The 71,180-nt window shown below is 42.0% G+C and overlaps 3 protein-coding genes and 1 long non-coding RNA gene across 6 annotated transcripts in view; 3 read left to right on the top strand and 1 right to left on the bottom strand.

The window, feature by feature from the left end:
- The window catches only part of KYAT3 (kynurenine aminotransferase 3), a 21,910-nt gene extending 20,711 nt beyond the window's left edge, over nucleotides 1-1,199 (bottom strand). Inside the window, exon 1 of one of the 3 annotated variants that reach the window (XM_036388166.2) lies at nucleotides 966-1,199. In XM_036388166.2, the coding sequence (XP_036244059.1) occupies nucleotides 966-1,176 (211 nt within the window). In that variant the 5' untranslated portion in view covers nucleotides 1,177-1,199. The remainder of the gene's footprint in view (nucleotides 1-965) is intronic. The other 2 variants (XM_036388167.2, XM_036388168.2) reach the window with 2 other exon arrangements.
- A 21,116-nt stretch (nucleotides 1,200-22,315) lies between these two features.
- LRRC8B (leucine rich repeat containing 8 VRAC subunit B) lies at nucleotides 22,316-30,164 on the top strand. Its single transcript, XM_036387667.2, has 4 exons — nucleotides 22,316-22,370; nucleotides 23,193-23,292; nucleotides 23,956-26,114; nucleotides 27,103-30,164. The coding sequence occupies exons 3-4, from the start codon at nucleotides 23,982-23,984 to the stop codon at nucleotides 27,373-27,375; spliced, it is 2,406 nt and encodes an 801-aa protein (XP_036243560.1). The 5' UTR covers nucleotides 22,316-22,370; nucleotides 23,193-23,292; nucleotides 23,956-23,981; the 3' UTR covers nucleotides 27,376-30,164.
- Nucleotides 30,165-34,957: 4,793 nt separating this feature from the next.
- LOC129046763 (uncharacterized) lies at nucleotides 34,958-36,147 on the top strand. Its single transcript, XR_008508518.1, has 2 exons — nucleotides 34,958-35,274; nucleotides 35,888-36,147. It is a non-coding gene; the product is annotated as an uncharacterized LOC129046763 (long non-coding RNA).
- A 10,745-nt stretch (nucleotides 36,148-46,892) lies between these two features.
- LRRC8C (leucine rich repeat containing 8 VRAC subunit C) lies at nucleotides 46,893-70,765 on the top strand. Its single transcript, XM_036387960.2, has 3 exons — nucleotides 46,893-46,986; nucleotides 62,085-62,226; nucleotides 64,673-70,765. Exons 2-3 carry the CDS (start codon nucleotides 62,089-62,091, stop codon nucleotides 66,941-66,943), a joined length of 2,409 nt encoding a protein of 802 aa, XP_036243853.1. The 5' UTR covers nucleotides 46,893-46,986; nucleotides 62,085-62,088; the 3' UTR covers nucleotides 66,944-70,765.
- Nucleotides 70,766-71,180: the final 415 nt, after the last annotated feature.

Below are 71,180 nucleotides of genomic sequence, written 5' to 3'. Positions count from 1 at the left end.
AAGGCCAAATGCTGCTGTTCCTTCATTTATGAGCTTCAGTTATTCCATCTCTAAAAAAAAGCATGTCACAGAGCTTGAACAACACTTGGTCAGACCCCTTAAGGTGCTGCATTTTTTCAGGTAACAAATAGTTTCATTTTACTGTGCAGCCTCAGTGACAAACATTACTATAAACACTGAAAGCCTGTCTGCCACCACGGTAATGTCATAATGTAAATATAATTCCTGTTATATTTGTCCTGGGCTTAATATTTTTTGGATACACAAATCTGGAAAATGTTATACCTCAGCTAAATGCTGTCAAGACTTTGAAGGACTGTTTCTTCTTATTGTCTAGAGGATGAAAGCCTTGGAGAAAGAAAAGGTGCCATCTTACCAGTGGAGGGCTCTCCAGGACTTTTTTTCCTACCATCTATATGCAATAAATGGCTTATTGAGCCAAAGGAACTGTTGCCAGATCACTGTGCTCAGGGAAGTTGGGCTAAGACACTTAACTTAAAACCTTCTCTATGAGAAAGATTTATCATAGCAGTCAAATTTTGTCATTTCTTCTTCCATAGTCTACAAGGAATGGAGCAAATTGTGCACAGGGAAACAAATTTTACAATACGGATTAAGGAGCGGGATGAGATTGTGGGGTTTTTTCTTACTTTTTTTTTTTTCCGCTCGTAGAGCAGCTCTACTATGCAGCCACTCCGTGCTGCGCTTACGCTCCCACCCACACGTGTTCGCACCCTGCAGCACGGGGCTGGCGAGGCCGGAGCCTGCCGGGCACCGACGCCGCCCGCCCTCACCCACAGGCCCCTTGGTCAGAGCCGGGCTTCCCCGGGCCCGGCCCGGCCGCTCTGCGGGACAACAAACGCGGCCACCCCGAGCTCGGGCTGGAGCCGCCTCCCCCGCAGGCGCTCGGCAGAGAGAGGCCCCGAGAGCAGCGCCTCCGCCCCGGCCGGCGCCGCCACACTCACCACCCCGACACCGCCTCCGCCGCCCGCCGCGATCGCTGCCGATGGGGCGGGGCCGCCCGTCCCGCCGCCCTGAGGGGCGGAGAGCGCCCATCCCTCCCGTTCCTCCAGTCCGAGGGCCGGAGAGCGCCCATCCCTCCCGTTCCTCCAGTCCGAGGGCCGGAGAGCGCCCATCCCTCCCGTTCCTCCAGTCCGAGGGCCGGAGAGCGCCCATGCCTCCCGTTCCTCCAGTCCGGGGCCGGGTCGGCCCGTCCCGCCCGTCCCGCCGCGCGTGTGGGGAGCTGCCGAGGGCGAGAGGACTGCGCGCAGGGCGGAGCAGCACCATGGCTTAGAAAAGTCTCTCCCCGGTACGTTATGGAGCTGCACACACACAAGTCCGTGGCATCTCCCAAACATCATAAAACTTGGCGCTTTCTTGGGAAAACTGGGCTAACTGGTTACCTTTCTCGGGCTTTGGCCTTTCTGGAAGGAATAAAGTGTCAAAATCGTAAGAAATTATCTCATGCCTAAGTTAACCACTTATAAGGAGAATGAGATTTTCCAGATATCTTAAGGTATTCAATAAACTCACAGAATCTGCATTTTTAAGGTTTCCCTTCACAATCAGGACAGAGACTTACCCAACTTGTAAATTAAAAAGTTCCCTTTAATCAACCTCTCATTGTCACCAAATTTGATTACTAAGTTAGAAATATATATATTTGCAATGTCTTTACAGCCTACTTTTCCTGCTCTTATAAATGTTTATAAAACTGGTTATAAAACCCTTAATATCAACACCATTGTACTGATCATTTACATCATTGCACATCACTGTTTAAGAGAAAGGCCGTATAACTTCAAGCAATTTTTTATGCTAAGTCCCATTGTGATTCTGCAGAGCTGAAAGAACCCATGAATCAGATTTTACAAGGGCCTGGCATGACATAGTGTCACATACATTTCTTGTTCAAAAATGTTCAATAATACAGATAAATATTTTTGAAAGAACTGGACAAGCCAGTGATAAAATGCTTTTTATACCAAGTCTTTATTGTTTCCTTTTAACGTGGATACTAGAAAGTTCTCTGATGTGTCAGTAAGTATCACAAAGATAACAATTACAGGCAGAATGCAGATATAAAATGGGATATATACACTATTTCCATATCATTACCGTATGTATTGTGTTATGAATATAATCATTGTGTATATTCATAGAAAGTGAAAGAGTAAGAGCTGATTGAAGAGAACCAATTTCACAGAACAAACTAGAACACTCTACTTGGATGTAGAAATACTCTGACAAGGCCAGAACAATACAGCAAAATTAAGAAACAAGTCCTAGCAATTATTTTAGGTCCTAAATAAGACACACAAAAAATTTAACACTTTTTTTTTTTGTTTGTAATGCTTCTTGAGAATTCTCGTGGTCTCTAAAGAGGACATCTGCAAGCATGCACTGGAGGGCAGCAGATCCCAACCTCTGCTATGTCATGAGGAGCTTCAAAAAGGGAAAAAAGAAACTTTAGCCTACCATTGGCCTTTAGTTCCATTGATGCATGTATTTTTCAGAGATTTGTGTACAAAGCAGATGTCAAGGGGTAATCCATGAACTGTGATTCTCTCCAGGCCTGTGCATCATCCTGTCTGCTCTAGGCCCATGACACAGACAGCTGAAGGGATGTTGGTAAAAGTCTCCTGATTCATGCTCAGATGATGAAACAAGCACTGTTTGAGTTCTTACCCCCCGTGCTGCCCAGTGTTTACCAGATCAGCAGAGATAGTCTGCTGGAGTACAGGAGCCTTTGAGTCTTGTCTGCTCCAACTGGCACCGACATTTCCTCTCTTGCAAGACTGTGACTCTTGTAGGTGTAACAGAATCTTTTCAGCATGTGAGTTAATGAGTTAATGGCATCCACTGCAGTTTAACTAACGTGGCAAAGACAGCAGTGTCTGTTCATTTAGTTACAATTCTGTAGCCTCTGGTGCAACAGTTTTGGTTTAAATTTCAATGGAAGTAATATGAAAACCATATAAGAGGTCCAACTTCTGCAACAATCAAAATCTGCTGTAGCTGTGGACAACTATGAAAATTGTTGTTGCTACCCATGTGCAGCAGCAATTTTTCAAAGGATGCCTGTCTCATCAGTGTTAGAGAAACTGAGTAAGCAGTGCAGCCTTCCTACACTTTGAGCAGTGTGAGGGTCCAAAATTTCATCTTCAAAGATCACTAACTTAAGAGAATTTTACCAGTTCTGGCACAGTAGGGTAAACAGGAGCACTGACCCTAATGATTAAATACATCGTCTGATGAGTACAGCATTTAACAGTTTTCATAAAATTAAATCAGTCCTGAAACCCAGGGCTCAGCTAAAGTAATAAATTTAGGTGTGGTGAGGCATTTGCTTTTTTAGATTTATCTTTCATACATAAAAACAGTATCTATTTCTATATTTTAAAAGTAACTTTGCCATCACCCAAATTTAACTTTCCTGACCTTTTTTAAGGACCCCAAGTATCTTGTACTGAGGTTCAGTTTGGAAGCATCTCACTCATTTTGTAACTGCTTAATAATGCCTCCTCAATTTTTGAAAGAAGTCTACCATGGCAGCTTAAGATATTCTCATTGGAAGTAAGAATTAGTGCATTTTTAGTCTAATTTCTTTTTATATAATCAAGCTCCATTTTTTTTTTTTAAGAGGAAAGGAGGTCAGGAGTTTCTACACTTCAAAACTGATTAGTGAGGCAGTTCAATTGAAGAGGACAAAATTACTTGGCAGAATTTGGGTGCCCAAGCACACTATTAAAAAATCAGCTGACTTCAGATGTGTTTTGTCAGAGTTTTCTGCCCTAGCTGCAGTAGATAGGACTCTAATAAATCTGTATCTTGTCAAATCAAAATAGAAATGAAACACATAAAATTTAAATCAGCTTTCCCTTGGCATATAGCCAACACTTTCCAAAGTGGTTTTACACAAGTCATAAAAATAAAACCTTATATGTGGTAGTTCCAAAAAGCAGGTATATGTGGTAATTTCTTTTTCATATGAATTTAAGGCCCTAAAGATTTTTTTCATCAACAAGAAAAAGCATTTAATTACTGATGGTACATACAAGGCTTTGTCACACACTTGTTTACTAACAAGAAATGGACAAAAGCCTATTTTTCTCATTACGAAATCAACTGGACAGCAGATGAGAGAATCTCTTTGCTCACAATTCCTCTTCTTAGTGTCTTCCTCTATTGCTTTGCTCCCTCAGAATTGCACAGCTATGCTTTTCAAGCAAAAGCACAGAAAGACAGGCTGGTGTCTGCAGCAGCTCAGTGTCCTGTACCCATGCCTGTGCAGTGGGTGAGGCAGGACACCCACACTCCTCTCAGCCGTGGATAATTTGGAGTCTCTTGGGTGGGAGGGACCATCCTTACCCCCAGCCCATGGTCCTGCTGCCACTTCACATTCTGCCATGTTGTGGCTGCAAACCCTGCTCCAGAAAGAACGTGAATCTTGTCTTTTGCAAATCCTTATTTGAGGAGATGAGGAATTAGTGTGCCATCTTGGAAAGAATGCAGGATAATACAGATGAAGAAGTACAGCCCACATATCTCTCAAGCCCAGCTTTATTCCTAAAGGCTGAGTCCTGCCAGCATCTGGATTGGAGAAGAGGATGTGACTCTGCTCCCACACTGTGTGACTAACACTGGATTGCATAAGGGAATTCTAGGAAGCTGGAAATACTTCAGTGAGAATTTCCCATATTACTCAGAGTATGGAATATTAAACAAATGCATAGGTTTTTTCAGTCATTTGGGGTGAGCTGTATGACACATATCTGACTACATTGTTTTGTGATTAAACATTCCAAATATATGCCAAGGAACTCCCCATAACAGGTTGTGCTGTAAGCATTTATTTTGATTCTCATTAAAATATGAGTTTTTCTTTTCTTTCCTGGTAGGCTGCACTGTTACAATTTGCTTATCAGATAGTAGTTACTATATAAGCTTGGCATTGTTTTAAAAAAGGCATAATGGCAATTAATGTGATCCTGGAATTCAGATTATACTTGCTTTATTGCCTCTAAAGATCTAATCTTAGAAGGTGCTGAGAGGAGTCCAATTTTAAATGACCTCATACATTTTTAATGAAAGTATGAGAAAGAAAATGGAATGCAACTGCAGAGTGAAGCAGGTGTTGGAAAGATCTAGCATTTCTTAGCAGTATCCACAAACAATTAATTTATTATTTGGATATTTTTCATACCGCCAATACTGATCATATATTGTGCCTATGTACATTTGACTTCAATATAAAATTAAATACTTTTATATTTTAAGGGTTTGTGGACAAAATTAGCTTTTCCCCCCTGTAGAATAATGACATTAATAAAAATGAAAGAAGGTATGGACAATGGAAGTACTTTCTGACAAATTCCAGAGGTACCTTCCTTGTATTTGAATTGAGGTGAAAATACTTTGGTATAACAGACCTTCTTGTCTTATTTTTCCCATGCTCTCTAGAAAACTTAAAGCAAGTTTCTGTTGAGATGTAGCAGAGACATTTTTTTCTTATGGGTTCCTCAAGTTAGACTTTTTTTCTGGCATGGGCTTCAAATAGTAGAGAACTGATGTGTACACTCTCTGGAGGGATATTTGGGATAATTTTTCCAGATAAATCACTGAACAACCTCAAAATACACATTCAGAAAGAAGACTGAAGGGAACGAGGAGATGATCCAGATTAAATGTGTGCTGAAAGACAAATAATTTGTCTTTGGTCTTCTGATATGACAGCTTCCCTGAGGATCCGAGACTGCAAGGTGAGGAGGAGATTCTGGGTTTTTGTAAGGGCAAGTTAAATGGGAAAGAGCCTATGCTGGTTGATCCCAAACTCAGTGTTTCAAAATGATGCAAAGTGAAACCTTGTACATAAAAGTGTTTAACTGATCCACTTAGTTTGGATAACCCCAAAGTGGGGAGCGACATCACACTGAAATCAGGCTGCAGATCTGAGGCAGCAGCAACTTCTGATGAAAAATTAGCTGGGGACTATAATCAGCAACAATAGAAAACTTGAAGGGAGTGACCTTCTTGGGCTGTCCCAGTTGAAATCAGGGCTGCATGTCTGAGGCCTAACAAGTACAGGAACAGTGATGACATTAAATAACATAGTCTGCCTTTTCAAAGCATATTTCACTAACAGGGAATTTTGTTTTAGAATTACAAATGTATTTTCTACTCCTTCTACCTTCAGCTTACTCATCTTCTTCCTATGTTTTGAAGTCCACTAAAAGCCTTCATTCAGCAGAGTATGTGAACAGAATCTTTGTTCAGTAAAATGCTTAATTATGTTTTTCAGTGGTGTTCTTATAAATGACTTAAGAGCATGTGTAGTACTGCACTGGGACCAGTTCCTGTCCTTGTGAAGGGCAAGAATTAAGCACAATCTTACTCACGTATCTCTGCAGTTTTTCTCCCCTTCCTTCTAACACATCCTCAGCTGAGGACAATATTCCAACCCATTAATGACTTGAAGGCAAGACAGCTGTATCTGAATATAGTAGCTTCCATCAACCCCCCTGTAAAATGTCATACTCTGGTTATTGCAAGCAGTTTGGAATAGATGGCCAGGTAGGAAGTGTGGCATTTAATTAAAATTCACTGTAGCACCATCTTAGTATTCATAGAGTCACAAGAGATGCAGGCATTTCTTAACTGTCCTTTTAAAGTTTTTTTCTTTGCATGGCCCTATAAAGAAATAAATACCTGATTATTTGGGTAAAAGGTATTTTTAAATATTGTTCTAATTTCATCTGGCATAAAGCTGTCAGGGTTTTGGAGGGAATATGAAATGTCAGACCCTGAGACTCCCAGTTTTCACGTTATCTATGGCTTTGAGATACTCCTGTCTTGAGAAGAAAGTATATTGATATTTCCGTCCAGTTGATAGTCGATGAAATGTTTATGATTATCCTATTCATCTGATGAATTATTTTGAGCTTTGCTAGTTCCGCACTGTCCCGCGCAGTCCGGGAGGAGCAGGGGTCTTGTCGGAGCGAGAGGCAGAGGAAGGCGCGCAGGTCCCTCCGGGCAGGCAGAGCTGTGACTGCCCACAGGTCCGGCAGAGGGAAGTGTTGTTCTGAAACACCCGCCCTGCAGGAGAGCCTTTGTTGGTCACTGCGAGCCACGTTAGTGCACCAGGAATCAATGATCTGCAGCGCATGGAACATGTGATTTATAAATTGTCAGTAGAGGACAAAGAAGCTTTAGCAAATGCCAGAAGGAGCAAGTGAGATGATAATCAGGATGTGCCAGGAAATTAAATGAAATTATATCTATAACTATGAAGCTTACATGTTTTTTATTCTCTTAAGGAGAATAAATGGTAGTATGGAGTTTTAGGAGTTAAAGAGTTGTGGTCCGATAATTCATGCTTTAGCTAAACATGCAGCTGTAGCCTTTCATATGGAAAGACAAGATCCTGAGAATCAGATAGGCAGAAACTCACTTGGTGATCACAAGGCAAGTTGTCATAGGGTGCCTTATTTACAGAGCAGGCTCAGCTTCAGATACTGCTGCCAGCATGATCACTGATGAAGATGCTGCTGGTCCTGCAACCCCAAGCACTGCTGGAGGGTTAAAAGACAAGAGAAATATCATCTCTGTAATATTAAAAAGAATTTTCAATAGAAGATATTTAAAAGTGAAATTTTTACTGTATTGCCTTTTAAAATATACAGCACTTTCCTATATAGCTTTCCCTTTCTTATTATATGGAATTTCCCAAAATTGTACAAGTGAAGGGGTTGAGGCAGATGCTCTGGATACCCAATACTCACACTGAGCACATTTTAAAATGTTATTTTTTTTAATATATATATCCAAAGTTGTGTTTGTGACATTTAAATAGCAGTTAAAAAGATCAGGGGATGGCAGGATGTGTGAAAGGAAGCTCAACTTTCACAGTATTATCAAGCTGTTGTTTTTCAGTATCTTATATATGGCTGTCAAAAACAAATAGAATGGGTGTTGGAACTTGAAGAACATTTTCCAGATAATGTTGCTTGAAAAAGACTGGAAGAAATTCATCCTGAAATAAGTGTCTCTAAGCTAACTTCAAAGATGAGCTTGATTGGCTGGGTGTACAGTGAGTAGCTGCATGGATAAAACAGGGCTGGTTTTGAGTAAGATGTTAACAAAATATTTCCTTTGCTCAGAGATTGGTGTGGTGTGACTGACGGGCTGAGTCCTCCCCTTGTGCTTCCCTATGAACTACTCAGTATCAGAGTAAAGAACTAAATCTAGATAATTGTGCTGCAATCTTCTGCTCAAGCAATGATGAACCTTATGAACATTAACTTCCTTGTTCTGACTTATTTCAATACTTTGATTCTTAGTGCAAATAGTCCTTGGTTTTATAATTTAATTAAACATGAATTTGTCTTCCTAGTATATTGCTGACAAAAAGAAAATATGGCAGATCCTTGAGAAAGACTTTTCCTTTTTGTGTTAGTAGAAAGCAAGATTATAAAACAAGATGTACTTTTATTTATTTTGCTCACGCATGGGGGAAATAGTCCCTGTAAAATGGATTAAATAATTCCTCAGGGAAACCCTAATAGAGCAGAAAATTTGTCTCGCTGATACAGCCAGCTAAGGAGGCGGCAGATCATAAGACAAAAGGGAATTGGTCTCCTGGGAAGAGACTGGCCTGCTCTCTGCTGTTTACCAAACCTCACCAAGGACTCTTGGAGCGGTAATTGCAGACAATGCCACGATGTTGACATCTTTGTGGTGACAGGAGCTGTTTCTCTGAGGTTAGATTACTATCAGCATACACAGCCTAAGCAGAAACTGTCAGCCTAAGACAAATACATTCCCTGCTAGGCTACCACTGGGACTGCAAACTAGAAAAATAAACGGTCTTTTTTTTCAACACACCTCTTCATTGGTATTTCTACAAGTTTGGATTAAAAAGCGAGGCTCCCTTTTGTTTTAATTAGTTTCACTTTTGGCTCCAGTGCAATGCTTGTGCTTCCTCAAAAGTATGATGTCTCTTTTAAATTGAAACTAACACTACTAGCTAAATGTGTACTGAATACATATTTGAAAACTGTGAATACAATTTGGAAATTGTTGGCTTTTGTAAAATTTAGTGTCTTTGCTATTTAAGATGAAGGTGGTTTTGTACAGCTGCAGGGAAAAGAATTTTTGTGTTTCACGGAGGAAAAGCAATATTTTGAAAATAGTCCCTTTTCCCACGAAATTGATGACTGGACAGAGAATAAACATTACCATAACAGAGCCAGTGTAAGGAGTGTAATTATACTGTAAATAGAGTTTAGACTAAGTCCTTGCAAAGGCGTTACTAATAATGAAAATATGTCAGGACAATTACTTGAATAGAGTGAGCTGTTTGCATGAGTAAGAGGAGGGAGACAGAGCCCATTTGTCCCAGTTTTTGTAGAAATCTAGGTAGGAATAAAAATTTTCCTTCAGACTTTCATGCCTTTGCCCAGCAGAACTGGCCTCTTCAGACATCTGGAGAAGGGAGCTTCACTGCCTATTGGAGGAGGTACAGGAAAGTCAAATGAATTATGACTTTTAGAAAACGTTGTGTTTATTTGTGAACTTTATAATATCGGTATCAGGGTTTTAGTGGAACTAAGAGCCATAGAAGAGTCTGGCCGCACAGATTTTTGACTGTTCCTGTCAGAAAGGGCTGCCGGCGCTGGGTGTCCCTGGCCCCGGAAGGAGACCCCCGGTGCAAGCAGGACACTCGCAGCGGCGGTGCCGCGGCTGGGCCAGGAGCTCATCCCGAACGCACCCGCGCGGTGCCGCTCCCCAGCATCCCCGGCACCGCTCCCCAGCATCCCCGGCACCGCTCCCCAGCATCCCCGGCACCGCTCCCCAGCATCCCCGGCACCGCTCCTTCCGCCCGCCCCCAGCAGGGGTCGGGGCCGCTCCGGAATCCGCACCCCAGCCCAGCCGAAACCTGTGGTGGGATTAAATTACATTTCGCGAGTGTCACCGCGTCTATTTTTATTTGCTAACGGCCGGCGACAATGGCTTTCTCACTTCCTCCACCTCTTCCAACGGCTCGGGTTATTTAAACGCCGGCACGCAGAGGGGGGGCTGCTGCCTGCGGGCCGGCACGGCCGCAGTACCGCACCGAGGGGCTCCAAGGCGGCCGGGAGCTCCCCGCTCCGCCGGCAGGGGCGGTCAGGCGGCTCCGCAGGTGAGCGGCGGGGCCGGGCCAGGGCCGAGCGCGGCGCTTTTGTCCGCCGCAGCTCCCCCGCCCCGGCCCGTCAGCGGCGCCGCCGGCTGCGCCCCATTGGCTGCGCGGGCGGTAACGTGACAGCGGCGGGGCCCGCCCCAGACGCGCCGGTTGGAGCCGGTGCCTCGCGCTGCGCCGCCGGCTGCCGCGCGGACGGAGCGCGCGGACCCAGCGCCGCTGCGCGGGCGGGCCGGGGGCGGCGGCGGCGGCGGCAGGTAAGGGAGGGGCGGCTGCCGCTGACAGGTGCGCCGCGGGCCCGGCCTGCGAGGAGGCACGGGCGGAAGGAGGGGGAGCGGCGCGGAGCGGGGCTTTCTGAGGGCAGCTCTCGCAGTCCCCGCTTTTCCCGGGGTTGCCCCTCCGCCAGCTGACCTGGAGGGCGCTGCCATCCCGCGGGGTGCCCGGCGCGGCTCGTCGGATCACCCGTGAGTCTGCGCGGCGGCCGCCCCGTCCCTCGGCGGCGCCCGGTGCGGGGCCGCTCACCTGCCGTGGCCCCGCGGGCCGGCCGAGGCAGAGAGGGACCGGGCTCGGGGAGCCGAGCGGGTCTGTGGCCGCCCCGGGGCCCACGGGCGGAGCCGGGCGAAAACCGCTCTGTGGTTTGCGTAACCGATATCTGCGTGTCCTCGAGTGACCCGGGCGCTACAGGTCGCCTGGGGCCGCTCTCCTCCGCCCCGGGCTCGCCCGGCCGGGCGGCAGCTGCCACCCTTCGGCCCCTGCGGCACCTGCCCTCTGGCAAGGGGCAGGCGGGAGCCAAGTCCCAGCCTCCCCGCAAGGGAGAAAAGTGTTAACTCAGTGTTGAGGCCTGACAGTTCTGCGTGTCGAACAAGAACCGTCCTATTTGTCGTTGCCTTCCTTTCTCCTGCCTGGCCAGTTTTCTCCTGCCAGCGTTTCTCGTCCCAGCTAGTCAGGGAGCTTGTAGCAGCCCCTTGCGTGGCAGCCTCGCTTTGCGCCCTGGCTGAGCTGTGCAAGTGGCGCCAGGCTGACTTTTGTGCCCGTTTTCTCAGGGAAACTGGGGCAGCTTCCTGGCTTTGGGTCAGAATTTGGCCATAGTGAATGCTGCAGTTGACCAGTTATGTAGGAGTGATTAAAGCAGACTTCCCTAAAACTTAATTTTATATTAAGTATGTAATTAATTATGCTGATAAGGTAAGCTGTGTTTGAATTGGCCCCTTGTGTGGTCATTTAAAACTATACCTGTGAGGTAGTCATTGAACAAGCTAGGTTTATTATGGTTTCAAGTATTCATGCTGTATCTTCTGCTGACTCTCAGCTTTCTTTGTTTGATGAAAGGGTAAGGTGAGACATCAATTGTTTCAGGTGTCTTGGAATTTTTTCTTAAGTACCTTCCTAGCAGGGAGGGCAGCAGATTATGCCCTACTGATCTGTCTTGTTTAACTTAAAGAGAGTGATGAAGGAAAGCCCATGAGGTTTCAGTAGTGAAATCTTACAGTACTTACAGAATTTATTAAGTATTGTCCATCTGTATTGTACATGTTTTCTTCAGAATCCATGTAGCTCAGATGACAGCGTGAGGGATAGAAGAGGTAACTTTCCCTCAGTATCTGTGGCTCTGAGCAGTGCAAAGGACATGAAATGAAAAGAGAGTGGAAATGAGAATGATTATGGCAGAGAACCAGTAGTTAATATATGATATAGGGGGATTTTTAAGACTTTTCTTGAGTGTTTGAAGCATTCTGTTGTAGCCAGATAACAAATGTTTATTGGAGAGTTTTACACTAACATATATTTTTGCATTCACATAATGCAATTGACTTCTAATTTCAGTAGGATTCATGTAACTTTTAGAAATTGTGCAATATTAACTTGCTAGTTTCCTTACACTTTTGAGAGAAGGGAGTTACTGGTCTGGCTTGTATTTGTTTCCTCTTTCGGGAAAACATGGTTTTTATAGGGAGAAAATTGCCTTTTGTTTATTGCAAGTTACCAATACAGCTGTTGTTTGAAGTTAATGAAATAATGTAGAATAATTTTTAGAAAGAGACCAATAGTGCTAAAGAAACATCCATCTGTATTCCAGCATTGCAAAATGAACCTTGTAGAGCAATATGAGCAGTATGTTACTGTCAAAGAAATATTTTTCTAAGGGGGATTGAGGGGGAAATCTTGTCTGTCTTTAGCTGCTGCTGTGCCTGCTCTGCCTGATGTGCTACAGGTAGCAAAAGAGACTGTGGCACTGGTAACACTACTTCAGCTAACTGCCTACTGCTAAAGCCAAAAAGCTTTACTCAGCTAGGATTAGAAATGGATGTTTCATGTGACTAAGGGGATAAGGTGTGGTTTTTATGGGTCTCTGTGCTGCCTATCTAAATGTTTCACACTGCTCTCTGTATTCTTAGCACTAACCTGTGGGCTGTATTTAACCTTAGGCATCCTTATAACAGCTGTTCAGCTATTGTCTTGTAAATAGTGTTATTCTGCCAGTTGCTTTTGCAGTTATTCTTTTTAAAGATAAGTTAGCAGTCTGTGCTGTGGTCGTGAAGCTATTTGGTTCAGATATCATGGGTCGCCATGTAGAAGGTTGAGAGATGTAAAGTGGAATTAATATTCTAAAGTTTACATATGATGTCTTTAAGTGGTATAGGTTATATAATTCCAGTTAGAGTTTTACCAGACTTGGTGAGTGGGCTTCAGTTTATTGTACTTCTGCTTGGGTTTGGGGATTATTTGCCCCAAGAGTTGTTAGTCTGCTACAAATGAGTTCTGGATTTAATTTTTAGCTTGTTGAAATCAAATTGTAATTCACTATTGAACTCAAGGGTCATAATACTTAATAGTTTCCCCAGCTATTTGATTTAAATTTACCCATATTAAAAGGCTGTGCTTTGTAGTGGTGCAGTACCTTGGAAGGAAGGCAGATGATGCAGCTCTCAGTAAAGCTGTTACAAATGCAGAGTTCAAGGGACAGTGCTGACACAGTCTTCTGATGCACACCCACAAGGATTCTAGGGTCTTTCAACAATCAGAAGGGAACTGTGGAGAACTTGTAATTGACTTGTTCAATTTAATTCTCACTGGTGTTGCTCTGTTTCAAAATAACATATTTGCACACACTGAAATAAATGATATGACTGCATTTCCATTGTAAGGGCTCAGCCTCCAAGTACGTTTGGATACTGTAAGCTGGAATGCAACTTCTTATTCTTAAATTGAGAATTTATTTGACTCTGAGAAACTAAAAGGATTGAAATGCTGGTAAGGGGTCCAGTGATCCCAATGAGAATATGGTAGTAACATAATCTGGTTGCTACTAATTGTGAGTAGAATTTAGATATTGTTACAAACACTTTGTTTCTTTGTGAGATAGTAGTTTGAATTGTGATTTTGATTAGCAAAGTTTCAGTTTTGTGACGCAACAGCTACAAAACCACGGTCATGTAGTTTGCTCAGGCTTAATTAAAGTGACATTGATTTTTAGAGCTCTTATTTCAGTTGCTGAAAATTTAACCCCTTATTTCCCAGACATTATTGCCTTGGTTTTCTGGGGAAAATACCAGTATTCTGTGACTAGTTCAGGTTGTGAAATGTTTATTTAGCCACTTTCTGGTAGCTAAAAAAATCATCTGCATCCAAATATGAGGATCTGCTGCGCTGAAATTTAATGGTAGCACATTGTGATTTTAATGCTGAATTATTAGTCCTTTGAACTAATTTCTCTTCCTGAATGAAAGCAAAATCTTAGTGTGCATTTGTTGTGTAACCCAAAATATTTGAGGAAGAGAGGGAATTTGAAAATTTTTAACTAAAAACTGTTTGTTTCTAGCCTGTGTTTAAATTATTCACAAGATAAACTTTAATTTCCAACCTATGCCAATGCAAGTGTGAAACAGATTGTTGCTTTTCCAGTGCCTTTGCCAAGTAAACACATTTTTTTAAACATTAACATTGTTTAAATACTAACTTCACAGTGACACTGACTACAAAGTTGGGAAAATTATTGCTTAATTGAAGTGAGATGGGATATGTCAATACTCAAGTTCTTTACCAAAGAGGAGTTAAAAGCAGTGCCTGCTTTGCTTCAAATTATTATTTTGTTTAATACAAATATGGAGCTAGAGGTTTTTTACTTTAAAGTTCTTAATTGATTCAGGTAATGATAAAACCTTGACTCTTGTTTTTGTAGTTCTTAAACTTGGCTTCCTACCAAAATGTGTTTCTGATTAATACTGCTATCTGAAAAACCTTACCAGCTGTTGGGTCTCTTCAGACAGCCTGCTCAAAAAAGGAAATTTTGCACAGTTGGAGACTTGCACAGCATACTTGGGTTTGATGGAAGTACAACGCGTGAACACAAGTCCTGAACTAGCTTTGTGTTTGTTCAGGAAACAAAGCAGGATTACTGTGGATTTACTGTAGAATTCAAGTCTGATCACTTGTTTGTGGTTCTGAAACTTAGCATTGTTCTAGGAGATGTTTCTGATAGGTACAATGGGCTTTCAGCTCTCCTGATCCCATGCATATGTGCAGCTCTGAACTGTACAGTTATGTTTAGGCATGCAATTTGTACAGACACTACCATATAGGGTGTGCAGTGGGAAATCTGTCTTTCAGTCCACTCATTTTATTCAAAGAAGAGAGATGTAGCTTTGTCCAATTAGTATATACAAAATGCAGAGTAATATGAATAGGAAGATGCTTAAGAGGCTGAGGGGGCTGTGCAGCCACATTGCACACTGCTGGAGGATTGGGAAAGCCTGTTCAATTTCCATTTCAAGCAGGCTTGTATTTGACTGCAGTCCCAAGTTTTTCTTTTTCTTACTTTGGGGCGGGGATATTCTTTAAAAATATAATAAGAGGGGTTTCAGGAGAGCTGGCATACGGAAAGAATGTCTGAGTTTCCATCAGATATCAATTGGAAATTTATCTGTTCTCATTATTCTATTTTAGCTGTTTAGACCAAACATCTAGAATAGAGTGTTTCAGTGTGTCAGGCTCGCATTCATGAGTAACTGTCTTTCCAGTTAAACAAGATGAAAACCTGCTGCTTCTAAAAGGAGATATGAGCCACTACTGAAAATCCAAATCAGCTTTCTGATGTCAGAACTAATAGAGTGAAATGTGTTTCTGTATTGCTGCCCTGATAATTATATTTTCCTAGATGCAATTAAGTTCTTGTCTGTGGAAGTAATAATATTCCCTTCTAGAAAGTTCTCTTAATCTTATACAGCGTCAGGAAAAATTAAAACTAAAAGACTAATTTTTTACCATTCTTAAATCTTGTGGCTATATTTGTACATGGTAATAATTATCTTGCAGAGACAGAATACATTTGGTATCTATTTTTTGTGACCTCAGTTGCTGTTTCCATTCTCAACATCTGCTATCCTGAGAGAATGCTGCTTGGTCTTAGCAGTCTATAAGTGTTGAAAAAACTTTGGTATCCTTTTTTCAGCCAAATGTTGAAATTCTAAGTTATTATACTAGATAACTGTTCATATTTTAGAAACATCAGAATTATTCTAGGTAGAATGAGGACTACAAATACAAATTAATATTTCTGAGATCAGACAAAGGTGATAACTGTTTGACCACTATTAGGAAAGGGAATAGCATGTATTTCCAGCTTTCAGAACCAAACAGAAGCTTAGTACAATCCAAAGCAGCTAAATAGCTAGTAAGAAATTATTAGTGTATAATATTCCTCATTTAAATAATTTTTTGAGAATAGCAGAAATGTTACCATAATTTTGCAGTTGAGACGTTTGAGTTGGAAAGAAATGAAATTACTTGCATGAAGCGATTCAGCTGTCAGAAGTAAATTATTAACTAGGTTAGGTATGGGTATTGTATTGGAAAGCAATGTTTGAGCTAGGAAATTCATATAGAATGGAGGTTCTGAATAACAATAACCACTGGATTTCAGTATTCTGCTCTCTGCAGAAGTGATGTGAAAAATGTTGGCACCTTCCATCATTGCCTAAATGCAGAGTGGTTGAATTCCTTATTCCTTTATTTAGAAGAAGCAAATGAGAATATGAACCTGCTTTAGTGAATACCTGAGTACATCTGGTATTACATTGCCATGTAACAAATGATGTTGATAGCCTAGTTATAGCAAGATGTTATCTTGTGGATGACAAAATTGACCCAAATGCTTACCTGACTTGTTAAGCAGGATTTGTAGTCAGTGTACTTTATTCTGCTGTGACAGCAGCACTCTTGATGGTGCTTGAGAAATTAATTCAGAGCTGATTCAGGTTTGTGGATATATTCCTAAGTTCTTCCTTCTGAGAATATTCTCTTATTTCAGACTGGTTTCCAGTAAGGTTAATGAAGTTGTCTTGGCTGTTTCAAATGTCTTTGGCCATTAATGATTTTATTGAGAAGGACGCTGAAAATGGAAAGAGGGTGTATGTGCAATTCCTTGCCTTTTCCCAAGGAAAGAGGGTCTCTTGTTATGTAATTCTAACTGTATTATGCTGCTGGGTCCTTTGTACTGTTACTGGTCTTGAAGACTGAAGATAATAAGCTATACTATAAATAAAGAATCTGCTTGTAGAAAAATCTACTAGTATTTAAGTTGTGAATATTCTCTAGTGTTCTCTCTGCTTTGCTTTCTGATGTCCTGAGCATGGCAGCACAATGAATTGACATCATATCTCTGACTTACAGAAACTGATGGGATAAAAATTAATTTTCTATTGTAATACTTATCTTGGTATGCAAAATTTGTATGATACCATTGATGCCCATTCAGAATGCTGGAGGGATGCTGCTGATACCATTGTCTTATGGTTATGTAGTCATATTTGCCAGCATGAGAAAGACCCAAAAACATGGTTACAAGAATAAAAAGGTACAAATAATCAAGCTTGAAAAGTCTTATTTCATGCAGTTGGAAGGTGTCTGATTCTGTGTTAGCTGTGTTAGTACTGGGATGAAGGGCTTGATGTACTGTTGTGTAAGATGGTTTCTGGGAGAGCTACCAAAGGTGCAGTTAAAAGACCTAGGCTGGGACTAATGAGGTTGCTTTTAGTGTCATCATGTTTGTTTAGGAAAGAACAGGTGAAGCACCAAGGAGACTTTTAATATTTAATGTTCCAAACTTGCTCCAGGATTTCTTTGGAACTTGGAAGTAAAGACTGTAGTATCTTTACAACTGAGTTACTGACTTTAAAACCTAACTGGGAGATGGGGGAAGGACAAAGGAGGCCTGTTCTTCTAGATATCACTTGAGAGTGTGATCTGTGCCAATTTCCTCGTATCTTCCTTGACACATTTGGGCTGGAATGCTTGACAGCATGGCATGCCTGGAGAGAGCTGTCTCCTGTGGTTTAAATTAGCATTAGCTGAGCACTTATGGACTATGTGCTTCTGGCCTAAGAAGGCAGATACATTTCCAATACAATTCTCTCCCCTTCTTTCCATCCCCACTATATTCTCATTCTTCTTTCCCTTATGCTAGAAAGCCCCTTCCTTTAGTCTGATTTCTTAAGTCACCATTCCTTTGAGCATTCCTAGTCTTGCAGTTCTGCTTCTGGTTTTGTTGCCTTTTTCTGAGATGATAAAGCTCTTTAGACATCCAGATTAGATTTGTATGGGGATGGTGCCCCTTGTTGCTGCAAATATTTTCTTGGGTATTAGTGAAGGACAGCCTTTGCTGCTCTGAGAGCTACATCATTGCTACCACATTTACCCAATAATTTCCTTTTCAAGGTGGAGTATGTGCAATATACAGCTGCTTGGAGAAATGTAAATTAATGAAGCAAAAAACAGTGCTAGAGTTTCCAATGAACACAAATTATATAAGTTATTAATTAAATATTGGGATGTAACTAGGTAAGTATCTATTGTATGATCAATATAAAGCACTCTTCTGAACAGATGCTTGCATTGATATTTATTGTAGTAAGTATTTTAGAGTCTGATATGTCTCAAGTTTTAAGTTATAACCTTAATTTGTATATTTTAAAAATGCATTTCTGAGTTTAAAAATAGTACTTAGACAGTAAAGCTGTAAAAAACATTGCTTACTAGAAATGCTCAGATTTGGAGTCCAGATTCTGCTTGGTTCATTAGGGATCTCAGAAAGCACCATGGCTACAAATGGAGTTATAGGCTCTGGACAAGCAGACAGCTTGTTCTCAAAGAGACTGGTAATGTTGATGCAATTACATGAAAGCAAAGCTGGTCCACCTTTCATTTTACTGTGTTTTTTTACCATTAGAAGTCTTATCTATCTAACTGTAGCATACTTTTTCTGAATCTTAGGTTTTTACCTACTTACCAATTTTTCTACGTTTTATTTTGTAGGGTTTTTGTGTAAACTGATTGTCTCACCTATCTCTGGTTCTAAACTTGAGTTTAAACTGAATATTTTTCTCACTTTCTAGGAGCATATGTTGTGACCTATTTCAGATAGAACACAATCTTTAATTTGAGGAGAGGGCTGGAGAAACTGCTTTTACTAGTAAAAATATTTATATCTGAATGTGAATTTGTGTTTGAAATTGCTCTATGGGCTAGACTTGAATGAAATAAAAAGCACACTTAACATAACTTTTAAATGCAAATCTTATAATGCAGCTTCATTATGGAGTTTAATCTTCAAAATAGTGGACTTGTTTTTACCCTCCCATCTTCTTGTGAGAATTAAGCTCCAGTACCTTCATGCACTTGGGCAGAGCTAACTGATGTGGTCCATGATTTGTGAAGGCCCACAGGTTTGTCATTTTAGGCAACTGGAATGTTTGAATGTGGTCCTTCTCCCTAGTGAGTGTTTGAACAGTGACAGATTTTACAACCAAAGTTTGTAAAATCTTAATAAGGAAGCTGAGATATACTTGCCATGTTCTATTCTTGGTATTTTTCAGCTTCGTGAAGATATGACAGTAGTACAGTGAGGTAGTAGTTGCTTGATCTTAAGATTTTTGTATAAACTTATGGGCTGTGCAATGAACTTTGAAGCTGTAGCAGAGAAGGGTAGATTTGTAAAGTAAAAATGTTAGTGTAGCCTAACTCACTAAATTTTAAACCATGTTTACAGTTCTTTTCCTGAGAAATTACTTGGCTATAAAGTTTCATGTAAGCCTTCCCCAGAGAGCAAAGACTGATTTTTAAGCAGTGTAAAATTTTGCTGTTACTGTTTTGAACCTTATGTTCAGCTGTCTTGAGAGCAGGAGTGTTTAAGAAAGGCAAGGGCCTCTAGCCAGTCCAGGTACACATGGTTGAGACTGTCTGTAGCTTAATTTCTGCGTATTTGGAAGGACTTTAGGTCTTTGATTATTTAAGAGGTTGATATGGCAAACTTGGAATAATGTTAACGTAGTGCTGAAGATCCAGTGCTTGAGGAACATACTGTTTATTGTAGAGTGTGGGAATGTCTTTGGATTTGTTTTAAATACAAAAGGATAATCACTTATGCATGTTTAATTGTCACCTGTGATCCTCTTCAGAGGGAGCTGAAAGAAGCTTTCTCTAATCTTGTTTGTGTTGTTCAGCATTCAGTGGAATACAGATTCAAAACCACAATCCCTATCAAAAAGGTCCTGCAACTGAATCTGTGTATGCACAGAGGCAACCAAAGTACAGATTCTGAAAGAATGACAGCTTAAAAAAGGGAGAGGCAGTCATGTAAATGCTTCTGCTAAGAGTAAATATGGCAGCATCATTCTTTATGGAGTCACTTGCACCAGAACTCTTGCAGTACCTCGCCATTTGCTGTTTACAGAATACTCGAGAAAGGGAGCGGTAACATGCCAATAAAAGGAGAAGGTTTTGCCAGGAAAGATCTGGTGTGGGTGATGAGTGTGTGTATGGGTAAAGTTTGTTTATTTTTGTTCTTTTGGGAATTTTCATGAGGGTTTATTTGCAAGGCTCAGGCTGTGCATATGAAACCATAAACAGGTGCTGGGAATCTCATAGGGGAATCTCAAAACTGCCTATGAAGCAAAACCGATGGTATGTTTAGTTCATTGTCAAACTTAATTTTCCATCCAAAACTTGAGAAGAAAAAGTGATCTATTTAAACTAGCTAGAAGCTAAGTTGGTTGTGTAGTTCAAGAATGATTTTTGATAGAAAATTGATTAAACAGATACATTACTTAGTATGTCAGCATCTCCCTATCTAGGCTGAGAAGCAGATGCAAGAGTCTAAAGAGACTGCCTGAAAACTTGGTGGCTGTGTTTCTTTGAGAGGGAGGGGAAAAAAAGGCAAGACAGAGGGGCCATGGGAGTACCTGTCAAGTAGTTGTATAAAGCTTTAGTTGTATAAATCTATTTTGATTAAATTAGTATGTCAGAAACACCAGTTGAATACCCTTTAGGGAGGACAGGCAAGGTAATTGCCTTGCTGCAAAGACATCACTGACTAAATGTGCCTAAAATTCTGTGAGCAGTGACCAAATGACAGAGTAATGCAATACTAAGTACCCTTTTGGCAGCTGGGGGTGGTGGTGGGTGTCTGATGCTTACAGATAATATTTTTCAAAACGAGAGCCTTTTATTCACATTCTGGATATGTTTCTGTTGTTCTGATTTAATAAGTCTTGAAGTAACTAAAAATTACCTCAATATTAGTGATCTTTATTACTTTATTTTTCTGGCCTGTGTCTCTGTATTGGTCTGGAGTAACTCTCCTGAAGTCATCATTTTGCCTGGGGCTAAGCTTCATTCTCTCTTCTTGTAAGAAAGATTGCCAATTGAGTTAGGCCATCTTTGAAAAGCTTTTATGGCTTTGATATGGGTTGAAAGCTGCTGGAGATGAGGTTTATCAAATCCATTACAGTTCAGCATTATTCCATTTGATTAGCCACTCTTGGCATACAGATAGGATTTGAAAGAAAAATGTCTTCAGCAAAATTATCATCAATAATTCACATGTTTATGTTACAATTGTATATACTGTGTAATCTCTGCAAGGCAGAGAGGTGACAAAGCACTTTATAAAAACAAACCTTACAAAGTCACCTGGCTCAGCCTTAGATTGAGTTCTCAGTCTGTTCAAAAACAAAGCACTTTTTTTTTTTTAGCATTATGTCATTGGTTGAAAAAGGTGTATTGAGCGATGCATACTCTTAAGTGTAGCAATATGATTTTCACAGAATTGTTCTCTGTTTTGTAAGTTTTAGGGAAAATGCTTTATCAAAGAGTGTTAACTGTTTCACTGTACTCTGAATTTTGTCCTTTGTATTGAGCAGGTATGCCTTATTCCCCAAGAATACTCCAGTAAACATTTAGTTATATGAATCATCTTAAAACATTAGTATCTCTGCAAGTCCCTGATGAGGTTTACATGTTTGTCAGGAAAAGAATTGTTCCCATCCTCATGCTCATTAGACCTTTCACACTATGTTAAACTCTCAGCCAATTTAGTGAAAATTTTGACACTTCAAGTGATTTTCTTTTTTAAAAGTTTGCTACTTTTACCTTTTTATCTTACTTTGTTGCATCATTCAATATATTAATCTCTTAGTGTGTTCTTTACAACTTTAACGGAGGTCCCGAGTCTTCCATTTTTATAACAAATTTCAAGAAAGAAGAATTGACTGGTTTAAGTTTTAGGCTGGAAGGGAAAAAATGTTTTTGATTTTCTTCTGTTTACATTCAAATCAAGCATGTTTGGCTTGAGTCAAGATGTGATCCAGGTATTCTTTGCAGAATGAAAGCCTTAGTTTGAATGGGTTTAGTATGTCTTTATGCTTTTATACCGACAAATTTATATTCAACCCACAAGAATTATGTCAAAAGAAATAATTTTAAAGGCATTTGAGATGTGCTTTTGGAAGTTGAAGCGGAGTGATTAAAGAAATTGCTATTTTTCAGCTGTGTAGCATCTCAGCTGCAGAACTTGTAACTTTACGTAAATGGAAAAATTGTTGAGCTTAAATGGCTTTTAGTGCTTAGAAAGGGGACAATGAGAGAAGCCATCACTTTATTTCTACTTTAGGAAAAGCAACTTTCAGATAGTGAACACGTAGATAATTTGAAGGGAGTGGCATCTTGTAGATCCTTAGATCTTTTACTCATAGATGTTGGCTCTTTGAGATGCTGTTGTGGAAGCAGTAATGAGCTGCTGTTCTAATACTCACAGTTTTTGGAGTCCAAACATTTCAGTCTTATGACAGTTTATTTTCCTTACAGGAGTGTACTGTAACCATCCAGTCCTTCTTCAGCTGCTTTCCCTTGGGTGGGCCTGGTAAGTTTTTGTATTCTATTATAAATAGCTTTGTCATTGCAAGAAGGGTTAATTTATTTTCAGTCATTTTTTCCATTTGAATGTGGAGTAAGAATCGGGTTCAGCTATTGTTTGACACTTTATAACAGTTTGTCAGCTCTGTTTAAAATTGAAATGTACAGTACCAATATATTATAAACAAGAGCCAGTGTGTGCTAGGTGGCCAAGAAGGCCAATGGCATCCTGGTCTGTATCAAAAACAGTGTAGCCAGGGGGACCAGGGCCCTTCCCTGTGCTCAGCACTAGAGAGGTCCCACCTCGAGTGCTGTGTCCAGTTCTGGGGCCCTGACTACAAGAAAGGGATTCAGGGGCTGGAGTGAGCCCAGAGAAGGTGAGTGGAGCTGGTGAAGGGTCTGGAGCACAGGTTCTCTGAGGAGCAGCTGGGGGAGCTCATCCAGGAGAAAAGGGGAAATTTATCAGTTGGGGGAACTTCCCAGTCTCTACAGCTGCCTGAAAGGAGAGTGTAGCCAGGTGGGGGTCAGTTTCCTAAGTAACACGTTCATAGTTATTTTGGGGAAAAAAATAAATTCCTTGTTGAAATAGGGCTTAGCTGTAGGCAGTTTTCCTGGGTGTTTGGAGAGTTTTCTGGCGATGTGACTGCAAAACTTTGACTTTGCATGCTGCGTGATCACATACGTACATCCTGTTCCGTTTCATGTAGCTGTAGCAATGCAGAGCTTAATGGAAGCATAATGAGACAGCAGTTGTAATGAAAGCTGAAATGTTTGCTCTTTATTTACATTAAGCCATTAAATAAGTATATTCAATGTTTTCTTCATCCAGAATGAAGACAAATGTAAAGATGGCATGTCCAAGGAATTTTAAAAGGTGTAGACCTCCTGACTGAGCAGTGCTGTGTTTTTTATTCTCTTTAATTGGTAAAGTAAGTATGAATCAAACCTATGCTTCTGGGAGTTAAATGTGTCATTTTTATATATATATAACAATATTGAACAATAATACATTGTGACACCTTAATTTTAATTCTGCCAATACGCTTAATTCTCTTGATGGGAAGAGATGAGGAATTATGTATAAGAATATAACAAGGGCTTTTTGGGAATTTGTGTATTTTTAATTGGGTAGAATTATTTAATCTGGTAGAAAATTCTAAATTACAAGAACCATCATGTTAATGTACCACTCTGATTTTGGAATTCTTCATAAATAAAAAATCACTTATGTAAGTTTATAATGGTAGTGAAGGACTGCTAATAGTACAACAGCCACTTCTTTGACTTATACCTGTTTGTGGCTTCTACTGCAGCAGTACCCGAATGCTTGGTTTTAATATACCTTCTCTCAGGCTAGTTTCACTCTTTAAGTTTTTGCACTCCCACGTACCTTTCCTTAAAATAAATCCATGAGATGATGGATGGGGTCGGGTCCCAGAAGTTCTTGGATCCTTTTGCTATGCTCTGGAGTCCAAGTCACACGTTACACATATTTAGAACTATGATAACAATAATAGATTTCAAGTATTTAATGGTGAGATTTTTTTTTAAAACAATTCTCTAAGAATGTCTTTTCTTTTTTCTTCTACCAGCTGCTGTTCTCTCACAGGTGAAAGTCATGATCACGCTAACAGAACTCAAATGCTTAGCAGATGCCCAGTCATCCTACCACATACTAAAGCCATGGTGGGATGTCTTCTGGTATTACCTCACCATGATAATGCTGCTAGTTGCTGTGCTTGCTGGGGCTCTCCAGCTTACTCAAACCAGAGTATTGTGTTGTCTTCCTTGCAAGCTAGAATTTGACAATCATTGTGCTGTGCCTTGGGATTTAGTTAAAGCCAACCTTAACATGTCAGCTAGCCCGACAGCACCGATAATCATCCCGCTTAAAATCCAGAATTATCTCCATCGGCAGCAGTATTCCTACATTGATGCAGTATGTTATGAGCGACAGCTTCACTGGTTTGCCAAATTTTTTCCATACCTAGTGCTTTTGCATACCTTCATTTTTGCAGCTTGCAGTAATTTCTGGCTTTACTATCCCAGTACAAGTTCCAGGCTTGAGCACTTTGTAGCCGTTCTTCAGAAGTGTTTCGACTCTCCCTGGACAACGCGTGCCCTCTCAGAAACAGTTGCTGAGCAGTCTGCCAGGAAGTTGCCAACAGCCAAATCAAAAACAGCGATTTCATCACCTCAGTGTTCAGGAGACATAGGGGCCAGCAGACAGTCCCTGCCATATTCACAACATGGCTTGGAAACAACTGGAAGAGAAAATTCCAGTGTTCTTGACAAAAAAGAAGGGGAACAAGCTAAAGCTATATTTGAAAAAGTGAAGAAATTCAGAGTACACGCTGAAGAAAAGGATGTTGTATACACAGTGTATATGAAACAGATTATAGTGAAAGTCTTTGTAGTTGTCATAATAGTAACTTATGTCCCCTACTATTTATCATTTATTACACTTGAAATTGATTGTGTAGTTAATGTTCAAGCCTTTACAGGCTACAAAAGGTACCAGTGTGTTTATTCGCTGGCAGAAATTTTTAAAGTTTTGGCTTCATTTTATGTTGTTTTGGTGATCTTCTATGGATTAACTTGTACTTACAGTTTGTGGTGGATGTTAAGAAGTTCACTTAAGCAATACTCTTTTGAGAAGTTGAGAGAGAAAAGTAATTACACTGATATACCTGATGTGAAGAATGACTTTGCATTTATTCTTCACTTGGCAGATCAGTATGATCCTCTTTATTCCCAACGATTCTCAATATTCCTGTCTGATTTGAGTGAAAATGAGCTCAAACAGATAAATCTTAACAATGAATGGTCAGTGGAAAAACTGAAAAATAAACTAGTAAGAAACTCCCAAGACAAGACTGAACTTCACCTTTTCATGTTAAATGGTCTTCCAGACAGCGTCTTTGAACTGACAGAAATAGAAGTTCTAAGCCTGGAACTGATTCCTGAAGCCAAACTTCCTTCAGCTGTGACCCAGCTTGTCAATCTCAAAGAACTCAATGTTTATCATTCATCACTAACAATGGATTATCCAGCAGTCAACTTCTTAGAAGAAAATCTGAAAACCTTGCGTTTGAAGTCTAGTGAGGTGGGAAGAATTCCATTTTGGGTCTTTCATCTAAAAAACCTACAAGAATTGTGTTTAACAGGATATTTCATGCTAGATCATCACAACTCCATATACAATGATGGCTTTCAGGGGCTAAAAAATCTGAGATCAATTCACTTAAAAAACAACCTTTCCCGTATACCTCAAGTGATCACAGATCTTCTGCCTTCTTTACAACACTTGTCTATCAACAACGAGGGAAATAAACTGATAGTGCTAAATAACCTGAAGAAGCTGGTAAACCTGAGAACCTTGGAACTAATCTGCTGTGATTTAGAGCGCATTCCCCATTCCATTTTTACCCTAAACAATTTGCATGAAATTGACTTAAAAGAAAATAATCTCAGAACAGTGGAAGAAATAATTAGTTTCCAACATCTTAAGAATCTTTCTTGCTTAAAATTGTGGCACAACAGTATTTCCTATGTCCCAGTGCAGATTGGTGCATTGTCAAACCTGGAACAGTTGTATCTAAATTATAATAATATTAAGAATGTTCCATTGCAGCTATTTCTTTGCAGAAAGTTACACTATTTGGATCTTAGCTATAATAAGCTAACCTCCATCCCTGAAGAAATCGGTTATCTGACCAACCTGCAGTACTTGGCTTTGACAAAAAACCATGTAAGTAGAACTTTGAATTACTATTCAAAAACAAAAATAGACTTAAGCTGCTATTTCTTCTAGAACAACCTCTAGCTTTTGTGGTGTTCATGATTAAAGTAAATCCAGAAAAAAGGGGTGGTGCTTGTTTAATTACTAAAGCTTTGGTATCAGCAAAGCTCACATAATACTGAATAAGTACTATCCTGGTTTGTAGCTGCTTAAGGGCTTTGATCCAGAGATGGTATACATGGTTATAGTTGGTTAACATGGCTGCAGAAACAGATCTTCCCTTGCCCTGCAGTTGTCTATCCTATGTAGTATTTTAGTGGAAGTGAACAGTGTTTAATGTTTACCTTAAAACATCAAGCTGAATGCTAAAGTGAATGAACAGCTGGTTGATGAGCATCTCAGGTGTATGACTGGGAAGAGGGAAATAATTGTGGTTGGTAACCTCACAATGAGTGCTAAATTGTCTGACTTGTTAGTGTGGAGCTCAGGCTTGTGACTTCCTCTGAGGTTTGTAATTGTTTTAATTGGTGAGGCTGGTTTTGGATTTTACGTGTCAGTAGAGTGGGCCAGGAGGACTGCACTGCACAGATAACTACTTGCACAGGTTTCACAACACAGAGGCTGCTAATGTCTCTCCACAGTCTGTGCTTGCTCTTCATTAAGTGATTCTTGGGAATAGTAGGTTCTTCCTCTGCCCTGCCACCTCACACGTCTGCGTGCAGTTCTGCGTGCATACATGGATGTGCTCCCCCTTCCAGGCTTGCTTGTGCCAGGAGCTAAGCAGCTTTGTAAGAAAACAGGGATAATAAAACCATTATAGTGCTCTCAAGCACTTGATCACATAATGATAGAGGAATTACAGTCTTCCTTTTCCTTTCATAAACTAAGAGGGTTTTTTACCCTAAAATAAAAAGGGGAAATGTCAAAACACACAGCTGCACATAGGCTAACACCTTCTAATGTACTTTATTTTTGTTCTTTTCTTTCCTTTTTCTAGATTGAAATGCTGCCTGATGGATTATTTCAGTGCAAAAAGCTGCAGTTTCTTCTTCTGGGAAATAATAGTCTGATGAATTTGTCCCCTTTTGTGGGTCAGCTACTGAATCTTGTTCAGTTAGAGCTCACTGGAAACTATCTTGAATCACTTCCTGCTGAACTGGAAGAATGTCAGCTCTTAAAGCGAAATAATCTAATTGTAGAAGAAAGGTTGTTAAAAACACTTCCACCTCGTGTAAGAGAGCGTTTGCAGGCATGCTCAGATAAGTCCTAAGTTTAAAATGAAACTCTGCATTGTTGCATTCTACAAGTCTTGCTTAATATCTCTCTAAAGATCTGTATACGTAGAGAGGAGTGAAGGAGAGAGAGCAATTTACAAATCAGTCTTAAACTTTGATGCATTGAACTAAGTTGATTGTATTGGAAAAGAAAAATTTATTCAGATTTAAACAAAAGATGCAGCCTTTTACAGGTAAACATGTTTGAATTTTGGAACATGAATTGTTGGTTAGGTTCTACTGATTGAAATAATTCAGCTAGATGTTTATGGTAGTATTGAAAAAGAAAAGATGATTGCCTGGCTATAGTGAGAGTGTATATACTTTTTTCCTATGAGAATTTTTTCTGTTGATAGCAATGATTTAAAATAGTTTTATTCCTGCCATATGAGGTCTAAGAACTGTCTTGAATTAGTTTCTAAATATGAACTCTTCTCTAACTTAGGATGTATTAAATTAAGAGTTTAAACTATTTGAGCAGTTTAATTGCATGGGGTATACGGAAAGTAATTTTTCAACATAACTTAATTTTTAAAAGCTTTTGACAATTACTAAGCATTAATTCTATAATTGTGGAAGATGCCATTTGAATCTTGCTATTAAATACCTAGAACTGGTTTCAGCATTTTGTCTTAAAAATAGTAAATACAAAATTAAATGTTGCCTAGAAATTGGGAGGAATCGGAAGAATCTGAAGTAACTGTTGTGCGCATGTCCTAGAGAACCCATCTTACGTTACTGATCTGCAGAAACAATGATGGCAGACAGAATAGTTGCAAAGTTGTTTTCTGTATGTTGTGAGCATCCCAGGTGTTAGTGTAGTGTATGTTGCTGAGTAATATTTTTATAACTTCTCATTACTGACTGCCTCAGTGCAGCTTCTCCACACCCAGTTATTGGGGAGAGGATGAAGGAGGTTTGAGGTTTGTATTAGATAGGGACAGAAAGACAAAGATAAAACAAACTAAATAATCACACAACTTAGAAGCATTTGGGAGGAAAAGACAGGAAGCATTATAAGCTTTGCCTCTTCTAGGGATGTAATAATTTCATAAATCAGAGTGATGGGAAAAACTCTTATGCCATCCGTAATACTTGCAAAAATGGATGGAAATAAAATGTTTCCTGACTTCATTCTTCTGCTGTGCGCTGTTTTATTATATTTGAAGTCTGAATTCACATTATGTTTATCATGTTCACCAGAAACATAAGCTATGGCCCTGGGGAAAGAAGAGGTTAGCATTCTTTCCAAAAACACATTTTAAAACTTTAACATAATACAGTTTTCAAAAACTAATCTCAATTATGGGTTAAGCAGATGAAGTAAACTGCCCGTAAGGACTTTGTGTTCAAGAAGTGTGCTAACAAGCTGCATTCCAATTTGTAATAACAAATCATCACAGATAAAACTAGTTTTAGTACTAGACTACTTTTAGTCATCTCTTGCTCCCATTCCACTGCCAGTTTTTTGGAGTGTAATGCTCTTTTGAATGAAAATGCCCAAACAACTCTGACCAACATGAAAGCAGATGTCTTTGCAGGAGCAGTGCAAGAGTTGCATGTTTATCCACTGTGCTGATGGCATTCCAAAGACCTTTGTAGTTGGAGCACTTTTCTTCTCAGGGAACCAAAGTGTGGTAAAACGAATTGCTTTCTATGTAGTTCTAGAAATGTTTAGTTTAAACTGGTTAGCTGTGTTTATGTGCAGACCAGTGCTGCTTGAACAGTGTTTCATAATGTCCATATGTAACTCCTCCAAACTCTGTTAACTCATTTTGAGTTGTATAACAGTCCCATAGGAATTGACATGGTTCATCAACAGAGCTAGTTGTGGTACATGTGATTAAGCCACAATGCATTGACTTACACCCCTGTGGCAAGACTTGTGTTAATAATTGCAATAGGCCTGTCTGGACTTCATAACTTAACATTAAAGAACACACTATGCCAGAATTTGACACTTAAGACTTGCAGTCTAATAATTTTTATCAGATTAAATGTGAATTTTCTTTAAAGCTTTTTTTTCTAAATTAGAAAGCTGTGTTGAAAAAGTTAAATCAGCAAGTAATTGACTTGCCAATAGCTTCAACTTTTTAGGAATGCATCAGTCCTTTTCCATAATCAACCAAACTGATGAAGGTGAAAAATTATCTTAAATGTGCATTCTACACTAATTTTGTCAGCTGTGAATTAACAGAAATAACTTGGAGAAAGGTACTTAATTTCTAAAAAGGTAGAGGATTTGAGACCCACATGTATAATTAATAACAATATTGTTTTATAGGCTAAATGGGTTACATTTTTTGCAGACTTTAATTTGTTCACTCTGCACCCCCTCAGGAGGGTTGGATTATTTTAGCTGCATGTTTGGGTGTTTAAAAAACACCCAGACAAAAGCTGGAACATGTAAAGGCTATGATATCTAGCCTTGTTTTCAAACCACAGTGCCTTTACTATCCCTTTTGTACCATGAAACCTAATCCAAGTGCTTAGAATTGAGGATGGAAACAAATGTAACTCTGAATTCCTTGAATTCACTTCAGCCATTACCTTAATATTCACTTTTTCTTCAAAACAAGGGAATTTTCAGGGAATCAATTTATGAATCCACTGTCAAACTTTGTACAATAATATTGTTGGCATGTAGTCTTTGTATAAATAATCATTTCCAATCAAAAAAGGCTTTTCAACTTGTTTGTGCTATATTGTGTTAAAGAACTTTGTATTGTGACCTTCCGTATCATGAACGTTTTCTTTAAAGATTAAATTTTTGTTTGCATTACAATTCTATGAACTCTTCTTTCTTTTTCGTCAGATGTTGCATTTAATGCAAAGCTCAGAAGTTTGCTTCCAGCTGTCTGTATCTATGTGGCACCAGGCCTATCTTCTACAGGATAGTGTGAAGGTAATGAACAGCAGTGTGAAATGTTCTTAAAATATGGGAAAAAGCTCAGACTTGCAAGTAGTGTAACATATTCAAGTGAAAGTAAAGTATTTTTATTTTTCAAAATGAGAACCCTCCTAGTAAATTTTATGGAACTGTGGCCCTTTTTTCTTGGGCATGAAATGAAATAACTAATAAAAAATGATGCAACTTACCTGTTTCAAGGAGGTAGTGTTAGTAAAATAAAGCAGATTGTGCTTTTAAAAACAGATTGTGCTTTTATGAAAAGTTTTTTCATACTCCTACAGATTTGTGTATTGTGGTCATTTATGCGAACAGGATACAGCAATGTTTCAGGAATTCCTGTGTCTGAAGAAGTCTCCATCCTGGCATTACATGAAGAGTTTCTCCCAGTGCTCCATTGCTAGGACATGTAGGTGATGCAGGGGGCAGTAGAAACCCACTCTGGGGTTGGACTGGCGTCTGAAGGGTTCAGGCATTATCTCAGTCCAGTGTGTTTATTAAAGGACCATTTAAAGGACCAAAGGACATCTTTGTCTTTTGCTTCTTTATGTTGCTCCATTTATATGAATATCCATTCCCTCTTAGTTCAGCTTCTAATAACCTATAATCCTGTTGTTGTTATTTTGTACAAATGTGCACTCTGCTTCATAGGAGCCAGCTAAAAGACTTTCAAGTGGTATGGATGTGCAAGTCATATGCATTTAACACTTGGAGAACACGTGGAGAAGAGAGGATGGAAATGAGTCCACCTTCAGAGAGAGGGGAGAGGAATAATTCCTCCAAGTAACAGGAGAGATTGGAGAGATGGTTATTGCTGCTTAGCCCAGGAGGCTCTGGGGAAGTGTTTCCTGGGAAGCAGAACTTGCTGGTAGGCAGTTCTGGCAGCATGGTGCTTAACACAGGGAGGTATCAGTCTGTAGAGCTCATGGGCCTGCTGTTAAACAGGTACATTTATTACTTGCTATTGCTTTCTTCCTCTTATAAAAATGCTATTTCTAATATTTACTGCTACTGTTGATAAGTGTTACTTATAACACCCTGAATAAAAGTTATTTCTTGTCTTTTCCCCTACCTCATACTTGCATATCTGTCTATTGCAGAACGAATACTCTTGTCAAAAGATGTTGTAAAGCAAGTATTTGAAAAGTGTGGAGGGGAAAAAAGCCAGTCAGTGCAATCTCCCTGGCATTGCAACCTGAAAACCTCTCAAGTCAGGGTTCAGGCTTCTAGTATATGGATGGCAAGGGGAAGAAGGAGTGTAGCTCATTATGTTCATTGAAAACATAGCTAATCTGCAAGTTAATAGTGAATTGATTGATCATTTGAAATTGGCCTTGCTCAGTAGCAAAAATGCATAAAATTGTGATGAGACAGTTGGGTGGGATTTTTTAGTGAAGCTGTTCATTATAGCTAAAGGTGTTCATCACTCTGACCTCTGTGCTTTGGCTCTCTAGTCTAACCATTGTTTTTGCCTTTGCTGGACCTTATGCTGAGCTGATTCTATGCAAAAGCCTGGCAAAACACTTTAGTGTACTTGTTTTCTGCTGGTTTAACCAGCTAAATTAGTCTGGTACAGTCTGGCAAGTACCAAAAGCAGCAGAACAGGACAAAGATCAGTACCTCCCCTTATGATAACTGCTTAGGGTGCAACTTTGTATTTGCTTGCAGAGTAATTATCGTTGGCTGCCTCTTTGGTTTTGTTTGATTTTTTTAATTATAGTACAACTTTACAACTGAATGGGTATGACTTCTTCTCATGGATTGTATTACATATATAGCTACATATATCCACATACATAGATATTGAATGACAATTAAACAGGCCTAGGACACACAAATATACTAAATATGTTTATCTAAAGTAAAATATCAAGAAGTAGAAAGCATGAGGATAGATTTAAAAAAAGTCTTCAAGAGTTTCTAAAGAGCATGTCTTGAACTGTTATCAGATAACAGATATGCTTAGTTGCTGTGGATGCACTGGCTGCCTGAAAATTTAGGAACAGAAGGGAAAATAATCACACTACCATGCTGTGCAACCCATGATTACTGCTGAATATGTGCGCTCATTAATCCCTAACACTCTGGTTTCCTCAGGGTGCTTGTGTTTTATCTTGCTTAGTGCTCTGTTATGGAGCAGTGATAGCAGTTTCTGTGCTCTGTAGAAAATTTTCTGCTACTTAGGGATGATTCTGGTTCTCCAGCAGCAGTAGCTGAATTGTATTTCAGCGTGTGTTAAGGCAATCTGAAGTTGGCATTGCTTTTTATGAGGTGGACAAAGTGGCTGTGTCAAAGCAACAGAGTGTAGTATAGTGGGGGTAGAAAACTGAAGAGGGGAGACAAGCTAGAGCAGGAGCTAGTCCAGGTGTTGTAGAGCAAGTCCCTTTCACTGCTGAATCTGATTGATGAGGGCTGTGCAGGGGCTTGATTCTGTAAGGTGCTGAGTTTTTGAGTAACTGCTTAGTGAGTGTACTTGACTCCCACCCAAAGCTAGCAGAAGTTCAGACTATTCATACCATTCCAAATAACTCAAGTTATTCAACTCGCTCTTCAAGATGTCTTGGTAAAAGAATCTTGTAAAACAAAGATTTGTTTTCTTTCTGTTCTGTGGTTATAAATTATAACATATGCATGAAAAGGAAAGAGGTACGTTTTCTGGTATGAAATGAGCAACAATGTCAAAGGCAAGTACATATAAATCTTATTTTATTTTAATCTGGTTTTATGCCAAGTGGCTGTGGTTTTGCTGGCTTGAGAAATAAATCCACTAAACAGTCTGAACTGATAACGTGTTGTTTCCTGCATTGCTTCAGAGAAAACTGATAAACTTAGGTACAAAATTTTCAAATTACTGAGTCTTGCTCTCAGCTATAGCTGCTTGTTTTTCTGTATTTAGTAATGCTAGCATGTTTTAAAGACAGGTTGATTTTCATTGTCATAGATTTACACAGATCCACTATGATATAAACAGAGTCTCATATTCTGTAGCAGAGGAGACTGAAATTCTACATAATGTTTCTGGTTGCAGTAGGCTACCATACATAGTTACATTATTTATTATGTTACAATGGAGGCATTTAATAAATTAAGCTCACAAATAAAGATTAATAGTCAATAGAGTAGTGCTACTGATACCTTGATGAAAAGTGGTGCACGTTTTACGCTGCCCTGCACTTAGCTCTTAATATATCAAAGATGTTTGTTCTGGAAATGCACAACCGTCAGAGAGAAGCTGAAGCAGTGAGCAGATGGGGAAGTGGAATATGCGCACGAGCTAAATGCTCTTGAGTCAGCAGTGAAGTAGCAAATAGTGCATGACAACTTTTCTTTTAAGACTTCAGGGCTAATCAGTTCAGATCTCAGTCATTTGCTTCCTTGGAGTATTGCTCCAGGACATTGCAGACTCAAAACAGAAGTGGAGCAGAGTACAAGTTGAGGTTTGGAAATTATTTCTTTCCCCTGAAAAAAGCTGCTGTTTTGTTCTGTTTTGGGTTGATTTGGGGTTTTTAACAGAAAATAACAAAGCTGTGCTGCAGAAGTCTGCTATGGTTAATAAGGCTTTGAGATCCATTAAGTTGCAAAATCCCTCTTGCATTTTTCAGAGGTTTCTGTCTTTAACTGTGTGCCATTTGATTTCAACTGCCTTTTCTCATTAACAGCCCACCCCTACGTGAATTTTAATCATAATAATAATTCCATAGGGCAAAGGAGTCCCCTAAAGCTTCTAGATGACAGAGAAAATTATCTCTTGTGTGTCTAGGTAAACATTCCTTTGGCTTCTGTATTGAGGTCAGGGAGATACTAAATCACTGTGGTTGCTGTCTCTCCCTTAGGGTCAAGCTGATGACAAAATTACAACCTGGTATGTAAGAGAATTCAGGCTTGTGCTGGCATGAGAGAAGGAGCTGGGAAGGGCACAGTAGGGCTGATTATTTCAGTGGCTGTGCCACTTGTGATCATCCAGAGATAGAAATATAGTGACCTACATAGTGCCCATACATAGTGGCCTACATAGTGGCTGTATCCAACTATAAAGCATGGAGTAAGAAACACACAGATTGGGAGGCAAACTCAGTCATTCTAGAGGCTGTCCCTGCTATACATTGAAAGAATTGAGCTGGCAAAGGGTACTGGAAAAATACTATTTGGAAGGGAAGGCTTTGGTTGTAGGTCTGAGTCTCCCCTTACCAGCATTTCTTCTTGCATCCTTTGCAGTGCTTAGCCAACAGCTGGACTTTTTTGCCATCTTCATAGAGTTAAGTCAATGGCTCCTTGGCAGTTATTTAAGTCCAGAGGTCAGTGGGGAGGGAGTAGCATTTACCTGAACTTTTTCTCAGTAATATGCTAGTACTATGCTAGAAATATATGCCAAAGTAATATGCTAGAAAATCAGAGAGCTTTTTAGTGTAAGCTGAATAAACTGATACTGAATCAGATTGCTGGTGAAGCATGGAAAATTCATCCTGTGCAATTGGGGACCTGACATACTTGTCAAATCATGTCTTTGCCTTTCCCTTCCAAATCCTGAGAACATCTCCAGTTGAAAGAGACTATGTGCTGAGGAATGCTAACAAAAGGACTGCAATAATTTATGAACAGTAACACAAATGTAGAAGATATGTGTATGGTACTTAAAGATTTAAAAATTAAGCTACTAGTTAAGTGTTCAGAAATTATCAGGCATTGCCCAGGAAGCTAAAACAAGCATTTGCAAAGCTCTGCAGTGTTTTGTTTTTCTTTTTTTAATTTTTTTTTAATCTCCTATTGAGATGCCAATTTATTTCAGCTTTGAAGTGCTCCAAGAACTTGCATAAGGCGTTTCTACTGCGTTCTCGTACTTTCCACCGCCTCAGGCAATTGTACCGTGCGTCTCCCCCTGACGGCGCTATTGCCTGCCTGGCAGCCCTGGCAGGGCTTCAGGTACCGGCATCTGCCTGCAAAGCCCGTTTGAAAAAAGCATTTAAATGAATTAAATACAAATTATAAGGTAAGCTCCTTGAGGTTTGACTGTAAACACACCCTTGAGTTCCAGTCTCTGTGGTATGGAGCAATACACTAGAAAGCAGAATGGAAAGCTTATGTGGGGGCAGCAATACCAGTTTGTCCTCACTGTGCAAAGCAAATGCACTACCCAAATAGCAAAACACTAAGAAATTCCTTATTTTAATGTATGGATTTGAATGAAGAATATGCATTTTCAGTTTACTTTTTGCTGTTAGGGTGTCTGCCCAGTTCTGATGCTCATCAATCCAAGCTGAGGAATAAGCTGGGTTATTAAGATGGATGTTACTATTACAAAAGTTGTATTAAGTGGAAAACATCTTGGGAATTGAGAAATCCTTTTCCATTGATAAACAACTTAATTCTGTGGGGAATATAAATTCTGTTAATCTTCTTCCCACTTCTAATCCATGTTAGAATAGTTACCTGGAGGCATGCTCTGCTCACCTAATTTCCCTTTTGCTGATATCTCTTTCTGCATGGGGCACTAAAGTTGCTACATCGCTTAGGCTGTGTCACTAGGTTGAAATCTACTCTCCTTCTCAGTCCTCAAATTGTTTTTGTTGTTTAACCTTTCTTAAATATCTTATTTTCTTTAGGTATCTTGAGTGGCTCTGCTGGAAAGTGTTTTTTTCTTCATTTCTTTTGAATAAGTGGGAAAATAAAACACTTGCTATTTTTAATCTGTAGATGAGTTCTGAGTAACTTCCTAAGGCATCATGTATTGTATTCTGGTTTTATTCTATGAATGTCCAATATAGCATAAGCTACATGAGGTTCAAATGTAATTGAAATAAATGTTTCATTATGTAGAATGAATGAGATTTAAAAATCAAATGCATAGCTTGCTGGTGACGAATTCTTAGTGTCTAATAATATTTTTCATTACAATCTGGCAAAGTGTTTTGTCTATTGGGTTATGTCAGCAAACAAATAGACAGCAGGTTAGTTGGGGTGTTCCTCTGCTTTTTTGCTTATTTGCAGTGAATCCCAATTGTCACTTTTTGCTTCATTTCTGTGATTTGAGAAATCTAAATATTTAATACATTGCTGCCAGCTAAGGTGCTTTCTTAACTGACTCTTCACCCTCTGATTTTCTCCAGGATTATACCATGATTTCTGTCTCCATGGACTGCTCTGCTCAGTCCTTTCACTCTGTGTGCATTTTCTCTTTTGACTTTGCAGCCACTCTGCAGTTGTTCTCTAGTCAAATCTCTCTGTGTGCATATTTGAGGCTATAAGACAGCCTTTTGGGGATCTTTGTTTCAGCTGGGTGTTCCTGTTCCACGGAAGGGATGTGTAACTGCTTCCATGAAGAGGAAGGGTGACTGTTTTCCTGTGTCAGCTTCAGTGAAATTGTTGCCTAGCTGTTCTCAGAAATGTTTCACTGTGATCACGCCACCAGGCATCCCCAGAATAGTCACCAGAGGTCAACATCACCTTCTCTAGCTGGAGCACCAACTACTACATCATTATAGGATGGTTGCTTGTTTGTAGGAGAACATACTCCAAAATGCTTTGAATGTTTATGAAGGCATATTCCTGATCCTGCCGCTCTCCAAGGTTAGGAGGACAGAAGATGGAAAGACAGGAGTTAGTAATTTCTCAGTGGGAGCTTTTTAAGGGTACCAGGAACCAAAAAGGAAAAAAAAATATATGAAGGCCTTTGTCTTTCTGTGCCTGGGGCAGCTTTTGGTGAATGCCTTGCAGATCAGTGGCAAAGCCAAGAGGACAGAGCAATAGAACTGGTCTGGAGCCATAGCTGCTGTCAGAGCTGTAGTCTTCCAGCTAATGGTGTAGCCAGGGACTCCTGTCAGTACAACACACACTTCAACAGTGTCAGGACTCTTGGGGATCCCTGGGAATTTCAAGACACACAGGTATTATCTTTACATTCCTACCTGAAGATGATTTTTACTGTTTCTAGTTTGGAGATGCATGCAATCAGCCTGAAGTCTGACAAACTATTTCATAACTGGATGGAAGCTGAGAAGACTGAAATCCAGGAGGAAAAGTCTAATACTGCGTCATTTCATAAACAGCTGCAGGAATGAAGCCTGGTCTACAGCTCAGTGTCCCTGAAGATTTTCTCATACTTGAGTTATTTAAAAGTGACCTCCCTTTTACAGGTTTTCTGGTGTTTTAGCTTAATCTTTGAGGCTTTTTCTTGGCTGGAACACTTTGGAAATACTATCTTCCTCCCCTAGGTAGCCACTTATCTCTCTTCATGCAACTTGAAGGAACTCCTGTATAACTGAGACTTCTTTTGGTATATTTGTTTGAAGTCAACCAGCACGTTCAATATTTACTAGAGGAATGACAGAGATTGCATTATTAATGTTTATGCTTTACCTAATTACCTCTGGGAATATGATGTAAATAGTCTTCCTTCTAAGAAATCTGCAGAAACTGTATTTGTTACTGCAAATGCAGTAACCTCTGGCTCAATTAATCCATTCCATATTTAATGAACTTTGAAAAAGGTGAAGAAAGCAATACTTTAAGTGAGGAGATGGATCAGAGTTTCAAGTGTGCATCTATACATATCAAATCTCCTTTCAGCTTTTAACTTTATCAGCAAAGTCTAACATAAACAGATGGGAGAAAAGGAAGATGGACCTATCCAAAGGCACAAAACAAGATTGCCTGAGTGATCCTGGGTGTAATTATCAAAGATTTAACTAATCAGGAGCTTTGTTGTTGCTGTTGCTTCTGCTGGAAAGTTGCTCATCATTTGTCTTTCTGTTTTTTCATAATGACTTAATGTTCTTGTCAAATTCATGGAATTTGAGCCAGTAGTGTGGTTTTATTTGTTAGACTGGAAGGAAAAGGAACTTAAACAGTAACTGACAACTTTTTTTTATTCTTTTTCTTTTTTTTTCTTTTTAAATCCTGTAGGAGTTCTCAGTTAACAAACATGCCAGAAGAGGGAATGCAGACTGCTCTCTATTCTGGCTGGGCTGCCTGCATTGCTGTCTTCCTTTTCAGCTAATGCAGCTTGACTGTTTCTGGGCTATAAGCAAAGGCCTGTGGGCTGTGCCAGGCAGCTCTCCCAGCCAGCTCCTCAGGACTGGCTCAGTACCTCTGCACAGTGGTGCCTTGTGTGGGGGCATTGCACTGTGATGCATGGACTAAAGGCCACACCACTGAGATGCTGTGAAGGTAATGGCAAAATACAGGTGCAGAGCAAGAAAAAAATCCCTTCCTGTTCTCTGTTCCAACCTGGCGTATCACTTTTGGTAGGCTGGCACTGCTGCATGTGTCCTCAGTGTCAGCCTGGAGGAGTTGTATCTCTCTGGCACACAGTGCTGTTGTCAGGGCTCAGCTGAAGTTCCATGAATAGCATGAGCTGGCACAAGCTGGTGGCTCTGCTGGCCTCTCCTCCCTCCTCCCCTCCCTGCAGATATTCCTGCAGCTGTGCAGAGAGGCACGGGGAGGCTGAAGCAGCTCTGGGCGGGGGCCCAGGCGCTCGCACGCTCCCCATTCATCCTGCACGTCCTGGTGCATCCATGGCTCAGCTCTGGGCTGGGCTGCACCCCTCCCTGTCACACTCTGGGGCACAGAGGCCACTGATTGTGTCCTGCTGGCAGTTTGGGTGGAGCTCTGTTGATGGCAATGAGGGAGTTTAGCTGCATGGATACAGGCTGTTCTTTGCAATATGTGAATATGAAAAGTAACTCCAGTATCGTATCCTTGTTTTTTAAATTTTGATAAGCTGCCTGTAGCTAGTTGCTCATCCTTGGATGCACATAAGTGGAGGGTTTTTTTAATTCCTGCATCTTCTCTTTGCTGCACCAAAAAGTAAATAAGTAACAAAATATGAGAGCATTTGAAAACCTGTTTCATGAAGGGCTATACCTTGCTTTTGTGTTCCATCCAAGCATCTTTGTACATTCTAGTACCACCTGAAACAGGAGGAACACAAACACTGAACAGTAACCCCAATGTCACCTGAGTTTGACACCTGATGTCTAAGTAGAAGCTGCAGACTTTACTCACTAATAACCAGTGTCAGGACCTGAGATCTCTTTGATAAAGCTGAGAAACAAGCACTTCCAGGGTTGAAACCATACCAGATTTTCTACTTGTAAGAGCCCACTTATTTTTAAATCAGGCTTTCTCCAGTATGTTGGAGCAGAGTCTCTCTGAAGAAAAAGAGCAAAAAGCTCTCCTGGAAGGATCGCTTTTGTTATATACAGAGGCCAAATTTTTGCACATGCTATGTGATACTTTATTCTGAAAGTTCTCTGCATAACCTCTGCTTCAGAGTAGGTTCTAGTCAGCAGAACTGATTTCTTAATGAAAATGAATGGTCAGATTTCCTGTTGCTTGTGCGCCCCAAATCATTTGTGCCCCTTTCTCCTCAGAACTGCAGGCTTCATCTCTTTCTATATAATTATTGCCTTTTACCTAGTCATTCTTTTATTATTGCTGGATGGAAGCATGAACATAAAGCTCCTAACCTCTCTATTCAGACTCCATTCAAGCTAAAAATGGATCTGGTTTATAAGATAAAATCACAGAGAAGTTATATTTTATGCTGAGATAATTTTGTACTGCTTTGTTTCAGAGTCTGCTCTTGACATCTAGGCTTCCTGTTAGCCTAGCAAAGGTCTTACAGCATGTCTTTTTTCTTCGTTCTTCTTTTCACAAACTAAAATAGCCTGGTGGTGTAGACACTGTCAGCATTACCTTTGTTCCTTCTTTATACTTGTATTTTACACAATAATCTCCAGGAAACAATCCTATTCCTGGAAATTCATCACATTCCATGCAGTTGTGTGGCCTCTCTGATGGTGTTTTTCAGCTGCTTTAAGTGATTCAGTGGAACGTCAGTTTGTGTTTGAGAATCCTGGAAGGTTTGTCATATACACTGCTCTAAAACCACAGTACAGCAGATGAGAGCAGGCAAAGAAAAATGCAAAGTTCTGTCTCTTAAATTATTATTGACCAGTCTATAGGGGAAGTTGTTTGAAGCATTGAGTTTTAAATGTCTTAAGTGTAGGTACATAATAAGCCTCTTGCTGAAAACAGAGTCAATGTACCACATCCATTTCAACCAACAGCTAGACCAAAACAGCCTGCATGGATATTTCATCCCCTTGTATTTGTGCTATAGTAAACAACCCTATCTCTTATCTCAGCTGCATGAGGGCTTGTTTTATATATGTATATGGAAATACATGCAGCCTTAATTCTGAATAGTGTGGTAGTTGTTCGTACTGATAGAAAGTTTTGGCAATGCAGCCTGGACTGCTTGTACAAGTCTGCAAATCACATCCACCAGAAACATCTGCAGCTGTGACAAGGGAAGACTGGAGCCCTCAGACTATCATATTTTCCTTGTGCGAAGGGCTTACAGCCAGAACATGGAGGATACAAAAGCGCCTAAAGAGAAGAAATAATGATAGAGAAGTAATGATTAAAGAAATGATAGAGACTTTTAAATGTGAAGTCACTGACTTGGCTGAATTTGATGTAGTCCCAGGAGACCAATTTTGTCAGGAGACCAAATCACTGACAATCGAGGAAAGGTGAGAATAAAAATGAAAATATCAGGTGCATGCTCTGTGTATGAGGCGTGAATAAGCATGACATTGGACTAACAATTAGTGCAGGCCACAGATTGCTATTATTTATGCCCCCTCATCAAAAAAGCTTATTCCAATCAGTGTTCCCAAACACTGCAATGAAATACATGGTCTTTTTGGCTGTTCCCCCACTGCAGTAGAGGGAAGTAGCCAGAGCTGAAATTGTAAACTATCCCAAAGCTTTTTTTGGTGGGATGTTTTTCCACTAGTTGGATTCAAATTGATTCCTAGTGAACTGCAAGGAGCAAATACACGACTGAAAAACACCAGTGGAAGAAACCCTTTTACCCGTGAGCACTGAAATGGAGGCAAGTCTGAACAGAGCAGACAGAATCGCAGTGGGTCAGAGGCGTTCCACAGTGAGTGGCTGACAGAAATGCAGGAAGCACAGTGCAGGATCCTCACGGAAATGCAGGAAGCACGGTGCAGGATCCTCACGGAAATGCAGGAAGCACGGTGCAGGATCCTCACGGAAATGCAGGAAGCACGGTGCAGGTTCCTCACGGAAATGCAGGAAGCACGGTGCAGGAGCCTCACGGAAATGCAGGAAGCACGGTGCAGGAGCCTCACGGAAATGCAGGAAGCACGGTGCAGGAGCCTCACGGAAATGCAGGAAGCACGGTGCAGGAGCCTCACGGAAATGCAGGAAGCACGGTGCAGGAGCCTCACGGAAATGCAGGAAGCACGGTGCAGGAGCCTCACGGAAATGCAGGAAGCACGGTGCAGGAGCCTCACTGACTTCCGCAGCAGCACACAAAGCCGTTCATCCCTGCGTGGGCCTTGTCCTGTGACGCAGGAAGTGCTGGGAGCTGCTGCTGCCATCGATTGCCCTCCTGAGTGAGAGAATGACTCCAGGCCCCACGGAGGCTGGCGTGCCTCGTTCCCCACACCTGCCCCAACGGCACAGTGTGGCCTGCAGACTGTGCCTTCACTGACACCAGGACATGCTCTCACTGCTGACTGGCTCAGCGATGCTTAGCACTGTAAATCCAAATATACTATTAGTTTGATCTAAACAGCCTCTACTGTCTTAGGAATCTCACAACTCTTACAGCTACTGAGCTTGTACAGAAGCCACCAACACATTTTGTTCCTTATCAGCTATGTCTCTATCAGATAACACCCTGTGCAGGTAAGTTATGGACTAGCTCATCCCCAGTCCCCTGAGACTTCCTCTCCTGCTAATCAAGAGGAATTTCAGGGAATCATTTAGATGTGTGGTGTTTTTTCAGTGTTGTTCTGTTCTAGCAATTAGCACAAAACATTGTTTAAGTTTAGGCAGCCAAGACTGCTGCTGTATTTTAGTGCTTTCTAATTTTGAGAATCTATTCTAATCCCGACCCTTTCCCAGCTAACAAGCATACCATATGTCTGATTACTCAGGTTCCCATGCAAAGTAGGAAATTAAAAATTCCAGATGATTAACAAACATTTCTTCTTGTTTATTTTGAGATGACTGTTTTAAAATACCATGAAAAAAATTTAGAGACTTCTTTCTCAAACATTTACTTTATCGTTTAGATGTGTAAAAGATATTTTCGTTAAGAATGTGCTGTTTGTGCTTTTTAGAATATGATTTATTGACACTGGTTTGCTACCAGTAAAAGATATACAATTAACTGTTTAAAGACAGTGGGCAAAAGGGTGGGTGATTCCATGGTAGAATTTCAGAGGAGGGGAACTAGGCATAGACATTCTAACCTGGTTTAATGACAGTGAAAGACTTGAATCCTCTTCAAAACATTCAAGCCTAAAGCCTGATGCAAGTTGGAGCACCACCAACAGCCTGTTATCTCTGCAGGATGTCAGCCAGGGGAGCAGGTCATGTAACCAGTGACTCCATCCAGTACAGCACAGAGCCAGGGTAGCTCAGGAGAGGTCACTGCTCTGGCAACTAGAAACTTCCCTAAAAGTAGAGCTTCTTTGTACTAATGTAGAGATTCTCTGCATGGTTTTGGTTATGAGCAGACTAATTCAGTGAGAGGCAAAAAGCTGTTGAGAAAACCAAACACTTGAATGAGGGGAAGAGGTGGTTCCCATGCAGAAGAAAGCCTGTGTGTATGTCTGATCTAGCTACAGCATTTCAGTAAGAGAATGTCAGAGGCGGAAGGCTGGGAGGCAGCAGCCTCAGCTGCTACCTGAGGACAGCAAGCCTACTGCTTGATTCTTGTCCTAATATCCTCCACCAGAAGTGTTTGTCCTTCCTACAGCTTGTTTATTCAATCACACCCATAAATGTGCATTGGAAGTAATAAACGCCTCTGTTATTTTGAAAGTAGCAGTTGATAATTATAAAGTGCTTGCTCTGAGCTCGAGCTGCTCAGAGCATCCTCCTGCCTCATGTGAGTTACCCCCACTCATTGCATCACATCTAAAATTAGGTAAGATGCTGTATCCTTTGAAGTGCAGGGCTCAGTAGCTCAGAGCTGCAAGAGCTGGACCAGGCAGAGCTGCACAGCTCCTCAGTTAGGAAGATGTTTTCAGACAGATCACTGATCAGAGAGATCACTTAATGATGATCAGAAGTGTTACAGAAGTAAAGCAGCCTTCACATCCAGGAGCTCCAGTTCAGCCAAAGAAAAATGGGAGCTAGGTCTATTTCTTTTGGTATGTCTTTAGCTCTGTATTTTCTCAACAATATGTGGGGACAGCACAGCTGTCAATAGCTCTAGAGGTCTAGAAACATCTACTTGGGCCAAATTCTTCCCTGAGGTAGTTGCACTGCTTTCATTGTAATCATACCAGTGATGAATGTGGCTCTTCTTCACTTAGGAACAACAAAAGAGCTCATGAGATTAAACATTCTTTCAGTGCTTTCCTTCTGATTAAAGCAAGTTTTAGTACTTAGAAAATGCTGTGGGCTTAAGAAATGGCTGTATTCTTCATCCTGCTCTTAAGCTTTGATTCAGCTTCCCAGACTCAGCCCATAGCATCCATGCAATTTATTTAGAAGCACTGTATTCCCAGTGCACTGCTATTCTTTAAACATCTGGTGCCCTTAAAAATAGTATTTCAAAAACACTAATCTGGGGGGAGAAGGGTTAAAATATGAAACTAGAGAAAAACAAACTAGGGAAAAGAAATTCTGACAGAAACTTCAAGCAGCTAAGAAGTACTGGAGCTGTCAAATCATGCATTTTGGATCTGAGCTGAATCAAATCACAGAAGCGCTTTTTCAGTGCTTCGTCTGAAAGCAATTTAGCTTTTCTATGTTAGCAGATTATGCTGTTTTCAACAGTTGTTGGAGAGATGACTGATGAAAAGCATTTTCATTGTGGGTGTGCTTCCAAGTGCAGACAGGGCTGTGGCACTCAAACCCCGGGTTCTTACTCTGATCTCTCCTGAGGCTGCGGGTAAAGGGTCTGTCAAGCTCTGTGCAGCACTATTCCCTCAGACCCAGCTTCAGTGTATGGGATGGCTTTGTGGTTTTTCAGGGTGCATCCTCAAATCATGAAGGGATTGGAGAGGGAAAAACAACCCCAGAACACCGAGCAGGAATCAGTAGAAGATGGGAGCTGTATCCTGGCAGTTGGTGCTGAGAAAGGACTCTAGGATTAGGCATCCTGAACCTGGATCACACGTGAGAATCAGCCCATGGCTCCATGAACAGAGGATAACTGCAATGTAAGCACTGGCAGTGCAATCTGTCCCTGTGTTCAACTGAGTTTGGAGGCTGGTCTGTGACAGTTTTAACTCGGGTGCAAATCAAATTCTGCCCTGGTTCTGCCGCAGTGTAAGTGCTGCAAGGTAGCACTCAGTAGCAGCAATGACACTTGGAGAATCTCAAAGTTATGAATGACAGAATAAGCCAATTGACAGTAGAAGGCAAATGTACTAAGTTAGGAGTAATGACATTTCTTATGTGATCTATCCCACATTCCTCTGGAGTCAATGAAAAAGAGGCAACAGTGAAATCAAAGCATGTCAAAAACTTGCAGTCATACAGATGGTTGAATCCAGTTACTGTTGCCTACCATTTTAATAAAAGAAATACTGCAAAGTTACTTCAGATTTCATTGGCCTAGGTGGTCTTAAAATAATGCAGGAATTCGCAAATAAATTAGAGTTTTCTGCAGGCAGCAGAATTTTTCCACTAGAGCAAAGGTATTTGGAGCCCCAGTTGTGTGTTTACTATCAAATGTGTATTTTTGGGCCTTTTTCCACCAGAACTGCAGTAAGCCTCCATCCCCAAACTCAGCAGCTATATTTATCCATGTACCATGTTTTCTACTGCAGTATCAGTGACCTTGCCTGTAATTATTCTTCACAGGGGAAGCTTAGCTCAGTCCTCCAAGTACTGCAGTAACTCTGAACAAAAATAACCCCGAAGTCCACAACAGGAAACGTTAACAATGGCAGGATTACTGGCCACCATGTCACCATAAAATAAACGAGCAACTGAGAGGGAGTTTAGGGAAAAGCAGCACCACACTTAAGTAACAGGAGGGACTGACTTACGAGGAAAGATTAAATGAGCTAAGCAATGATGAAAGGGTGAATGGAACAACTGCCTCCAAATGTTTGAAAGAAGAAACCATCCAGGACAGGGAGGGATTCTCTAAGCTGCTGCCAGGAGTTAAGAGTAATGGAAAGAAACCAATAAAATGAACACAGCAGTCACCATAACTATTTCTTCAGCTCAGAAAAAGAAGCCCAGTGCTTTTGTCAGTATGCAAACCTTGCTCGTTTGTCCTGTTTTATTTCTTAGCCATATCCCAAAAAGCATTGGGGGGAACATTTAAAATTATGTAATGGTGCAATATTGCTGAAATGTTTTAGGCTGGCAGCTCTGAAGGACTGTGAGGGAGCTGTGCTGACATCCTCTTCCAGCTCCTGTCACACTGGGACCTCATTTCTTGAGGTGCCTCAGAAAGCCTTCAGGTTTTAGCTGAGAAAAGCAGCTCTGCACAACAAAGCACTTAAGCAAACACTTCAGGCAAATGATGAACCAAACTCCCACAGCTATAAATCACATTGATGATTCCCAAATGAGGAACCTGAGTCTGCCCTCAGCAGTCCCTGTAGCAGACGGTCACAAAGTACACTAAGTCAGAATTCCCTACAGATATCCCTGGCAGACCTTTGGATCACATCCTCAAGTAGTTAATATTTTTGCAGCAAAACAGCTGTGAGGCATCATGTTGTGTTTGTTTTCATTAACTCCTCCCCAGTGGGCTTATATATTTGTATTTCCTTGTTTACATATTTGTAGTGTCCCTAGGGGGATACACACACATTACCCTAAGGTTAGGGGCAAGTTATTGGAGGGCAAGTACCTCCCTCTGATGCAGAATTTGTCCTGTCTCTTTGCTCTGCCAGAGACGTAAATCTTTCTGGAAATATTAGACCAAAGTCCCTTTAAACATGTGGTTTCTTTCAGCAGCAGTTTTCAGACTGCGCTTTTTTTGAATTGCTGGGCCAGAAGTTTGTGTTTCCAATTGTCACTCTCTGAGACGCTTTTCCATTGTTAATGCAGTCCCAGGCGCTTTACAGCCTGGTCTCTTTATAGTCGTTCCACGGCCCTGCGTGTTGAGGTCCAGATCTTTCCATCACAATTTGTGCTGTCATTCTCCAGACGCGGCGCGAAGCCGCCCGCCCGCGCGGGGACGGCGCCTCGCGGCTCCCCCCGCCCGCCGCTGCTTCCCACGGCACCGACCGCGCTCCGTGCGGGCCATGGAGCAGCCCCGGCCCGGCCCGGCCCGTCCGTGCCGCTCCGCCAGCCCCCGCCTCGCCGCTCCTCCGGCCGGGGATGCGGCGGGCGCGCCCGGAGGTACCCGCGGCTCCCGGGTCCGGTTACCGGCGGCTCCGGGGCAGCGGGCGGAGCGCGGCCGTCCCGCCCACCGCCGCCGCCGGCCCCGCGGGGGCTGCCGGGCACGGCCCGACCGGCGCCCCCCGGCACCGGCCGCGTGCGTCAGACCGGAGACGTGGCCCCGCGGCGGCGGGGGCGGAGCGGCGGCGGGCGGAGCGCGGCTGCGGGCGGCCTCCCGGCCCGGCCCGGCCCTGCCCTGCCCGCCGCACTGAGCCCCGCACCGCGCCGCGGGATGTTCGCGGTGCCGCCCGGCCGCTGCCGCCCGTGACCCCGAGCCGGCCGCCCGGCCGAGCACCAGGTAAGCGCTGCCGCGCCCGGCTGCCTCTCCCGGGGCGCTCCGCTGCCCGCGCCGGGGACGGGGCATCGCCACGGGGAGGGGGCCCCGGGGGTCCGCGCGGGAACGGAACCGCCCCGCAGGGCTCGGCGCTGCGCCCCCGCGGGGAGAAGAGACGGGGCCCGGCCCGGCCCGGCCGCGGCAGCCGGGGTCCGCCTTTGCCCGCCGGCGGCACCAGCGGTGCCGCTTCCGAACCGGGGCAGTGCCGGAGGAGCCAAACTTTGTCTGGGCTCGCCGCCGGCTCCTCTCCCGCGGAGGAGCGGCCGCGGCAGCCCCCACGCCCCGTCCATCCCACCGCATCCCCTGCCGGGCGGGGCAGCCCGGGGGGTTCCCGGCACGGCGGCGGCCCGGAGCCAAGCGGGGCTTCCCGGGAGCGGGGCCGCCGAGGGGGCACTGGTGGGAGACGGTCGCCGTGGAGACGGGCGGCTTGGGAAAGCCTTTGGGCAGAAGGGCTTGGGGAAAGCCCGTGGCCTCATTTCCCCCGATAATAAGCCCTAGACCAGACCGCATTACGGGGAGGATGCGAGCAGGACGGGGAGGCGGCGGTTCAGCCGCGCTGCCACCGCGCCCGCCGGTCCCTTCCCCGGGGGCTGCTCCGGCGTCGATATCTCGGTTTTTATATCGGCTTAAAACCAGCTCTGCCTTGTCGCAGGGTGATGGGCAGTTTTGCCGATTATTCACCAAGTGCAGTTTGTCCAGTTCATTAGAAAGAGCTGACCAAGCAAACTGAGAAGCTAATGAAAGACCACTGAATGTATCCTATCAGAATTTCATGAGGGTTAAAGTGTTTAAAAGTAAGGACTTCTCTTGCTCAGGTAAGTATGTCAGTTATGGTTTGGCTTTTTAATGATTTCTTTTTTTTTTTTCTTTTGGAGTTTGTACTTCCTGTGACGAGAGATTCAGTATTCTTAGCACCACTGTTTGAAGACAACCATGTAATGTTTGCTCCCACAAAGCACTGTAGGTTTAAATGATGCTGGAAAAGATTGTATGGGCAGAAAAGTGCTTTGCAAGATAGTGGAGAAAAACATGACAACATTGGAAATAAATAATAATTTAAAAATCTTCCTTCCCAATTCAACCAATTATGCATCTTCTCCACCCATCATCCCCCACCTGCCTCCGGGTGTGTTAGAACTGCTTTTACTTTTCTTTTTGGTATGATGAAAGCAGTCAAGAGGGTAGCATTCCCCTGGGCTCACTTTTCTTCTGGAAAAACCTGTTTGCTCCTGTGGGGCAGATCAGCGTGGAGAGCAGGGCCGAGCACAGTTCTGAGATGATCCCGAATTTTAACCTGGCCTTGTATTCCTGCTGTCTCACAAGTGCCTGTGTCCCAGGGCTGCCAGCAGGGCACAGCAGCCTGGTGCTGAGCACCTGTGGTTTGTGAATCATTTCCTTTTCCAGCTACTTTCTGAGTTTGCTAAATTTGTGGCATCCGTGCTGCTGTTTTCTTCCAGTCTGAATACTGACAGGCCCTGCTAGAGGTTTTGCCATAGTATAACATTCAGTTTTATTTGTTAGTATTTACTCTTGTAAGCAGTTTTAGAGATAAGCTTTCTGATGGAAAGGCTAAAAATCTATTTGCTTTGTATGCCCAGTATTGGAAAAGGCTAGTGGTGGATTTCAGTGAAAAATGAAATCAGAGGCTGCTAAATTCTCCTTACAAGCACTCACTCAGTGCTTTGTGCTATCTTGCAATCAGTTCCTGTAGCAGTTGAAGTTGATTTCCTGAGGCAGCCTCATCCCACCTCGGTATCTGGCTTTTGGGGCCCACAACAAGGAGCTGAGACCGGGAGGGGGGGGGCAGCATCCGGGCTGGGCAGGCTGGAGCCGTAAACAATACTCAGGTGGCCTCAGGGCCCGAGGGACAGCACAGGGACACCCAGAATAATGGACTGGGTCACGGTGCTGGGAGGAGCAGTTCCCCTGATTGTCCACTGACCTCAGCTGCAACTGGTTGAAGTGGGCCATATTCATGGCCAGAAAGGCACTTCCCAACCCAAGGCTTTTTGAGAGCTGTGGGAAGTAAAAAAAAAAACAACAACTCTGTTGCCGTCCAAACAATTCACAATAACAGGAGCTAGAGTTTAATTTTATAGTTTTTTCCTCTTTAAGGAAACCTGGTAGAAAGATGCTGTCCTCATTGTCAGGGCTGTGAAGGGCAGGGGAGGGCTGGCTGTATAGTAAAGAAAACTCTGAAAATGAAACAATTGACCTCAGGAAAAAGAAGCCTTCTAAATACTTTAAAGCCTTTCTTAATAAGTCAAAGAAGCCATTCTTCCGAATAATTTGTCAAAGAACTGTTAACAAGTGTTGGATTTCACAAGCTCAACATAATGGAAACTTTACTGTCTTCTTCATCCTTGAGGTGTTCACCCATGGATTTTGTGCAACAAAACTCTGTTGCAGATTCAAGCTATAGTGCAGTGACTTTTGTTGGGTTTGTGTTTCTAGGACCTCTTTCTGGTTAGGAAGATACTAGGTTTGATTCAGCCTCTTGGCCAGGTGTGATTATGTCATTTGTTCCGCTGCTTTCATTCATAACACAGAGCAGGCCCTTCTGCCTTCCCATCCCCAGGCAGGCAAAGTGTGTTAGAGCTGTCTTTCGACCTGTCAGACCCTAGATGAGCTTTCTGTCACTGTATTCATTTTGCATTTTAGTGCCTGGCACATGCAGCTAATCAGACACAGCATAAACTTTACAACTGTATCATTCAGAGAGTCATAGGTTTGGACCAGGATGAGGGTTTATTCGGAATTTTTCCAGTACAGAGTTTCTGTACAGTCTCTTTCTCCCTTGAAGGACTGATTTACAATCTGGTAAGATTTGATCTGGTAAGATTCTTAAAAGCTAGGATAATGTTTGATCTGGCAAGATTCTTAAAAGGTAGGATAATGCCATGCATGTGCTTTGCACATTTCCCACTTGTTTGGGAGAATCCTGCCATAAGATACAGTGCATGTTTTTTCTTGGTTTTAAAGTGAAACAAAGGCCTCCCCTGCAGCACAGGATGGCACCGTTCTCCAGGGCAAGTTGCTAATGCCCTGTTATGATGAGCGTATAAAGTTCCACTGAATTTGAACCAGAACATGTAAAAATATTTGGTTCTGTACCACAGTATTAAAAATCCATTTCCCTCTGTCAAAGTAAACTTTTAACTTTTCCATTGGCTTCCAGGTGAGCAGAATACAGCCTTTTATACCAACTTCTAATCCTGGGTTGACCTACCATCTGCTGAAAATGGAGAGGCTAGTTTACATCTCCCTTTGGTGGCCATAGTACATAGTGACTTTCTATTGATGAAATAAGCTAAATTCAACAACCCAGCAATAAGACTGCCAACATTCTGAGAACATTTCCAATTTTATTTACTTATCACTGAAAGGAAGGTGGGAGTTTGGACTAATTGCTCGCTGTGGAGCATATGGTGAAGCAGAGCACAGGTCAAGCCCTGCCCTGAGCGTGCAGCAGTGTAAGATCCTGATACTCGTGCCATTTACAGCAGAATGCAACAGCTCAGAAGTGCAGGTTGCTGTCAGAGGGTTTGGTGCTCTGAGCAAGGACCATTATAGATCACATTTTGCAGTTGATGTGAATGATTGATGAGCTGTCTCAGGGGTAGGTAGCTTTCACCAGTGTTCACAGACAGTATTCTCGGAAAAGCCCCTTTTTAAGTGTATTGTGACTAAAAAGAGTATTTGCTCTTTGCAGTCATTTAACCATGATGACATAATTTCAAAGACTTGCACACCTGCTGTAGTGTTGTCAGAATCCCCTCTAGCAACTGCTTTTATCTCACAGTTTAGGCTTGATGGAAACTGCATTTTTTTCTGTTTTATGCAGCAACAGACTTTTTGGTGGAATGAGGTTGCAGCTAATCCCCCTTTGCTGGTCTATGGATGGACACTGTCCTGAAAAGGTCCAGTAGAGAAGGTTGTCCTGGTTTTCCAGCTCATGATCTTTAAAAGTCATCCTATGTGAATACCAATTCCGATTCTGTAGTTACTAGTGTATCTCTTTGAGTGGGTGTAGATCATGTGCAATTTATGTGCTTTAATTTATCTATTTTAGTCTTTCTTATTCTTCAAGGCTATGGACGAGACCATAAGTTTATTTTTATTATCAGGGATTTTTGTAACAAAGGATGGTTTGGGGGGAAGAAAATCCACCAACTGCTTCAGGCTGAGAATACCTTTATGTTTATCAAGGTGTTTTGGGATCCATGTTTTATGAGACTGTCATGAAGTTTTATAAAGTTCTTTTGTGTTGCAGGCAAGTAGGAGCAAAAAAGATTCTTTATATGAAAAAGCCTCCCAAATCATGAAAACAGGAATTCTTTAATGTTTTTGGCTCACTCACTGCATAAAATGTTTTTAACTAAGTTCTCAGATGATTGAGCTGCTTAAGACTCAGAATGGACCTTTTGTGCTTCCTGTCCCAATTAGGAATTAATTTTTAATTATATCAGCTGAACATTTTTAAATATGAGCACTTTTATTAGCCTCAGGCACCTTTTTTTTGATGAGGAATAACACTGATTTGTGTAATATTGTCTGTTCTGAGACATTTGAACAGCATTGTTTCTGTCTTCATTATCTGAGTATGTTAGATAGTGTTTGTGGAAAACCTGGTATAACTTTGGTTAAAACTTGATGTGATTTTATTGTTTAGATTTGTGTCAATTGTTTAGGTTTATTTCAGGAATACAAAAATATCACTTACTGGATTGTTACTTGCTTGCTGCTTTGGTTTGCTGTTAAAAGCTTTTACTCACATTAAAACCATTTTGCAGCTCTGGAAAGAGAGCAGGCATCTTGAGTGATAGCCCTGATAAACTAAGAATGTTACTCCCAGAGCTGAAAAATGGTAAGCATTGCCTTTGAAGTAGTCTTTGACATGGAAATGCGTGGAGTGTACTTCTCTTTAGATTTGGAGAAATAGCTCAGCAAAGCCAAGTCTCCACACAGACTATGTGCTTGGTATGGAAAGAACTCCTATTGATTTCACTACGACTTTATCTGGCAGAATCTTGCACTGAACATTTTTTTGTCTTTAGTCCAACCAAGCTGAAGTCAAAGAGCTGCTGACAATAGGAAGTCTTTTTGGTGTGTAATACATGAAAAAGTGCTATGACTCAGTTGGAACTAACAACAAGGTTATTGTCTGGGATTCATTGCCAAAGCAGCACTTACTGTATATGTAGGTGGAAATTGCAACATATATTTTGAAATGCAGTTTATTGAAGTCACTTCCTCTTTATGTCCTTTATGTCTTCGCTTTACAACCTTATGTCTCCTCTGAGTTCTGGGTTCAGGTCTTTGAGCTTCCACTGCCACAGCAGATGGTACCAAGAGCAGAGCAGGGGCGTTTGCTGCTGCCTCTGAATGCCCCCCACGCTCTCTCCTGGCTGTTAGGCAGGTGGGCAGCCTGAAACCTAACTGGATACTTGCAGTGTGGGCCTCAGGAACTTGGAGGGAAAGGAGTGGACTAGGTATTCAGCATGTCTCTGGAAGTTACACCCTTTCCAGTTCTCTCCAGCACTAAATCCCCCGTTGGCATCTTGCCCACGGTTGTCGTCCTGCAGAATTGCAGCTCTGGGGGAGCTCGGTTCTGGCAGCTGACATAATGGAACACAGCTTTCCAGATGTTGGTTGGGACCTTGCTGGAGTTCAGGTGGCCCAGTCTAGCTGTCCCCAGTCAGTGCACCTGAAAATGAAACCCCTTCCCTACTCTGAACAGCTGTCACACAGGGGACACGTGTTTTGTAGAACCACCAAACTATGGGTATTTGAATACTGTCTTCTGTGAGCTAATTGTATTTTGTCTGTTCTCCAGATTGGTAAACTAATACCAAATGTGAGCTTTAATTTTGGTAATACGTAGTATGAAAATCAAATTCACTTCAGTGGCTTTTTAGGGGAGTTCTGGCATGCTATCAGTTTGGATTCAGGCATTGCAGAAAACTGGAAAAAAGCTATGTTATGATTTTGTAGTACTACTCATTCATATTTCCCACCAAGGGTACTAAAGAAAGTGGATACCTTTCTGTTTTGCAGCTAGAGAAGTGGTGGCATGGTGGGTTGATGTGGTGTGCACAAGGCTGTCTATGTCCATGTCCCACTGGGGACTCCTGACTCACCCTCTGTTGTTCCTCCAGGTCACATTTCCTCGCCAGCTTCAGCCACAAGGACATGGATTTGTTTGAAAATACTGTAAACTCATGGGCTGTTAAAAATAACTGTTTGGATGCAAATGGTTTGTTTTTAATGTCTTTCCAGTTCTTTTACATGGGATTTATGTTTAAGAAACAGCATCATTTGTTTGTACTTCTTACTTCAGAGTGATGCTATTTCTTCCTATGAAAATCTCCGTTGCAGTCAACGGAACAAGAAGGGAGCCATCATGTTTCAAACAGTGGCAACACAAGCCAGTGTTCAAAGTAGTTTTTCCAGCCAAAAAGTTTATGCCTTTTTTAAAATTATTTTTTAATTGAATTTTATATTACAGGAAACACCGATGGCAATAAAACCTAGCAGGGAAACTGGTCTCCTGAAATGCTGCAAATACAAGAAGTCAGTAGCAGAGGTTTTATTGTATGTTACAGGGGAACTGACCAAGCACCTACACTTACCAAAATGCTGGATATTTTGGTCAGTGCAAGCATGTAGCAAAATAATTACCAAAACTGAATGTCAGGGTAGTTCAGACATTATTTCACTGCATGTACAATGTGTATGAGAATACACAGATAAGAATGGAACATAAACCTCTTGGGAATTAAGAGTTACTCATTCCAGTCCTTATCATCATATTTGCCCGTTAATCTAATCTTAGTTTCCCTAGCTTGGTGTCTTGTCCCTGCGTCTACTTTTAGTCCTCTCCTGGTTAGGTGATGAAATGAAGCAGGTCCATAATCTGTCATCTGTGGTGCCAGCACAGGCAGTGCCAGGAGCTGTGAGGGGTTTCTGGGCACATGCTGAAAATGAAGTGTTCATGTGCTAACATCAAAGGACACAAACCCACAGTTTCAAAGGTTTATAAATTAGCCAGCTGTAGGCAGCTGTTCACACTGCAGTAAAACTGTGTTCCCAAGAGACAGGTCAAATTTTGGGGCATGGGTGATCTGAAAAGTGTTAAATACAAAGACCACAATTTTTGTAGGGTTCACATCCAATTTGTTTTCCTAAGCTTGTTTCTAGAATGGTTTCTAGAATGGAACAATTGCTGGCTAGATCTTTGTTCAAATTTTGTGTTAAATTACACACGTTTTTCCTTATGGTTGTTTTGGGCACCCAGTCCCACTGAAAAATACAAATTTAGCAAAGTTATATTCAACAGAATATATGACTGATGATGGCACCAAGCCATTTTCATGCCAGGCTGTCTATCAGCTGTCTAGAGGAGATTGTTGCCCTAAGCCCTGGGGCTCTGCACAGACCAGTGACTTTGTTTAAATATTCTCTTTGAGAATACATCACCCTCAACCTGACTGCAGAACTCCCTTACTCATGCTTAGTTAACTGTCTTGGTGTGCAGTTCCAAAGCAGGTAAAATAGGAATGCAAAATTCTGCTTCTCAGTGCAGTCTCAGGCCCTGTTCTGAGAAAAAAAGCACTCCAGCTTAACTTCATCTCCTGACCCATGGTAGCTGAGGCCAAACAGCACAAAACACTTGAAAAGTGACTTTATGGTATTTGTGCAGAGTAACAAATGTTTACAATGAAGGATGAGGGGTTTGGAGTGTGCAATGTCCTGTGTAAAAACCCTCTGGCCCCTGCACACGTGGCCCACAGCCCTTGGGCTCTGCTGAGTCCCTGCTGCCAGGTCACAAGTTTGTTTTGTGTTAAATATGAGCTGTGCTCTGTTCCTTTAATGAAGATGGATGGGCAGTAAATCATGTATGGGAACCAACACAGAGACCTTGCAGCACTATTCCCAAAAGGCATTTCATAACATAATTTACCCTAACATGAAGTATGTTTAAAACAGCCAGGAGAGCAGCGCTGGCCTAGCGTTTTCTCCTTTCAGTAGATCTCTGATGTGAAAGACCAAGCAGTGCCAGTCTGAATTGGCTCTTGAGGACATCTGAGCTTTGACCCTTCTGTTATATTCAGCTGGGCTGCAGTTGTGGTCCTGCAGCCTCCAGCCCAAAGCTCCTCATGCCAGAAAGAAAGCTCCTTCCCTAGTGGGGATCAGGGCTGTTCCCCTGCTACCTGGGGTTTGATTGAACTTTGTGCCACTCTTGGAAGGTGATGATGCTCATCCTGCATCTGAGGAGGATTGATGGGATGTCAGGGAAATGAGGTCAAATGTCAGCAGGCTAATCATTTAAACATCTTTTCTAGTCAGCTTCCCACCAACTTTTTGTGCTTCCCAGCTGCCAATATCACTATTTCTTTCTCCTCCAGCTATGTTCCTTTTCCTTTTTTCCCTCTGGTGTGTAATTCATACCCTGCCCTTGCCATACCAGCACTTTCTGGATGATAGCTGCCTGTCTGACATCCAGGAGTCCCAATTCTAGTGCACGGCTTTGGTTGTTACCCCAAAACAAGCAATGGGTGACACTGATCGCTTCAACTCAGGTGATGTGATTGAGTAACCACTAGTGGAAGGACAAAATAGCCAAGGGCTTGACTTCTGGTGAGTAACACCTGTGGCATGGCAAACACAGCTCTGGCAATCCTGGTCTCCTGCCTGAGCACATGAAGCAGAAGTGACTCCACTTCTCTGTCACATGAGGGTCAGCAGGGCACAGAGACAGGCTCTTGGGCTTTGCTGGGCCAGGAGGCCATGGCCAGGGCATGGGCTGGCTGCTGTCTGTCACCCATAGGGTGATACTGAGCAGTGCCTAGGTAGGGATGCGGAGCAGCTCTGGCAGCATGGTGCAGACACGCCAAGGCCAGCTCGTCATGGGGGGAGCTGCTGGGGCTGTGCCTCAGTGAGGAACTCTGCTGTCAGACCTGCCTGGCTGGGACTAGGGCAGAGCCTCCCAGTTACTCGCTTTGTTTTGCTCACTGTGCTGCTCCTAATTGCCGTGTCTCTACAGGCTGTGCCTTGAGAGCCTGGGTGGGGCAGTGGGAGTGCCACGTACTGGTGTCACTGGTGGTGCGGCTCTCCCAGCAGCCTGACCCTTGAATTCTCCTGAGAGCTGCTCCAAACCAAGCTGCTCCGTGAAATGAATGAAGTGACTCTGTGAGAATCTGCTTAAAAATAGCCACAGTCACCTAGCGAGAGCTGGGGCCTGGGCTTGGAAGGTGCTGCAAGCCAAAGGCAGCTTTGTTCAGGGTTGTCCCAGAGGGGCTGTTTCCTGAGCATTAATGTTTTTGCTTTTGAAGAGTCTCTGAAGACACAAGCTGAATGCAGCTTAATGAGGGGGTGTGTCAATTTCCGTGTCCCCTGTGTTTGTCCGTCCCGCACGGTGTGTCCTGGCTCTGACCGGGTCCCTTTGTGCCGCTGCAGGGCAGGGCGCAGCACTCGGGCACGAAGCCGTGCCGAGCTGTGCCGAGCAGCTCACAGTGCCCACCTGAAGCACTAAGGCAGGGCCAGGGCTTGTCCCCAGGGCTTGTCCCCCGTGCTGTGACAGCGAGCCGTGCCAGCTGGGGCGCCGCAGTCCCTTGGGCTGCTGGGGTTGGTGGCAGTCGGGCTGGCTGGTGGCAGTCAGGCTGATTGGTGGCAGTCGGGCTGGTGGCAGTTGGGCTGGTTGGTGGCAGCCGGGCTGGCTGGTGGCAGTCGGGCTGGTTGGTGGCAGTCGGGCTGGTTGGTGGCAGTCGGGCTGGCTGGTGGCAGTCGGGCTGGTTGGTGGCAGTCGGGCTGGTTGGTGGCAGTCGGGCCGGCTGGTGGCAGTTGGGCTGGCTGGTGGCAGTCGGGCTGATTGGTGGCAGTCAGGCTGGCTGGTGGCAGTCGGGCTGGTTGGTGGCAGTCGGGCTGGCTGGTGGCAGTCGGGCTGGCTGGTGGCAGTCAGGCTGGTTGGTGGCAGTCAGGCTGGCTGGTGGCAGCCGGGCTGGTTGGTGGCAGTCGGGCTGGCTGGTGGCAGTCGGGCTGGCTGGTGGCAGTCGGGCCGGCTGGTGGCAGTCGGGCTGGCTGGTGGCAGTCGGGCCGGGTGGTGGCAGTTGGGCTGGTTGGTGGCAGCCGGGCTGGTTGGTGGCAGTCGGGCCGGCTGGTGGCAGTCGGGCCGGCTGGTGGCAGTCAGGCTGGTTGGTGGCAGTCGGGCTGGTGGCAGTCAGGCTGGCTGGTGGCAGTCAGGCTGGTTGGTGGCAGTCGGGCTGGTGGCAGTCGGGCTGGCTGGTGGCAGTCAGGCTGGTTGGTGGCAGCCGGGCTGGTTGGTGGAAGTTGGGCTGGCTGGTGGCAGTCGAGCTGGTTGGTGGTAGTCGGGTCCTCAGAGCCCCTGTGGGCAGGAGTTTCGTGCATTGATTTCCTTTTATTCTGCAGCGGACACCACGTGGATTGCCCAGTGCCCCGGTTTTCTCTTTGGCCGCGCTGGCAAGAGCCAACCTTACTCCCAAACTGTCCTCACTGCTTTCCTTTATTCCCTCTGATATAAACCAGCTGCTGAGAGGCTGGTTTGCTCCATGCTGCAGTGCTTCACAATCAGCATTTGATTCAATCTGTTGATTTATTAAGTCTAATTTGGTTCCAATACTTTTGTCTGTGGCTTGGGTCTATTTATTCTCCTAGGCTCTTTTGGGTGACATTAATTTGTTGTGTCTCGCCCCCAATCTCCTATGCATTAGCTGATTCCCGTAGTTGGGTTTTCTGATAGAGTAGGTATCGCACTTGTACCTGGATTCAAGTATTTAATCTTATTATGACATATTCATTTTCACTCACCAAGTTTTCTACATTTCTTAAAAATTTTAAAATAAGAATCACTACTGATTTATCTCCCTTCCAGTGTTCTTGTGGGGTTTTTTTTCTTCCTGTTTGGTTGTTGTTATTATTATTATTATTATTATTATTATTATTATTATTATTATTATTATTATTGTTATTATTTAATCTGGCGAACCCATAGCTCTGTGCTACAGCACTGCTCAACAGCCAGTACAACTGGCTGTTAATCCAAGTTCCTTTTTTATTTCCTTCTGGTAGCTGAATAGCAGATGATTTATCTCATGTACCATTTTATTTTCTCTAGGGTCTGAGGATTATTTAAAATGCAAGAGAAAAAAAAGAACATATTCTCGTTTTAATTGAAAAGAATTTCCAATATCTAGAGCTCTAGTATTTACTAAAGTAGGTTAGAATAATACTTTATGATAAGTCAGATGCCACATTTCAGCTACAGTGTACTGTGTAATTAAATAACATGTTGAATGTGAGTGAACACAAATTAGTAATGCAGTCTTAGTCTGAAATGTTCAACCAGCTGAAATGTTGAACTCCTTGTCTTTTGTCTCCTTGTTACAAGGAGAGATAAGAAACTACAGTGCATGATGTGCTGTCCCAGAGTAAATGGTGTGCTGTGACTTGGGCTGCGGTGTGACTTTTTAGCATCCCTTGATTTGTTTAAATTGTTGATTGACTAAATCCTTTTATTTTGTGCAGACCTGGTTTGTGTGTGATTATAAAGGAGTCTGGCAGTGGTGCACCTTTGGGTGTAGCAGTGGGAAAGAGCTGGGCTTTGGACGTGGCCAGGAGGGATTTTCAGGATTGCTCTGTGCCAGGGGGATCTGCTCTGTCTTTTCTGCTGATAGTTGTCCTTTCCATCCCTGGAGAAGCCAGAATGAAAAAAAAAGCTAGAGGGAAATGGGAGACAAATGAAAAGTGACTTGGTGTCATTTTGTTCTGCGTGCAGATGTCAGCAGTGCTGGTTAGCCTGGGCTGCTCTGCAATTCTTTCCAGCATTTTCCTTGATTCTTAATACAGCAAGGGGAGAAGCAATAGGGTTCCTCCAGTGAGTGTTGGAAAATGGTTTTCCTACTTTGTCACGTTCAATTGCCATTTAAAGTTTCTGCAAATATCTTTTTTCCCCAAAGCTAAAAAATATCGTCTGTCAGTAGACGTTGTTGGTTTTTTTACTGTTATTTTATGTGCAGTACTACTATCATCATTCAGTGATGTTTGTTTTCTTTTTTTAGCAGTAAAGGAAAACATTAGTGGCAGACAGGGTTTGATGTCTGGTGCTGGACAGCAGACCTTCCACCCCCAGAGATGGGTTTTCTAGAGGGCCTTTCTGTGTGCAGCTCTGCCTCTGCTTGGCCCATTAATGGGGGTAACAGGATGTGCACTCTGCTAATGAGGAGTCATGCTATGCAAACAACAGCCTCTGAAGGGAACAAGGGATCAGGGCAGCGTGTGCTTGTGGTATCAGAACCTATCTGCCTTCATCAAAATTCCCCACACATCACTTAGGAGAAATAAAGCAAATATATGATACAATAAAGACCCCTAAAAAGACATAGTGAAACCTATAAAAAAACAACAGCCAAAGGATTTTTTGGTCTGAAAGCTGTCCCTGCACAGTAATTTGCAAGATAGTTTCCAGTCCCATCTGCTGTGAGGCACTGCCCTGATTCAGTGCTGATTCAGTTCACCTTTCATAACACCGGGGCTCAGACCCACAGTTGCTTGGGTGTCTAACCAGTGACTCCTGGGTCTCCCCACATTTCTGTGCATGTGAGCACTTGTGTTTTGTCAAGAATCTCCACTGCAGAAAGCATAATTCTGTCTTTACCTGACATTCAAATTGTTTATCCTTTTGAAAAAAACATCTTACAAATAGGATTTCTAGGGGCGGTGCCATCAGAATATGAAAAAGCACTCCCAAGGCATTATTGCAGGGCTGGGAAGAAAATGTGGTGGTTTTAAAGCAATCTGTTGATAGGTATTCTTGGGTGTACTGATGGCATTCCACTCAGTCAGCCAGCTGGCCTCAAAACCTGAGCCAACAGTAGTATATGTGTTAGAAAACTTTGAGCAGGACTGTTGCATGGCAACTGCTTAGCTAACATTTGTATTAGTGGATTCCTTTGAGAATTTTCTACGTTTTTCAGTGCTTGATTGAAAAAAAAAAAAAAAGTAAGCTTACCAGCAGCTACTCAGTCACCTGCATTTTATGTAGAAATGAAAAAGAGAGGGGTAATTCCTTACCAATGGCAGTGAAATGCATATGGACTGGAAGACAGATTGTGTATGATGTTCTTCAGGTTAGGTGCCACTGGGAGCTGCCAGCAGAGGTTTAGCTGAAGGAGTGCTGGGCATGTACTTAAAGCTACATGGGGCACTTCTAATTGATGAGATCCACTTTTGCCAGCAGTATTTATAAAAGAAGAGTGAAAGGCAACAAAGATTTGTCCTAGCAGCCATACCCATACCAGCTTTTCTCTGCTGTAGAAGTATATCCAGCTTTTCTCTGCTGTAGAAGTATATCCAGCTTTTCTCTGCTGTAGAAGTATATCTTCCCTTAAATGTCTGCTAACATTTGCAAGACAAGCACACAAAAAGCAGAATTGTGGTCCCTGGCTGCCTGCCATTTGATAACAAATGCTGCATTCCTCTTCCAGCACTGCAGCAATTCAGGCCTGTTGGCAAGGGTGCTGCCAAGCCTCTGACCTGGCTGTGTGGCATCAGGCTTGCATTGCCATCATTTTCACTGATGGTCTATTCATTTGAAAGTGGTATGGAGGATAGCCTGCCTTCATCTTGGGGATTGCCAGTTGTGCAAGAGGTGTGTGTGGGTGTCATCTGGCATTGTAGCCTGCATCCTGGGGACAGACTTTAGAAGGATGGGAAGCTGAGAGGGGATTCTCCTATCTGGCCAAGTAGTGCTTAAAGCAACATGGAAGGGTTGCAAGAGGAGAGGGGTGCAAGAAACAGAAGTTTTTGTGCTACTCAGCTGCAAAGCCCCAGCCTAGCTACGACCACAAGCTCCTTTACAGACTTCACCTTATGCCTTTGGGGGCTGCAGTACCTCCTGAGGATCAGATGGGCAGGCAGAGACAGAGCAGTCCCTGAGAAGGTGCCAAAGGGAACATCCTTCCACACGTGTATGGCCAGTTAGTGGGGGTCAGTTCTAAATCCTTAGGATGGCTGTACACTTGCAATGAATTGCAGCCATTAGGGCTTGAATCACTCTCTTCCTGTTCCCTGGCTCTGAATGAACTGAATCCCCTAAGTTCCTGAGCAGCCTCTCAGCAAGTGTGTGCTTATCACTAAGCCTGCACAGAAATGGACGTCACCAAACCCACATTAATAGGTCCCAGTGTGCAGCTGAATCAGGATTATAGACTTCCAGTGTTACTGTGATATGAACTGATTGTGATGAGCATTTATGATGTCAGTTAATGGACAAATTTTGTTAATTGCTCTTGGGAGTATTTTTGTTACATTCCCATCTGAATTTATCTTTCCACTGTAACTTACTAAGGAGTTTCAGTACTGGTTTGATCTCAGGGATTCAGTTACACAGTATGCTGTAGGCTTTAATAACAGTTGCTTTGCCTGTACATGCTCATGTGTTAGCTGATTTTCAGAGGACATGATGATGTAAGCTTACACATCTGAGGTGAAGATAAAGCCCTTGATCTGGCTGTAGTTTTGGTTACCTAAACCACTTTAGGAACTTGCATTCAAAACATAGTAGATTTAAAATTGCAGTGAGTATGCACAAAAATATTTCAAAGCATTCCTGAAACCACTATTAATAAAATGGAAGTGAATCAAACTTGATAGCTAAAAAAGTGTGTGAAGTTTGAATGCAGGACAAGCATTTCAGCCAGACCTTTGAGATCAAGGCTAATGTATGTGATGCTGAACATCTCTATCTACAGAATGGGCTGATTTTCAAGGATGCAGAAGGCCTCACTGACCCGTCAGAGATGGCTGGAGTCAACAGGGAGAGGGATTTTCCTGCCTGCATGGATGGCATTGCAGGCTCTCCCTTCCTCCCTTCCAGGGGCTGTGTAGTGGCAGCATGAGCATCCCTCTTCTGAGGTGGGGTGTCAGTAGCTGGAAGCTTCTCTGCCACATCTGGGGGTTGCATTTTCAGAGGAGGTTTTTTCACTTGCTCTCACAGGGTGAGGGGTGTGAGCTGCAGAGGCTGAGCTGGCCGTGCTGTTTTGCAGGAGGATGATTCCCGTGACCGAGTTCCGGCAGTTCTCGGAGCAGCAGCCGGCGTTCCGCGTGCTGAAGCCCTGGTGGGATGTGTTCACCGACTACCTCTCGGTGGCCATGCTGATGATCGGCGTGTTCGGCTGCACCTTGCAGGTAAAGCACAGGCACAGACTCCTGAGTGCTCCTGGGGCTGCTGAAAGAATACCACTAATGAGGAAGGGCCTTGGAAGGATGCTGTCCCATCTTGTTTTATCTCTTGGGCTCACCATGAACAAAGCAAAAATGTGCTGGTCCCAGGATTAAAGCTGTTTAAGTAGCAACATCAAATAACACAGACCAGACTTTTAGCAGCAGTGAATCAGCAGGCTTGCATAGAGGCAATGGAACTATGCCAACTAAGATAAGAGCTGTTGGCTTGGCTGGTGTCTGCATCACTGTTTTCACCTCAGTTTGGCATAACAAAACAGATTATCAACTTCAGTTCTTTTCTGTTACCATTTTTGCTGGTTGAAAGTTTAAAAAATGGAATTTTGTAATTCCTGTTTTTCTTTATTTGGCAGATGTTAATATTATTTCTGTCATTATGCTTTTAAGAGTTTTAAAATTAATGTGTTGATTTTATTAACGACACCCACGGCTAATATTATGTCTCTTCCATTCCAAAATGTCTCTGAGGATGCTTACACATAAACAATTGACATTACTGTCAGTCACTGCTAGCTACATTTTGCTGAGGAGCCAAAAGCAGAAAAGAAATGAAAAATACTGTTTGGGATGACTACAAAAATATAAAGTTACAGTATGGGTTCAAACATGGATCTCACATTTCTTGGCACAACTTTGAAATTGAGCTAAAGGGACACATTGACAGAGCTTTTATTTCAGAGGAATTTGCTCACTTACATGGCCTAGGATTTAGATATACTGTGCTTCAAATTTCACATGAAATCCACTGTAGTTTTGCCTGTATTCTCCATTCTAAAGTATTTTCAGTTGATACAACATTCATGTTTAAAAATCTCTTTGTATAGCTAAATTTTGCATTAGTAGATGTTTGCTTAACCACACAAAGTAAATCATCTGTTTTATCTGTTTTAAGTTTACCTGCTTGATTGGAGAAAGCATGCTGGAAAATAATGTTTGGAAAGAAATAATAGACTGAAATAATAGACAAATGTTTTTTTATTCCAACTTATTGTGAGATACATAAATCCAGGATGTAACTGCGGGTGTATATCACAGCAGCAGACACTTTACAGACGTAGATTAACTACAGAAGTTTTTGATGTGTTTGAAGTTTTTGTTGTGGCACTGATACTGTTAAAAACCTGTGTGGTCTTATCTCAGCATCTCCCTAGACCAGGGTGGATCATCAAGGATCATCTGATTTTGGTAGCTCTCGTTGGATACCTTATATTTAGTGCTTTCAACAGCCATGATGTCAAAGAGTACATCTACACTGCACATATGTTCTTAGTTTGGGCTAATCACAGGTAGTCATTTAGGGCAAGTAAGAGAGCTCCTTGGTTTATCACATGGATTAGCATTTTAGTTCAGACTTGTAGAGAGTCTTGCATTAAACTCAGAACTGTTATCCCAAATTAAACCAAAGGTGATTGGTCCCTAGAGGCACTTTGACCTCAGTTTGTCAACATGGATGACCATCCCAGATTCAGAAGACTTCTTGTTTGGTTTTTTTTATAGACAGACTCAAGAACAGAGCTAGATCATTTCCCCCAGGTGTGTAGTCCATCCTACAGAAGCCCCCCATAGACAGGGACTTTGGACAAGGGCATGTAGTGATAGGACAGGGAGTAAGGGCTTTTAGCTGAAAGAGGGTAGGTTTAGATTAGCTATTAGGAAGAAATTCTTCACTGTGAGGATGTTGAGGCAGTGAAACAGGTTAAAGTTCCCAGGGAAATTGTGGATGCCCTATCCCTGGAATAGTAGATTATCTTTAAGGTCCCTTCCAACCCAGATAATTTTATGATTCTATGAGGACTCTGTGTATGTGTGAGAAACTAAATAAAATTTATGTCCATGCACACACAAATGCCATCAAAGAACTGTCCTTATCTGTCTTTATTAAGACTGAAAGTTAATAATATCCCTGCATAGACAAGGTCACATTAGGCCTTGGTCAGCAGTTTTTGTTGTGATAAGACATCACAGTGTGAGAGTATAGCCACATGAATGCAGTTGTGCTGCTGTCAAGCCTAAGCCATCTCTGAACATCATGTAGCCAGGATGAGTACACCTGGCAGTAACAGTCTGTCTTTGGGGAGAGCAGAGCTGGAGATCCCTGGTCTTTTCTGGAAGCATTCCCCACATTTCTCCTTTTTCACAATCTCCTGGATTGTGTCAATGCCCTCTTATGCAAATTATGGAAAGCTAGCTGTAGATGGAAAGGGGTGGCCTTGTTCTTGGCATACAGAACAAGAGTCTTGTTGAGAATAATAATAGTGCAGCCTGTGGGGACAAGTAGCAGGCTGTGTGGAGGAATGCCTGGCAGCTGGAGGTACTCCAAGGACAGCTACCCATTGGTGCTGCCACCATTGTTTGTACATCAGTTCAAAAGACATCTTTTTGTGTGTTCCAGGTCATGCAAGACAAGATAATATGCCTTCCAAAGCGCGTCCAGCCTTGCCAGAACCAATCTAATAGTTCAAATGTGCTTAGCACTATGCCAGATACTACCCCCCTTCCCCCACCGAAGCCATCCACCCCTCCAGCTACAGTTGAAATGAAAGGACTCAAGACTGATTTGGACCTTCAGCAATACAGCTTTATAAATCAGGTGTGCTATGAACGGGCTCTGCACTGGTATGCCAAGTACTTCCCTTACCTTGTCCTTATACACACACTGGTCTTCATGCTGTGTAGTAACTTTTGGTTCAAATTCCCTGGATCAAGCTCCAAAATTGAACACTTCATTTCAATACTTGGGAAATGTTTTGATTCTCCCTGGACAACGAGAGCTTTATCTGAAGTGTCAGGGGAAGACTCTGAAGAGAAGGATAACAGAAAGAACAACATTAACAAGTCTAATACTACTCAGCCAAGCACTGAAGGCACTTTGGTCAAGACACAGTCTTTAAAATCAATCCCTGAGAAGTTAGTTGTGGATAAGGGAACACCTGGGGCATTAGATAAAAAAGAAGGTGAACAGGCCAAAGCACTGTTTGAAAAGGTGAAGAAATTTCGACTGCATGTTGAGGAGGGTGATATACTCTATGTCATGTACGTTCGCCAGACTGTACTTAAGGTAATTAAATTCCTTATTATTATTGCTTACAACACAGCACTCGTCTCAGAAGTTAATTTTACGGTAGTCTGTAATGTTGATATTGAAGACATGACAGGATACAAGAACTTTTGCTGTAATCACACGATGGCACATCTGTTCTCTAAACTTTCTTACTGCTACCTGTGCTTTGTAAGCATCTATGGCCTGACCTGCCTTTATACACTGTACTGGCTGTTCTACCGTTCACTGAAGGAATATTCTTTTGAGTATGTCCGGCAGGAGACGGGAATCGATGACATCCCAGATGTCAAGAACGACTTTGCCTTTATGCTTCATATGATCGATCAGTACGATCCTCTCTACTCCAAGCGCTTTGCTGTCTTCCTGTCTGAAGTCAGTGAAAATAAGCTGAAACAGCTGAACCTAAACAATGAGTGGACTGCAGATAAACTGCGACAGAGGCTGCAGACAAACTCCCACAGCCATTTGGAGCTACAGCTTTTCATGCTTTCCGGACTACCAGACACAGTGTTTGAAATTACTGAGCTGCAGTCTTTAAAACTTGAAATAATTAATAATGTAATGATACCAGCAACCATTGCACAGTTGGACAATCTCCAGGAGCTCTCATTGCACCAGTGCTCTGTGAAGATCCACAGTGCCGCCTTAGCTTTTCTGAAGGAGAATCTCAAGATCTTGAGCGTCAAGTTTGATGACATCAGAGAACTTCCACATTGGATGTATGGCCTCAGAAATTTGGAAGAACTCTATTTAATTGGATCCCTAAGTCATGATATTTCTAAAAACATTACACTGGAGTCTTTTCGGGAACTTAAAAGCCTGAAAGTTCTACACATAAAAAGTAATTTGTCCAAAATCCCACAATCTGCAGTTGATGTTTCAAGTCACCTGCAGAAATTGTGTATCCATAATGATGGCACTAAGTTAGTGATGCTCAACAACCTGAAGAAAATGGTCAACCTGACACAGCTGGAATTGGTTCATTGTGATTTGGAGCGCATACCTCATGCAGTGTTCAGCCTTCTCAGTCTTCAGGAATTGGATCTAAAGGAAAACAACCTCAAATCCATTGAAGAAATAGTAAGTTTTCAACATCTGCGAAAGCTGACCATTCTAAAGCTGTGGTACAACAGTATAACCTACATCCCAGAGCATATAAAGAAACTCACCAGTCTAGAGCGGCTTTCCTTCAGCCATAACAAAATAGAGGTTCTTCCGTCCCACCTGTTCCTATGCAACAAAATCAGATACTTGGATTTGTCTTACAATGACATTCGCTTTATCCCACCTGAAATAGGAGTTCTTCAGAGTTTACAGTACTTTTCCATTACTTGCAACAAAGTGGAGAGTGTGCCAGATGAACTGTACTTTTGCAAAAAACTTAAGACTCTGAAAATTGGGAAAAATAACTTGTCAGTCCTTTCACCTAAAATTGGTAATTTGACATTGCTCTCCTACTTGGATATTAAAGGCAATCACTTTGAAATCCTCCCACCTGAGCTCGGTGAGTGTAGAGCTCTGAAGAGGACTGGTTTCACTGTAGAGGACAACTTGTTTGAAACTTTGCCTTCTGATGTCAGGGAGCAAATGAAAGCTGAATAACTTCTTGCTCAGTTTTACAGAAATAACACTTCTACCAAAAAAGCTCTAGAGAATGCATACTCTGATTATGCATTTAATTTGTCATTATTTTTTTCTTTTTCAAATCCTTTCTGTACAAACAAATTTGGAGTAAGGAGTACATCTATTTTTAAATAAAATTTTCTCATATTTTTTCACTGTTTTAAGATATTTTTAGTTTGTTTTGCCCTGAGAACAAGGGCATCTGTAACTTAATTTTTACTGGTAAAAGTAAATGATTTTGTCTGTTTTTCTTTCCATTTCCTAATCCCACCAGGGAAACTGTGTTTAAGATGTATGCTTTGGGTTGCATAGTTTGTAAGAGATTATTATATTGTCTTCCTAGTTATTGTTAACCCCTTAGGACATGGTCTTCAACAGGTGGTGCTGCAGGTGTTGAATGCCTTTGTTTCCTCTTCTTCAGTGGCAGTAGAAGGTGTTCAACATCTAACAAGATCAAATCTAGGCTGACAATCCCTTTTTACTTACAACAGGGTTTTCTCAGATGGTCAAAGCAAGTGGAAAAGGTTCTTTATGTATTTTAACAGGTGAGAGGGAGCATGCAGAACTCCTTCAGGGCCTGTTGGCCATTCACACAGTGCACTGAGCAGGAGGCACTCACCGTGATTTCCTCTTTGGTGCAGGAAGAGTAAGGTCACAGTTCACAGTGGAATCGGGACCAAAGTGACTCATGCAAAGGTTTTCCTAACAGTGCAAAGGGAGGTGGCTGCCCACTTCCTACTAACTTGAGTGGAAGGGGTGCAATGAACTCACCATATTTGAAATGTCAACTCAGCAAGATGAAATGCTGTCTTGAAAAACCCCATCCTCCCTTAAACACCAGTGCTGCAAGAGAGAAAGTGCCCTCTGCCCCCTCAGCCACTTCCCACCAAATTGCTTGGCACCTTCTAGGGATGGGATCCAGAAAAAGTGCAATCATACTTCGTTTGTAAAGCTTCTGACAGGGAAATAGCCTCTAATATGCTCTTTGATTTAGCCTGGGTAGCATAAAACCAAGCTCAGCACAGGAACATTTGCAGATTTGCAAAAATGAAATTAAATGAATACATTAATTTCTCACAAGTCTCAGCCTACCCAGCATACCCAAGGACAGTGATGCAGGCTATGTTTTCATCTCCCTGAGAGTAATTAAATAGGAAATCCTACAGTTGGAAGTTTGCTTTGTAAAATAATGTAATCTCCAATGATTGTGCATCAGGTTGGGAACTTTATCCTCTGAAGCCATGTTCAGCTGTTTATTTAATCCAGCCATTTAATTTCTTTTAGTCAGGTTTTAAAGAGATATGCTGCTCACAAGCTAATTTAAGCTAATCAAAAGTAGTAAAATATTTTGCTGGGAGGAGATCTCTGCATCGTAACCAACAACACATATTTGAGTCAGATGTAGGCACTTGATAAATGTTTTGCAAGAATATCTAGGAATAAGTCCTTATTTTTCTAGGAGGCAATGCTGTTCATAAATTGCAGAGGTTAAATTGCTGTTTGTTCAAATTTATGTAAAATATTTGACAGTTGTCAGATTGGTTGCTCTTAAATGTTTTCTAACTGCCATTGTGTGTCTTGAGCTACAGTTAATCTGAGTTCTTGAGCTTGGTACAAAAGCATATAGTTGGTTTAAGAGTATGACTTACAAAGGTGGGGAGACAAACTACAATGAGAACTTCCTCATTAATCCAGGGTGTGCTGTGCAATTTGGTGTGTGAGCTTGCCACAGTACCAGGTCAGACTTATTTTTTGCGCTTGGCTGTGTTCTGGAGAAGATCCAGATTAATCAAAAATGGGTCAGGCATGAAGGAATCAAATCAAGCTTTTTTAAAGGGGTTTGATTTAGTTCTATTTAGGACCTGTAATTGATGTAGCTATTGTAAGAGCTACCCTTACTTGTGTGTGGAATGCACTTACTGGAACAGCTTGGCAGTATATATATTCTAAATGTATTTCACCATGATGTTGTGTGAGGAAGAGAAACATTTCATTGGTCATATTAACCTAATTATGTAAACCAAAGTGCTGTTGTCCCTGATGAATGTAAACTGTTTGAAATGTCCAGGTAATTGGTGGAGCTGTATAGTTCTCTTAGTTAGATTTTAAATACGGGATTACATTTAAAGTTTTTTTCAAAGTCTTTATATTCCTTGATGTAGCATTTTAAACCCCTAATTTATTTTGTGTGTAATATTGTTTCATGTGTAGTTTGTGGTCTTGTTTCTGAATGGAAGTTATGCACATCTCATAACTGAAGGTTGAAGACATGTTCTATGCCATTTTTGTAAATACAGCACTTAGGGGATGTGGAGTTTTGTTTGTAACTGATTATATTTATACCAGTGCAACCCCTCATGTGGACACAGTTACACAAGTATAAAGTGCCTTGTGCTGGCATATCTTTATTCACTGTGCAAGGAATAAACTATACCAGTCTAAGCACTTTGACACTAATAACTGTATCTTCTCCAAGGGTTTGGTCAGCTGAGACAACATCCTCAGTCTGACAGCTCACTGTCACCACAAAGGGGCAGCTTCCTCCTCCTCCCATGCTCCCTATTCCTGCCAACACGTTCCAGCTGCTTCTCATGTACCTTTACAGGTCTGGTGCTGGTCTGATCCCTCCACAGGATAAATGAGCTTTTTAAGCCAGCAGAAAACCGTTACAGTCTAAAAAAGGGACTAATTTTCTGCTGGATCAGCTGTGTAAAGGATTGGATGGACACTCAGATGGGAGAAACAAGGGGACAGGACTCTCAGCTGGGGTCTGTACAAGAAGAAGTCAGGGCAAGTCCCTTTGGAGATGCTAGGTCAGTTCATCATGTTGCCAAGCCATGTGCTTGAAGAACTGTGCTGTTTTATGTATAGCAGGGTGAGGCAGCTTGGCTTTTGTGAGTAGACAACTCTCAGGCTCACAGTGGATGATAAAATATCCCACTACTGTTAATTTCACAATGAAACAAACTCAGGTAGCTGCACTGTTGACTTTTCTAAACCTCTTACTGTCTCTTCTGGGGTGTATTTTCCAAACCCATATTACAGTGACTTAGGAATGAGTCAGCTGAGGGAAGATTGTTTCCTAATTGTCTATAACATCCAGGAAAATATGTAAAAGTGCCATATTTACTCAGTGAATCATGTACTGCTCATATGTATATTCACATGCAATTCATACTAGACTTTCTGTGACCAATAGTATTTGACTTAGAGTGGATGGACATTTTGTGGACAATACTTTAGCATGGTTTATATATATACAAAGAGTTTCTATCACTACTTATATTAATCAGGTGCCTAACAAGTACGACAGTTCCAGAATTTAAGCAAGGCATTTTTCCATTATTGTTCAAAATTAATAAAAATCTTCCTTGGTAACAGAATTAGAGATGACAAAGATTGCATCAAAAGTAAGAAGACAACCTTCATAACACATTGAGCCTGACAAGCAAATCTACTTTGTGATCAAAATCTGGAGATGTTCATCTCCCCCTTTGTCAAAATTAGAATGGATATTTGTGCTGACCTCGTGCATCCAGCCAGCCCAACAACTTTTGCAAATTCTGATTGGAAAACGCCTGCTCCATGTGTTATATCACTTTTCTGGCACGTCAGTAATTCTTGTGCTTAAGTGGTGACAAGTCCTGCAGAAATGCCAAGAAAAAACTTTGAAGTTTGACCAAATGGACAAACTTAATTCTGTAGCAAGAATCTTAATATCATAATAGACCTGCATAGTGTTAAATTGCAATATAGTACACCCAGAAAAAACAGAAATAAAATGCTCTTTTGTAATAATGACCATTGTCAGACTGCAATGTGATTATTTGTTTGGGAAGCACTTTGTTTCTGGGTTACCTACAGATCAAACCATCTTTTGGGTTTGGTCCCTTGGAAGGGAAATGAAGAAAATATGCCTAAAAAAACATCGTCATACTTGACAGGATTTACAGCTGCATGGTCTCCATTCCTGTGCACCTCCTTCCACTGTCTGACTCCAGCCAGCAAAATGGCCAGGAAAAAAGCCATTCCTGCTGGAGCAACTCCCCCATTCTGGTTTCTCTGCTCTGCCAGGGTTTGGGGGGTATTTTGGGAGCCCTGCCAGCCCACAGCCAGGGGTGCGAGGGTTCCTTCCTCCCCCCTGTCATGTGCCTGTGCTGCCAGGGAGATGGTGCCGTCAGTCCTTGCATCTGACACACTCCCCTATAAATCTGAA

This window comes from Molothrus ater, chromosome 9 (genome assembly GCF_012460135.2).
Source record: "Molothrus ater isolate BHLD 08-10-18 breed brown headed cowbird chromosome 9, BPBGC_Mater_1.1, whole genome shotgun sequence".
NCBI lineage: Eukaryota > Metazoa > Chordata > Aves > Passeriformes > Icteridae > Molothrus > Molothrus ater.
The sequence above is the reverse complement of the archived record's forward strand: the minus strand, read 5'-3'. Positions and strand labels throughout refer to the sequence as shown.

Coding starts and splice junctions, on each gene's coding strand:
- LRRC8C (XM_036387960.2), top strand. CDS start 62,089: ATGATTCCCGTGACCGAGTTCCGGCAGTTCTCGGAGCAGCAGCCGGCG. Junction 62,227..64,672: donor TGTTCGGCTGCACCTTGCAG/GTAAAGCACAGG, acceptor TGTGTGTTCCAG/GTCATGCAAGACAAGATAAT.
- LRRC8B (XM_036387667.2), top strand. CDS start 23,982: ATGATCACGCTAACAGAACTCAAATGCTTAGCAGATGCCCAGTCATCC. Junction 26,115..27,102: donor TGGCTTTGACAAAAAACCAT/GTAAGTAGAACT, acceptor TCCTTTTTCTAG/ATTGAAATGCTGCCTGATGG.